This window comes from Zea mays, chromosome 1 (genome assembly GCF_902167145.1).
Source record: "Zea mays cultivar B73 chromosome 1, Zm-B73-REFERENCE-NAM-5.0, whole genome shotgun sequence".
Classification (NCBI taxonomy): Eukaryota; Viridiplantae; Streptophyta; class Magnoliopsida; order Poales; family Poaceae; genus Zea; species Zea mays.
Window position 1 is genome coordinate 300392850 of NC_050096.1, and position 71160 is coordinate 300464009.

Below are 71160 nucleotides of genomic sequence, written 5' to 3' on the forward strand. Positions count from 1 at the left end.
TCATTGATAATTCCCGGACACCCGGGGAATAAAATGGGCGTGTACATGGAGCCTTTGATCGATGAATTGGTACGTGCCTGGGAGGAAGGGGTATGGACGTATGACCGAGCTACGAAGACAAACTTCAGAATGCATGTTTGGTACCAGTACTCCATGCATGACTTACCGGCGTATGGGCTATTCTGCGCCTGGTGTGTTCACGGTAAGTTCCCATGCCCAGTTTGCAAGGAAGCACTCAGGTTCATTTGGTTGAAAAATGGTGGCAAATATTCGTCCTTCGATAAAAATCAACAATTTCTCCCTGCTGACCATCCATTCCGCCTAGACATCAAGAACTTTACGAATGGTGTCATAGTGACAGACCGCCCACCTGCAATAATGACTGGTGCCGAAATTCATCAACAGATAGATGGGCTCATGGCCAATACCGAAGGTGGTTTTGTGGGATATGGTGAGCAGCATATGTGGACACATAAGTCTGGCTTGACTCGGCACCCCTATTATGACGACCTGCTCCTTCCACACAACATTGACGTGATGCACACTGAAAAGAATGTTGCCGAGGCACTGTGGGCAACAATTATGGACATTCCTGATAAGTCAAAGGATAACGTGAAGGCAAGAGTGGATCTGACAGCGTTATGTGATAGACCAAACCTAGAGATGAAGCCGCCAAGTGGCGGAAAGACGTGGAGAAGGCCTGAGGCCGATTTCGTCCTAAGCAGGGCCCAGAGGAAGGAAGTACTTCAGTGGATCAAGATGTTATCTACTATGTGAGCTTATCTACTATGTGAGTCTTAGGGATGAAGAGTCATGACTTCCACATATGGATTGAACGGATTCTTCCTGCGATGGTTCGAGGCTATGTCCCTGAGCATGTCTGGCTAGCGCTTTCAGAGTTTATCTATTTCTTCCGTCAGCTTTGTGCAAAAGAGTTATCTCGGACCGTGGTTGCGGACTTGGAAAGATTGGCACCCGTGTTATTGTGTAAGCTTGAGAAGATATTTCCACCCGGCTTCTTCAATCCAATGCAGCATTTGATTCTTCATCTCCCCTATGAGGCACGAATGGGGGGCCCGTGCAGGGACGTTGGTGCTATCCAATCGAGAGATGTCGAAATAAATGTAGAAATATATGCAAAATCGAGGCTTCCATTGCAGAGGCATACATTCTAGAGGAGGTCTCAAACTTCACAACAACTTATTATGGTGACAAACTACCGAGCGTGCATAATCCACCCCCTCGTTACAATGATGGCGACAATGAATCGAACCTTAGCATATTTCGAGGCCAACTCGGAAGCGCAAGTGGCTCGACCACCAAGACCCTGACACAAGAAGAGTGGCGGCATATCATGCTATATGTATTGACCAACCTTGAAGAGGTGACGCCATACATGGAACAATTCCTTCATGAATTCTGGCGTCGATCAAGGGACCCCACTCCACAGGAATATGACACTCTTCTTAGAAAGGGTGCGAGAAATGGGTTGCCCGATTTCATTTCCTGGTTCAAACGTAAGGTACGTGCTTAGTTTGTAAAAGAGATACGTCTTTGAACTCAATTTAGTGTCTTTTAACTTGCGAATACTTGCAGGGCCAAAGAGATCTGTCTATGAGTGCCGAGTTGAGACAAGTAGCCAACGACTTTGCTTATAGGGTCAAGAAATATTTTGGGTATGACGTCAATGGATACCGTTTTCACACAACAAACTACAACAAAAGTCGGCCCAATCGGAAAACAGCGTGTTCTGGAGTCTTTACGCCCGGCCTTGACAATGTCGATTATTTTGGACGAATTGAAGAAATATATGAGCTCAATTTTTATGGTTCCAAACCTCTTACTCCAGTGATATTCAAATGTCATTGGTTTGACCCTCAAGTGACGAGACGGACACATTCTAATCTTGGGATAGTCGAAATTCGACAAGATTCCACCTTAGCAGGAGACGATGTCTATATCGTGGCCCAACAGGCCACACAAGTGTATTATCTCCCATATGTGTGCCAAACGAAAGAACATCTTAAGGGTTGGGATGTTGTGTATAAGGTATCTCCGCACAGGAGGTTACCTGTTCCTAACGATGAAGATTACAACTTTGACCCGGACACATATGATGGAGAGTTCTTCCAAGAAGATGGGCTAAAAGGGCGATTTGAGATAGACTTAACCGAAGCTATCGGAATGGACGTAGATATTGAAATGGTTGTTGATGAGGAGGATGATGAGTTGCAAAATGATAATGACTTAGTAATCCTTGAAGGCAATGACATTAATGACGAGGTTGCGTCTTCCGATGGTGTTGAGATTGAAATGGTTGATAGTGATGATGAGAGTTATGATCCGGCTAACCCCGACACATATGAAGATTATTTTTAATCGATGTAATGCTATATGACTTTTTATTTCGCACCTGTTTTTAAATACATCTTTTTATATGTGCTTATTTGTTTACTCTTAATTGTAGGTTTTTGGACAAATATGGTCGGCGGTAATTGGCTGAGTAGGAGGAGGAGGGGGGAGGAGTAGGATGGCGGACGAGGCAGACCAGCAGCAGGCGGCGCAGCAGGACGACCTTGTCCAGCAGCAGGCGGCGCCTCAGGTCGACGACGACCAGCAGCAAGACGACGATGACCAGGAGCAGGACGCCTCAGGTTCTGGTGCCTCAGGTTCGAGGGGCATCTACCTGCGAGGTCCCGCGAGTCTTCCTCAGCGTCCCATACTTCGGGACAGGCGGCCGCTAATTCGGCCGGAAGGGGATAGGTATGTAACTTTATGTTCTTCATTCTTGTTCATAATATGTGTTCAAAATCATAATATAAACTAATACTTTTTATTTATCACTTGGACAGGTCTTGGACGGTTGTGGATTATGCTAGGGGTCATCGTCGCCCCCCCAATGGCATCCTCGGCCTGCTGTGCAGGGAACACTTCCCTGAACTGGTGGAGTACGCCGGAGTGACGGGCCCAGCCTTCACCTTCGACCACTACGCCGTCGCCCCCGATGCAGTAGACTGGGACGACCGGGAATTCAATAACAAGGCGGAGCGGGTGAAGCAAGAGCTGTGGGTAAGTCTTAGTATAATGTAAAATATGTCGCATTCGTTGCAAATTCTTGAAATAATGTATGGATACATCATTTTTGTATGTAGGATTTCTTCAGATGTGAGGCTGGATACGAGGCTAGGGCGGATGTGGTGGCCACCATGAGCTGTAAGAAGCTCGTCGTGGACATGCACTATAAGGCCCGAATCCAGGCCATCGTCACCTACCACAGCTCCGTCCTTGGGGAGAGGGTGACCAAAACTCAAGCCCGAACCATGTCGTTGACCAGGGACCAGTACCTGCAGGTAAAGTCATGCATGTTTGGTACCAGTACTTCATGCATGAATTTTATTTTATCTTCTGATATGCACTTTACGTGTTTACTGTGTAGATGATTCCACATTGGTGCGCCACACATCCTCTGTGCTGGGAGCAGATGGTGGATAGGTGGTGTTCGGCTGAGTGGGACGAGGCGCACACCACTAGCCGGGAACGTCGTATGATGATGCAAGGTCCCTCCCACCACCAAGGCAGTCGGAGCCTGGGCCAATATGCCGAAGCATGGGAACGCTCTCTTTTTTATTTAGGTATATAGCACTGGATTAGATATTATTTCTAACTATCTCGTTGGTTTTCTTGCAGTCGGCATCACATGGTGACCGACCTTGCTCCACCTTCTCGGCCTATGCTATGGCCCATAAGAGCAAGGCGACGTCCGACGTCACCTACAACCCGGATGATGGCCCCGAGGCCTACACCAACCCCGCCGTCTACAGCCGCCTTCATGACTACACTGCCATGGCGCAGGAGGTCAATGACCCAGATTATGATCTGAGCACCGAGCCGATCGACCCCGATGTGCTCATGAGGGTCGGAGGAGGCAAGAGACATGGGCGGTACTGGATTGCCGACAGGGCAATCGACTCGTCCTCCACTCCCACTCTGTCTCAGGTGCGGGCAAGGAGCACGGGCTCGAGTCCAGCCATACGACCTTATCGGCGTTTCGAGACCAGGGGGTCCCTAAGCCGACGAGTGAGTGTGCTGCGTGCCCCAGCCCAGATGGGTCGAGCGCGTGGGCGAGCGCGAAGGGGGGAAAGGAGCGAGGAGGCCGGAGTCCGGCGAGAGAGAGGTGGGAATCCCGCGGCCTTCGTGTTCGTCCCGCGCCCAGGTCGGGTGCGCTTGTAGTAGGGGGTTACAAGCGTCCACGCGGGTGAGGGAAGCGAGCGGCCCCAAGAGAGCGCCTGTCCCCCTCCTCGTCCCCGCGCGGCCAACCTTCTTTAAGAAGGCCCTGGTCCTTCCTTTTATAGGCGTAAGGAGAGGATCCAGGCGTACAATGGGGTGTAGCGGAGTGCTACGTGTCTAGCGGGGGGAGAGCTAGTGCCCTAAGTACATGCCAATGTGGCAGCCGGAGAGATCTTGGCACCCTGCTGGCGTGATGTCGTGGCTGTCGGAGGAGCAACGGAGCCTGGCGAAGGGACAGCTGTTGGAACGGTTGTGTCCTTGCTGACGTCGCCCTGCTTCCGTAAGAGAGCTGAGAGCCGCCGTCGTCACGGGGCTAGCGGGGTGCCATCATTGCCTATCTGGCGGAGCTAGCCAGATGGGACACAGGTCTTGTTCTCTGCGACCCGAGTCGGCTCGGGGTAGGGTGATGATGGCGCTTCCTGTCGACGTGGCTGGCCTGTGCCCTAGGTTGGGCGACGTGGAGGCCCCTCCGAAGCCGGGGTTGAGTCTGTCTTCCATGGCCGAGGCCGAGTCCGAGCCCCTGGGTCGGGCGAGGCGGAGGTCGTCAGCAGAGGCCGAGTCCGAGCCCCTGGGTCGGGCGAGGCGGAGGTCGTCAGCAGAGGCCGAGTCCCAGCCCCTGGGTCGGGCGAGGCGGAGGTCGTCAGCAGAGGCCGAGTCCGAGCCCCTGGGTCGGGCGAGGCGGAGTTCGTCGTCTTCCGGGGCTTAGCCCGAGTCCGAGCCCTTGGTCGGGCAGAGCGGAGCTCGCCGTCTTCCGGGGCTTAGCCCGAGTCCGAGCCCTTGGTCGGGCGGAGCGGAGTTCGCCGTCTTCCGGGCTTAGCCCGAGTCCGAGCCCTTGGTCGGGCGGAGCGGAGTTCACCGTCTTCCGGGGCTTAGCCCGAGTCCGAGCCCTGGGTCGGGCGGAGCGGAGTTCGCCGTCTTCCGGGGCTTAGCCCGAGTCCGAGCCCTGGGTCGGGCGGAGCGGAGTTCGCCGTCTTCCGGGGCTTAGCCCGAGTCCGAGCCCTGGGTCGGGCGGAGCGGAGTTCGCCGTCTTCCGGGGCTTAGCCCGAGTCCGAGCCCTTGGTCGGGCGGAGCGGAGTTCGCCGTCTTCCGGGGCTTAGCCCGAGTCCGAGCCCTTGGTCGGGCGGAGCGGAGTTCGCCGTCTTCCGGGGCTTAGCCCGAGTCCGAGCCCTGGGTCGGGCGGAGCGGAGTTCGCCGTCTTCCGGGGCTTAGCCCGAGTCCGAGTCCTGGGTCGGGCGGAGCGGAGTTCGCCGTCTTCCGGGGCTTAGCCCGAGTCCGAGCCCTGGGTCGGGCGGAGCGGAGTTCGCCGTCTTCCGGGGCTTAGCCCGAGTCCGAGCCCTGGGTCGGGCGGAGCCGAGTTTCCTATGGTGCCTTTGGCAGGACCTGGTTTCCTTTGCGTTAAATGCTCCTGCGACTTGGCCGGTCGGTGCGGCGATTCAGTCAGGGTCGCTTCTCAGCGAAGGCAAGGCCTCGAGCGAGCCGGAGATGTGTCCGCCGTTGAAGGGGGGCCTCGGGCGAGACGGAAACCCCTTCGGGGTCGGCTGCCCTTGCCCGAGGCTAGGCTCGGGCGAGGCGTGATCGAGTCGCTCGTATGGACTGATCCCTGACTTAATCGCACCCATCAGGCCTCTGCAGCTTTATGCTGATGGGGGTTACCAGCTGAGAATTAGGCGTCTTGAGGGTACCCCTAATTATGGTCCCCGACAGTAGCCCCCGAGCCTCGAAGGGAGTGTTAGCACTCGCTTGGAGGCTTTCGTCGCACTTTTTTGCAAGGGGACCAGCCTTTCTCGGTTGCTTTTGGTTCCGGTGGGTGCGCGCGAGCGCACCCGCCGGGTGTAGCCCCCGAGGCCTCGGTGGAGTGATTTCACTCCTTCGAGGTCTTAATGCCTTGCGTAATGCTTCGGCTGGTCTGGTTGTTCCCTCATGCGAGCTGGCCGTAGCCCGGGTGTACGGTCGGGGCCCAAGTTCTCGGGCTGGTATGTTGACGCTGTCAACGGTTCGGCCGGAGCCGGGTTTGCGAGAGCAGCCCCCGAGCCTCTGCACAGAGCGAGAGGGCGATCAGGGACAGACCCGGCTTTTTTACATACGCCCCTACGTCGCCTTTCCGCAAGGAGGAGGGGGGGAGTGCGCCATGTTACCCTCGATGGGCGCCGAACATGGTGTCTCCGGTGAGCTGCAAGCGGGTAATCCGAGTGGACGTCCGTGCCGCGTTCGTTAAGGGTCGGCTAGGGGCCCAGAGGCATGCCCAAAAGTACCTGCGGGTGATCTGCCGGACCCGGTCCCCTGGCGACGGGGTCCGAGGGCTCGATGCCTCCCTCTGATGGGATTCCGTTACAAGATCGCTCCCGCTGGTCTCGGAAATGTCCTAGGGTACCTCGGGAGCGCAGCCCGAGCCTCGGTTATGTATCGAACGTACCCCTGGTCATCCCTCGCTCGGCGTCTGAGGCGACTGTGAACCCTTCGGGGGCCAGCCTTCGAACCCCTGATCAGTAATGGGCACGGAGCCCGAGTAGCCTGAGGCGGCCGTGGAACCCTTCGGGGGGCCGGCCTTCGAACCTCTGACCAGTAGTGGGTGTAGGGCCCACGCGATCTGAGGCGGCTGTTGAACCCTTCGGGGGCCAGCCTTCGAACCCCTGATCAGTAAGGAGGCTCGGAGCCTGGTTCCTTCACGGGGAAGGATCCCTTTCGGGGGATCCCCCTTTCCCGGTCCCTGTTGCAAGAGATAGAGAAAGAGGAAAAAAGGGAAAAAGGATACGAAACCGAACGACGCGGCGTACCTTTTTTGGTGCGGTTGTTTCGGCGAGGGCGAAGCATCGCCCGTTGCTCCTGCCAGATGTGACGGAACCTCCCAAGTAATTAGGCCCACCTACAGTTGTCCTTATCTAACAGACATCAGACAACCCTGTAGGTGCCCCTGACTACTTGACAAGTTCGGTATCTTTCCTTACCTCACCAGGAACGTCTCACCCGTCTTGTAGACATTACAGAACATCGGAGATAAAGATATGCGGAAGCAATTACATAAACTTACATTTATTTCAAAAGCAAGCTTGAGTTAGGTTATTACAGACCAGACTAAAGTGAGTGCAGAGTAGTACTATTATACAAGCCAGGGGAGGCACCAACTCCTCCCGATAAGTTTAATAAACAAAAGATTCTAAGTGGAGGACCAAGTCCTCCCGCACTTCAGTCTTCTTTTTCCTCGTTTGGTACCACCTTGGAGCAGAAGCAACAAAAGTTTGTCGCTTCCTCACCTAAAAACAACAAAGGGATAAACCCTGAGTATGGAATACTCAGCAAGTCTTACCCGACTAAGGAAAAGACTCTCAAGGGTATGCTGGATAAATAGGAGTCAAGGAGAGGCTCTAGCAAAAATCAACTTATACTTTTGCAGAAGTAGCTTACTAAAGTGAGTCCTTACTTTCAATCTTTTAACGCCATGTTAAGTATTAATAGACTCTATTGGCATCTAGTCTAATTTCATATCATATCAAGACAACATCATTTTTATTCATCGTGTTCACATCCTGACTTTAGGTTGCAGGGAAGTGACCAAGTCTTCATAACCGCGAAGGTACGGCGATCCGAATCGATTATACTCAGCTGAGGATCTCCAATCACACGACATATGTAGCACTTAACCCTTGCATATGTCAACCCGCCACCGGGGTTCTTAAGACCGGATCAGGTTCACGCAAACCGAGAGCACAGATACACCACCGTCCAGCCTCTTGCCACGGAGGGTACACGCTACTCTCGCCACCGCTCCACGCCCATTTCGTGTTATCTTATTTCGGCCTTAGTCTGCCCGAGGCAAGGCTTACCCATGACGAGGTATGTGACCAGTTAAAGGGTCCTCGGTCAGCACGCCTACATACGCGTTAATCCTTAACCAACTTGGGTAGAACATCACCTGTTCCTACCCCAAGTCTCAATTTAAGTATTTCCACCCTTAGGAATGTGTCTGTTCCTTAGGATGAAAGAGCATCACAGGGAACTTTGCAGTAAGATCCCACTATTGCTCCAAATGAAAATATTCTTGCAGGTAGAAGCCATCCTCTCCATGGTTAAATTGAGGACAACTTCTATCCACAAGATCTAAGCAAGTCTAAGCATTTTTGTAAATCATGTTTTGATACTTCACAGAAGTATCTAAAAAGGTATGGATATCAAGGAAAGCAATGCATCCAAGGGTTCCAAGCAATTCCTATCAACCTAATGCACATTTCACTAGACTTAAAGTGTGCGAAAAGTATTTAAAAACACAAGGAAAGGGGTTGCATGCACCGGGGCTTGCCTTCGTTCACAGGTGAATCAGGCTCAGATCCACAGATGTCAAAGTAGAAAAGATTCCCGGCCTGAGACTCCGAAGGTGGTGGTGGTGGTGTCTCCTCTTCGGTAACTTCGATTTCTTCCTCACGTTCTAATCATAACCATACATATGTATAAGAATGGATGCCATGGGATGCTCATGAGGATGCAAAGGTAACATAAACTTATTATTTATGTCTTGAATACAACTTTCCTTCACGGAGTTCCGGGAACTTAGGGTTTCCGGAGTCGGTAAAGGAGTTCATAGGGCAGGGGGGTGTTTTGGGGTTTGGTGATCAAACAAGTTCCAAATCAATTCAACTCTACCCAAGGCTTCTAAATATTATATAACACTCATATAAAAATTTTGGGCAATTTAGGACTTACCAATTATTTTCTAAAAATCCATAATCAACATTTTTAACCATTTTAAATACCCTAAAATTTCTTACTTTCACTAAAAATCACCAACTTATTTTTATTAAATACTATGGAAAATAACAAACCTAGGAAAATTAGTTTCACAATTTTAGCATTTTTCTACATTTTTCTATAATTGTTTTGGCTCTGGGGATAAAAGAAAAAGAAAAACACTTGAACAGCGCTGGGCCGAATTCAGCCCAGGCGGCCCAATTAAGGCAGAAAGGCGCCCGCGCGCGCCCGCGCCCTGGCGGCTTTGCACAGGGGCCCCCGCGTTTTAGACTAACCGCGAATGAGCCCTTTCACTATTTGGAGGAGTCGCTGACACTTCGCAAAAAGGCCCTCCGGTTTCTATCTCTTCGCAGGATGAAGTCCACGACGACGTCGCGCGGAGGATGAACTCCGGCGAGCATGTAGACCGGCCAGAGGAGGCCAAGACCAGCGCTTATCGTCGGCCTAAACCAAATTCATTACCTAAAGAACGTTTCCCCCAAGTTAATTTGAAGAATGGCACTCTACCTTGCCCTGTCCACGGTGACCGAGAACGTTACAGAGGGATGAAGGTGTTCCCGGCGAGTGGTGGTGATCTAGTTCAATTGAACGGTTCGAGGAGTTCGTGGGGTGCCTACGGATGCTAAAACAAGCAACAGAAGGACGGGAACTAACCGGAATCGAGCTGGCCGCGGCGAGCTGTTCTTCACGGCGGCGGAGACCGGATTTGGGGAGAATGGGAAATTCGTGCGTGCTGGTGGATGATCGAGGGTGGGAGCGGGTGCTATAGCTTCGGGATGGCTTAGCGCAGCTGCCCAGGGGCTCAATTTATAGTGTTCGCGGGCGGTGGTGCTCAATTTGAATGAAGATGAGCGGCGACCGGAGATAGGGAAGAACGCAGGTGCGGCGAATTCGTGGCTACTGCCGTGGCAAGCTCCCCGGCGACGATGGGACGGGTAGAGGGAGTCATGGCGACGCGGTGGAAAGGCTTGGACACGCGGCATAAGGCCGGGAAGCGGCGGTCACCGGCGAGGTAATCCACATCCGCCGCGGTAACGATGGTACAGTGGCCGGAGTTGTTTAATGGCTCAAGTTTATCCCCGACGGTGACCTCCAAGCGTTATCCACACTGTCCGCACGAATCACAGCAACGGATCGACCACCGGCGACGACTTACCAGCGACGAGCCCGCCGCGCTGGCAACCTGATCCGCTCGGTCTACTGTACCATGGCAATCCTCATTCAGAGCACCAGACAGCCGGAGTTGAGGGTCGATTTTCTCAAAATTTTGTATTACGACTTGGTCATCTCTCTGCACCAAAGTTGTAGTGCTACATACCAGCTACAACTCGACTATAGGGGCTACACTTATTTGAGCACTGGATCAAGGTCAAACTGGCTCTCAAACTTGGGTCTAGGCCACTATTAGTCTGAAATTCAGACAATACTAGCCTGACAACCTGACTTCAGGCTTGATTATCTCCAAAATTTTCTTAACAACTGTGCTTACACCTTTTAGCAAAGTTGTACTCCTATAGTTGGGCTACAATCTTGATGTGGTGACCTAGGGCAAAAACCCTATGCTTTGAAAGTTACAAGGGCTCAAAGTTGTGCTCACAACACTGATTTCAGACTTAGGCTAAATAGAGGTCAAGTGGTACTTTTTGCAATTAAACCCAAAACTTAGGGTTTTGCTTTCAAGTCCACATATTTGTGAACCAAAGGACTTAAGATACTTATTTGGCTTGGTTTTTGCACTTTAGTCCAAAAGTGGACCAATTTTGCATATAAGCCCCTAGGGTTTGGTTTCAGGGTTTTCCAGGGTTCCAATTAGGGTTTCTGGTATCCCAGGGGTATAAAAGTGATTCAAGTTTATTCTTAGGGTCATTTTATGACTTTTACCCTAAAGTCTTTGGGTTTTCTTAACTTAGGTTAAGTTTTACCCCTTTAACCACTATTTAGGGTTAAGTCCATTAACCAGGGTTCCATTTGCAAAAACATTAAAACAATACAACTTGTTTGAAATTTTTGCCTAGTGAATGCACTCTAGGTGTGTCAAACATATGCAATGCCAATGCTCATGATGCCATGCTCATGTTTTAGTTATAGTAACACCAGGGGTGTTACACCAGAAGCGCCACCTGTCCAGCCGCGGAGTTAATGCGACGGGGCGAGTGGTTGGCGGGGCAGCCGTCGCGCGTGTGCGAGCCGTTCGAGGAACGGATCACGGGCGCGTTGTCTTCACCCCGTGAGAGGGAGCTCTCTCGCTGCCCCCGGATGGGACGTGAGCTTGGCTGTCGACGTGCCCGCTGCTCCCGCGCGTCTGCCACCGTCATTACTGCCGGCCCACTTTCGGCCGCATTGACCGTCGCGTCAGGCTGGCGCTGCTGGTCTTGTGCCTGGTGCGCCTCGAGTCGCGGTATTGGTTCCGCAACCAAAGAGGCGCGGTGGTGGCGCAAGTGGCGGTGCAGTTGCTTGCATGCAGCATCCGGCGCGCCGGTTGCGTGACGCGTGGCCCTGGCCTCCAGGCTGGGCGCGCTGGGAGTCGGAGAAGTGCGTCCACTTGGCGCGGTTGCATGCCGCCTGCATGGCTACCCGCCTCTCTCACCCGTTGGTCTGGGCAAAGGTGGAGGACCGCTTGTAACCGCTGGGCGGTTGCGTGCCCCACGCGCGACGGTTTGGCTTCTTCTGCTCGGAGCCGGTCTGCATGACATGCGAGACCCAGCCCCCGCGCCGCAGGGGAGGGCCTTGAAGCGTGTTGGAGAAGACTCCGCCCGTGACGGTTGGGGGCGCGCGTAGGGAGAGTTGCCTTTAAAAGGAGGGCGACCCCTTTCGTAAGGCGACCATGTCTCCTCGCTCCCTTATGCGCCGCGCCTTTCCACCTTCCAAGCCCCCGAATGGGGGGAACCCGCCGTCTTTTCGCCTCATCGTTGGAGGAACGCAACTCCGTGGGAGTCGGTACCTTTCAGCCATCGTTCGGCTTCAAGGATTTTCATCATGCAGCCCGGCTGCACCCCTCCACCGGCGGTCACCCAAGATGGTGACCTCCGGCTTGATGGTGGGGGAAAGCGAGCCGGGCTGCGGCCTCTGCCCCTCCCTCAGCCTCAAGGATTTTCATCACCAGGGCTGGGGAGGGGAGTGTGCCGAGTTGGAGCCGGCCCCTGCGTGGGCGGCGGCCCGCTCCTTCACTCAGTGATCGGAGGGAAGGGCGGTCGTCGTCCGTGGCGCCGGCAGCTGCACCGTGCCTGGCTCTCAGACGCGAATGGCTTCGGAGCCGCTCGCGGCGCCGGCGTCTGCCACGGCAGCTTGAACAGGTTCTTCCGCCAGCGGGATAGCCAAGGCTGGCCACGGACCGACTTCCAACTCTACGGCCTTCTGCCCGTCCTTGCCTCACGAGTTTGGGCATGGGCAGGGGACTCCTGGTAGCAGCATCCGCCCTGAGGTCAGTGCTGCCGCTGTTCGGCCCCCCGGAGCAGAAGTCGTCGTCGTCGCTGCTGCTGGAGCAGGAGACGGCGTGTCGTTCGTCGGTCTTCTGTTGCTCCGCAGGTCCACCCCTGTCGAGTGGGGTTGTTCGTACCTGCGGAGGGGGAACCGGAGTTCCGTTTGTAATGGTACTTCGAATGCCAGGGTTTTTGTTCATTACGGCTTTCGGGGCCTGAACATGTATGTAACATCGGCACGGAGCCGTGTTTTTTCCTCATTTTTGAGCGCTAAGACTCGTCTGTTGATTATCTGAATCGCTTCACCAAACATGAGTCGCCCCATGTCAAGGTGACGAGTGAGGTATCCGTATCCCGGAGGCGTAGGAGTCCCTCGGCTCGATCGACCTTGTTGTCTGAGGCTCCTCTAGCTTAGTTAAAGAGACCCCTTGGCTGCTCTTCGACGAGCCGAGGCCAGGAGTAGCTATATCAGCACGAACAGAGGCGGAGTTGACTCGAAGATGAGAACCTGGTTGGCCGGAGCCTAGCCGGGTTATCCGTTAGCGGGACTGATGTCGGAGTTGATCGGCCGAGGCCTCAGGTCGGGCTGGCGCCCTTGGAAGATGGTTGGCCGAGGCCCCAGGGGTAACCGGCCGAGCCGCCTGCTCGGGCCGGATTCCCGGAGAAGTCCCTGGACCGCGTCACCGTCCGAGGCTGGGTCGGACCTCACTGAAAGTGTCATCGATGCCGAGGGTGCTACAGCTCCCTTCCAGCGTGAAGACCCGAGCCTGCAGGATCAGATTGTCTTGTAGCCTGTGCTTTCTGCGGCCGCCGAGGCCAGAACACACACCCTCGCTGCGTTGTAAAGCTGCGTCTCTTTTCCTCTTGTTTCGAGTGTCTGGACTTTTTGTCGGTAACAGGGATGTTTGTGCGAGCGAAAGTTGCTTCTCGCGGAAGGCGATGAGTGAGGTATCCATATCCCGGAGGCGTAGGAGTCCCTCGGCTCGGTCAGCCTTGGCTGCTTACGCGTACTCCGTCGTTTCCAGGACCCACTTTTCGAAGTAGTCAAAAAGCATGGAAGATATTCTGGTGAAAGAGATCTTTTTTCGAGGAAAATTTCGACGCAGAGGGGGTTTCCCCCCTTTTTAGCCCCCGAGGGAGGGTCGGGCTTTGCCGAGGCGAGGCCGACCCTTCCTTGTTGACTAAACTTTGCGTGGGTGCGAGGTATATGCACAACTTGAAAGCATCTTAAGGGTAAAAGCGATGTAGCTGTTGGATGTTCCAAGCGTTGTCGTAGACCTCGCCTTGGCTGTTGGCCAGCTTGTACGTTCCGGGCTTCAGAACTTTGGCGATGATGAATGGCCCCTCCCAGGGGGGCGTGAGCTTGTGTCTCCCTCGGGCGTCTTGCCGCAGCCGAAGCACCAGGTCGCCCACCTGGAGGTCTCAGGGCCGGACCCCTCGGGCGTGGTAGCGTCGCAGGGACTGCTGGTACCGCGCCGAGTGTAGTAAGGCCTTGTCCCGAGCCTCTTCCAGCTGGTCCAGCGAGTCTTCTCGGCTAGCTTGGTTGCTTTGACCGTTGTAGGCCCTCGTCCTCGGGGAGCCGTACTCCAGGTCAGTGGGCAAGACGGCCTCGGTCCCATAGACCAGGAAGAACAGCGTGAAACCCGTGGCTCGGCTCGGCGTTGTCCTCAGGCTCCAGACCACCGAGGGGAGTTCCTTCATCCATCGCTTGCCGAACTTGTTGAGGTCGTTGTAAATCCAAGGCTTGAGCCCCTGTAGAATCATGCCGTTGGCACGCTCTACTTGCCCATTCGACATGGGATGAGCTACGGCGGCCCAGTCCACCCGGATGTGATGATCCTCGCAAAAATCCAAGAATTTTTTGCCGGTGAACTGGGTGCCGTTGTCGGTGATGATGGAGTTCGGGACCCCGAAGCGATGGATGATGTTGGTGAAGAACGCCACCGCCTGCTCGGACCTGATGCTGTTCAGGGGTCGGACCTCGATCCACTTGGAGAATTTGTCGACGGCGACCAGCAGGTGCGTGTAGCCCCCGGGCGTCTTCTGCAAGGGACCGACGAGGTCCAGTCCTCATACAGCAAAAGGCCAGGTGATGGGTATTGTTTGCAGAGCCTGAGCGGGCAGGTGGGTCCGCTTCGCATAGAATTGACACCCTTCGCAGGTGCGGATAATTCTAGTGGCGTCGGCCACCGCCGTTGGCCAGTAGAAGCCTTGCCGGAAAGCATTCCCGACGAGGGCTCGAGGCGCTGCGTGATGGCCGCAAGCCCTCGAGTGTATCTCTTGCAGAAGTTCCTGACCTTCGGCGATGGAGATGCATCGCTGGAGGATGCCCGAGGGGCTGCGGTGGTAGAGCTCCTTCTCATCGCCCAGCAAGACGAACGACTTGGCGCGTCGCGCTACCCGCCGAGCCTCGGCTTGGTCGAGGGGTAGCTCTCCTTGGCGGAGATATTGCAGGTACAGGGTTTGCCAGTCTCTGTCGGGTGTGGCCCCGCTCCGCTCCTCCTCGATGCGCAGCGCCTCGCCCTCGGGGGTCGAGGGTACCTCGGGCTGGACCGAGGACGCCTCGGGATGGGCCGAGGGTACCTCAGGCTGGGCCGAGGGTACCTCTGGCTGGGCCGAGGGTACCTCGGGATGGGCGAGGGTACCTCAGGCTGGGCCGAGGTTACCTCGGGCTCGGGCACGTCGTTGATCCTGACGGAGGGTTGGTGTAGATCCCGGGAGAAGACGTCCGGGGGAACCGTCGTTCGCCCCGAGGCTATTTTTGCCAGCTCGTCCGCAGTCTCGTTGTAGCGCCGAGTGATGTGGTTAAGTTCGAGCCCGTAGAACTTGTCTTCCAGGCGCCGAACCTCATCGCAGTAGGCCTCCATCTTCGGGTTGCGGCAGTGGGAGTTCTTCATGACTTGGTCGATGACGAGCTGCGAGTCGCCGCGAGCGTCGAGGCGTCGGACCCCTAGCTCGATGGCGATTCGCAATCCGTTGATCAGAGCTTCGTACTCAGCCACATTGTTGGACGCCGGGAAATGGAGGCGTAGCACGTAGCGTAGGTGTTTCCCGAGGGGTGAGATGAAGAGCAGGCCCGCGCCGGCTCCCGTCTTCATTAGCGACCCGTCGAAAAACATGGTCCAGAGCTCCGGTTGGATCGGAGCCATCGGTAGCTGGCGGGGGAGAGGACGGGGCGAGCTCGAATGTCGTTCTTCCACAGCGCGGGGAAGACGTCGTCGATTCCGCCACCGGAGGGCGGGTTGTCGGCCGCCATTGTCGTTGTCGCGCGGCGGTGGAAGAAGTATCATGTCGTAGCTGCCGTCGAGGGACATGAACTCAAGACTCCCGAAACGGAGCACCGTCCCGGGTTGGAGAGGTTGTTGGAGACTGCCCATCTGGAGCTTGACGGGAAGCTGCTCGTCAACACGCAGCGGGCCCCTACCTGGCGCGCCAACTGTCGGCGTTTCGAGACCGGGGGGTCCCTAAGCCGACGAGTGAGTGTGCTGCGTGCCCCAGCCCAGATGGGTCGAGCGCGTGGGCGAGCGCGAAGGGGGGAAAGGAGCGAGGAGGCCGGAGTCCGGCGAGAGAGAGGTGGGAATCCCGCGGCCTTCGTATTCGTCCCGCGCCCAGGTCGGGTGCGCTTGCAGTAGGGGGTTACAAGCGTCCACGCGGGTGAGGGAAGCGAGCGGCCCCAAGAGAGCGCCTGTCCCCCTCCTCGTCCCCGCGCGGCCAACCTTCTTTAAGAAGGCCCTGGTCCTTCCTTTTATAGGCGTAAGGAGAGGATCCAGGCGTACAATGGGGTGTAGCGGAGTGCTACGGGTCTAGCGGGGGGAGAGCTAGTGCCCTAAGTACATGCCAATGTGGCAGCCGGAGAGATCTTGGCACCCTGCTGGCGTGATGTCGTGGCTATCGGAGGAGCAACGGAGCCTGGCGAAGGGACAGCTGTTGGAACGGTTGTGTCCTTGCTGACGTCGCCCTACTTCCGTAAGAGAGCTGAGAGCCGCCGTCGTCACGGGGCTAGCGGGGCGCCATCATTGCCTATCTAGCGGAGCTAGCCAGATGGGACACAGGTCTTGTTCTCTGCGACCCGAGTCGGCTCGGGGTAGGGTGATGATGGCGCTTCCTGTCGACGTGGCTGGCCTGTGCCCTAGGTTGGGTGACGTGGAGGACCCTCCGAAGCCGGGGTCGAGTATGTCTTCCATGGCCGAGGCCGAGTCCGAGCCCCTGGGTCGGGCGAGGCGGAGGTCGTCAGCAGAGGCCGAGTCCGAGCCCCTGGGTCGGGTGAGGCGGAGGTCGTCAGCAGAGGCCGAGTCCCAGCCCCTGGGTCGGGCGAGGCGGAGGTCGTCAGCAGAGGCCGAGTCCGAGCCCCTGGGTCGGGCGAGGCGGAGGTCGTCAGCAGAGGCCGAGTCCGAGCCCCTGGGTCGGGCGAGGCGGAGGTCGTCAGCAGAGGCCGAGTCCGAGCCCCTGGGTCGGGCGAGGCGGAGTTCGTCGTCTTCCGGGGCTTAGCCCGAGTCCGAGCCCTTGGTCGGGCAGAGCGGAGTTCGCCGTCTTCCGGGGCTTAGCCCGAGTCCGAGCCCTTGGTCGGGCGGAGCAGAGTTCGCCGTCTTCCGGGGCTTAGCTCGAGTCCGAGCCCTTGGTCGGGTGGAGCGGAGTTCGCCGTCTTCTGGGGCTTAGCCCGAGTCCGAGCCCTGGGTCGGGCGGAGCGGAGTTCGCCGTCTTCCGGGGCTTAGCCCGAGTCCGAGCCCTGGGTCGGGCGGAGCGGAGTTCGCCGTCTTCCGGGGCTTAGCCCGAGTCCGAGCCCTTGGTCGGGCGGAGCGGAGTTCGCCGTCTTCCGGGGCTTAGCCCGAGTCCAAGCCCTTGGTCGGGCGGAGCGGAGTTCGCCGTCTTCTGGGGCTTAGCCCGAGTCCGAGCCCTGGGTCGGGCGGAGCGGAGTTCGCCGTCTTCCGGGGCTTAGCCCGAGTCCGAGCCCAGGGTCGGGCGGAGCAGAGTTCGCCGTCTTCCGGGGCTTAGCCCGAGTCCGAGCCCTGGGTCGGGCGGAGCGGAGTTCGCCGTCTTCCGGGGCTTAGCCCGAGTCCGAGCCCTGGGTCGGGCGGAGCGGAGTTTCCTATGGTGCCTTTGGCAGGACCTGGTTTCCTTTGCGTTAAATGCTCCTGCGACTTGGCCGGTCGGTGCGGCGATTCAGTCAGGGTCGCTTCTCAGCGAAGGCAAGGCCTCGGGCGAGCCGGAGATGTGTCCACCGTTGAAGGGGGGCCTCGGGCGAGACGGAAACCCCTTCGGGGTCGGCTGCCCTTGCCCGAGGCTAGGCTCGGGCGAGGCGTGATCGAGTCGCTCGTATGGACTGATCCCTGACTTAATCGCACCCATCAGGCCTCTGCAGCTTTATGCTGATGGGGGTTACCAGCTGAGAATTAGGCGTCTTGAGGGTACCCCTAATTATGGTCCCCGACAGACCTCAGCACGATAGCTCACAGCTTCGCATACAACAACTCGAGGTTAGTGCTTCTGTAACTCGTCATTCCTTGAGTTATATACCTTCTCTTTGAGTTACTACAACGTTGGCTTGTAATATTACAGACCCAACTAGAACAAGAGAGGAGGGAACGTCAAGAGATGGAGGCGAGGATAATGGCGGAGCGGGCGGCGACTGATCAAAGGATGGCAGATATGTTCCAGTACATGCAGAGCCTTAGCGCGTCACAGGGTTTCGCTCCACCACCTCCATTGTTCCCTGCAGTTGACCCTGCTGTGTTCCATACTCCTGTGAGTATCAAAATTGTAGTTAGATGTTGGTAATGCATCTGGTATAACACATGCAATCTCTTCTCTGTGCAGGACCAATCTGGAGCCGCATCCAACAACCCTCCTGAAGGTTTCAGCCCAACGCAACACCAGACCAACCGCCCACCTCCATGAGTTTTATGTTGTTAGGACCATGCTTCGTCGCCGAAGGTCCTGCGGAAAGGAAACAGCTTCGGCTGAAGCTGCTTGAACGTAATGACGAAAGTATCATTCATGAAGCTTCGGTATTACAGCATGTCCGAAGATGAGGGATCGAACCGACTTAGAGATAGAATGACCTTTTAGTCCATAAGGGTCTGAGTCAATGTTGTAAACTTTTATGAGGGGCATGATTGTAATTCCTCACGGGCTGTGTCCTGTGCCTATAAATAGTGAACAATATTCCTTTACTGGACACACATTCCTGTAATTGCTGACGCATCACTCGGGAATTATTGTTTGTCAAGGCAAAGGTATAAATGTACCTAAACGTTGTATTCAAATATCTTAAATTCGTATAATAAGATATGTGAGTGATGTCATTTATTTTCAATGTATTTATCTTTAATGTTTCATGTTTTACTTTACTTTGTACTGTCTTTATAAGTTTAATTACGAAGGTGAAACCTTCGTAATATTATGCTCGTGGCCTTCGTCCAAAGTTCATTAAATCCTTGTGGAAATAATGCTTCGGCGGACGAAGGGCATTGATATTTAACATTTTATGTTGCCTTGTTCTTAATTCATAGCATTTGAGAACAAGTCCCCAACATATGTTAGTCACTTATGTTTGTGTTGGATACTTATGTCAGAGCTTGAGACGTATGAGACTTATGTTTGTGTTGGGTACTTATGTTGAACACTTATGTTTGTGATGGATATTTATGTTTGTGTTGGCTATTTATGTTTGTGATGATATTTGTAATGTATATATGTGATATATATGTGATATCTTTTGTTTGTGTGGATGAAATACAAAAAACAAATAAAAAAGGTGCAGACTAGTCACTTTGCCGAGTGTTGCACTCGGCAAAGAGGTTCTTTGCCGAGTGTCAAGACCATAGCACTTAGCAAAAAACAATACCTGGGCACCGGTATAGGTTCTTTGCCGAGTGTAATGTCTCTGGCACTCGGCAAAGAACCTGACATGGGGACCCTCCCTGGCGGGTTCTTTGCCGAGTGTCCCAGGTGGCACTTGGCAAAGATTGATTTTTTGCCGAGTGCTGCCGGGCAGGCACTCGGCAAAGGCGCCGTCTCCGTCAACCGACGTCGTAACGGCTGCTTTTCTTTGCCGAGTGTTGTATGGCACTCGGCAAACCTCTTTGCCGAGTGCCCGAAATAAAGTACTCGGCAAAGAAGGCTTTGCCGATGCACTGTATGCCGAGTCTTGTTTGCCGAGTGTGACACTCGGCAAAGTCTTTGCCGAGTGCTTTAGGCACTCGGCAAAGGCGGCGATTCCGGTAGTGCATGCAGAGATGCCAATGCGTGTGCCAAGAATCTGATGCTCTTTTCGCTCGCTCATTAATTATGTAACTTTTGCGACCATACATCGAGCGAGATGGATCTCGATCGAGTAGTAGTGTGAGCTAGTTGGGAACACGAGCTTGCTTGTCAGTTGCATGCTTCTACGTCTCTATCTATAGTAGGAATTGAACTAATTAAACTAGTATAGTATAGAAGCCATTTATTTCAATGTTATACCATGTACTTAGAGCATCTCCAAGATGGACTCCTATAATTGAGGTCTCAAAAACAAAATTGGAACTGATTTAGGTTGATTGGGACCTACAATTTTTTTGCAACTCCAACAGCAACTCCTAAACCCGCGTGGTTAGTTAACTCCGTGCGATTTGGCGGCACATTTTACACTCCGCGTCACGCGTATCCTTCAACCTTCCAGGCCGTTTTTTCAGATTCACGCCATGGGAGGTCCCATGCCTTTCTTTGCGTCAGGTGTTCCGCCAGGAGCCCATGACGGCCAGTTCGACGCCGCCACGGGATTCTCTGGTATTTTTCTTCCGTTTGTTTCCCGATCTCTCCCTTCATCTTGTAGTTCATACCGTATTTGAATACATATGTATTTAGTATAAAACCGGTGCTCCATCTCTCCTTTCCTCTTTTTGCATGATTTGTAGCTTATTTGGATATATATCTATTGAATATAAAACCAGTGCTCCATCTCTCCCTTCGTCTTTTTGCTGCTCAAAGCAGGTATAGAATAGCCAAAGCAAGGAAATCAGAAACAGAAAGTTTGTGTCCACATCAGCATATTACATGATATAACTATATTTTGCCTGAATATGCAAAAAAATCATCTAGCTAGCATTAGTATTTTTCCAAATAGAAAAAGAAAAACAGGTTTCTATCACCTTTATGTATCCGAAGGAACATACCAGAATATATCACTTCCAAAACACCAGAGTGTATCACTTCCAATCTACATGCAGCATACTCGCCTGCAAGGAATGATGATTAAACTGAAGCTATTGAACTCTTCAATATAAAGACCATGCCTGAAAAACCACTGGATGGAGATGAATAGGTCCGCTGCCTGAGATAATATATGTTAGACTTGCATTTTCCGTATCATTTTAATTCCATAAATTAATATTATGATGATGACATATAAAAGATATTTAATCATGACATCAAATATATCCATAACAATATGGATCATGAGAACATAAAGCATATGAATTATATAAATCATATAAATACGATAAACATGTAAACTGACTGAACAATTAAAAATAAATAGATAGAAATATAAACAGCATGACTGTAAAATTAAAACAGACAGATCTATCATATTATAATAAGACAGAACAGATAAGATAAAATCATTGCTACATATGAAACAACATAGATGAATATATGAAACATATATAATCTCCAGAACACAAAACAGTAAGTAAATAAACTGATCATACCCTCCCATACGCTCTGATGATCCAGATTCTTGTCCAGCTTCCCTTGTCATGTCACCAGGAAGAACACGTTTTGGGCAGTCGCGTAGATGCTCCCCAAAAACCTAATTGTCGATCCCCCGTGCAAGGTCTCGAACGGCAAGGGCTCCGGAGGCACCTGCCCTCTCGCTTCTCTGTGCGCGCAGAGTCACGAGATGGAAATACCCTCACTCGGCGACTAGACTATGATTCTGAAAGTGTTTTCTTGCGTGTACCGAGTGACAGGGGTGCTCTTCTATTTATCCTCTCGCAGAGGGAAGCTGAAGGAGAAAGGTCGCCGAGTCACGCCAAGAGTCGGTTAGCTCTCGTCGAGTCATACCATGAGTCGGCTAGAACTCGCCGAGTCACGCCATGAGTCGGTCAGCTGAAGGAGAAGGGTCACTCGGCTGACGAAGAGACAGGCAACTGAAAGGTTAACGCGGTTAGTGAGTGCTAAAAATTAACACAACCACACCACGCCCGCTCGCCTGCCTGCCTGCCTGCCTGCCTGCCTGCCTGCCTGCCTGCCTGCCTGCCTGCTTGCCTCGCCACGCCACGCCCGGCCCGGCCGGCGGCGGCGGCGGCGCACGCGCGCGTGTGGCACGCCCTTGTCCATTTCTTGACTTCTCAAGTTAAGTGGAATAAATCCCACCATATAAGTCAAGCCAAAAGACCCTTGGACTTCCAATGTGGTACTATTGGTATTCTCCACCATTACACACCTTAGAGTTTATTCAATAAATGGGCCAAGCCCATAAAAGATCCAACAATTCCCACCAAACTCTAGGGTTTGTAATGATGAAGTATCAGAATCACAATCCTTTGATATACCAATGTTTCGATGGAGACTGTTAAGTTGAACATCCATCTAGAATAAGAGTTTCACTCATTCACAACTGAACAATGGACTATGTCTTGAATTGACAGTTTTGTGCGAAATGAGATTCACTCAAATCCTTTGCTGATACTAGGCTGCAAAAGGGTATTCCCGCTGTTTAGAAGCATATAAGTCACACTTCAGTGCCTTTCATGAGTATTTAGGGATTACCCAAGTCCCATAGACTGTGACCAGCAGTCTGACTCATATAGGTGTATTCCTCAAAAGATGTTCTGTAGGACAACATCTCACCTTTATAAGACTCTTGGAATACATTAAGGTAAAAACCATCCTGCCTTACAGATAGGAAAGATGTGCATCAGAAATGAGTTAAGGAAGGGATCTTTCCTCACAACCTACTCCTAGCTTGTTTCTCCACTCTACTTCACGGGATCTCCGATCACATAGAGCAGGTTACCACTAGAGTAGACCTCACATGGGTCTCATACCCATTTCCCTCGATGCACTTTCTATCACACGTAATAGACCCTTAGTGAATTGATCTGCCAGATTATTCGATGTGTGGACATAATCCACAGTTATAACTCCGGAGTTTTTCAACTTTCTGACATATTTCAATCTTCTCTTAACATGCCTTGTAGACTTCATGTTATTCCTAGAACTGTTAACCTTTGTAATCACCGTTTGATTGTCACAGTTCATGGAAATAGCCGGTATCGGTTTTTCAACTACCGGTAAGTCCAAAAGGAAATCACGAAGCCACTCGGCCTCAGCCCCAGCAGTGTCTAATGTTGCGAGTTCTGCTTCCATTGTAGACTTCGTTAAGATAGTCTGCTTGCAAGACTTCCAGGAAACAACGCCACCTCCAAACAGAAACACATATCCGCTTGTGGCATAAAGCTCATCAGCATCAGAAATCCAGTTGGCATCACAATAGCCTTCCAGCACTTTTGGGTTTCCGGTATAATGAATATCGTATGTCATAGTACCTTTCAAATACCGCAACACTCTCTCAAGAGCACGCCAGTGATCATCTCCTGGTTTCGACACAAACCGACTTAGCTTACTCACAGCATAAGATATGTCTGGCCTTGTTGCACTTGCAAGATACATGAGCGAGCCAATGATCTGGGAGTATGTCAATTGATCCCTTGCTATTCTCTTATTCTTTCTTAATAGCACACTGGGGTCATAAGGTGTTGGAGCAGGATCACAGTCACTAAAACCAAAGCGACTCAATACCTTTTCCACATAATGGGATTGTAACAAAGTTACCCCACCATCAGCTTCTCTAACAAGCTTGATGTTTAGAATGACATCAGCTTCTCCCAAATCTTTCATTTCGAAATTGCTCGATAGAAGATTTTTAACTTCCTCAATCACATTGAGATTTGATCCAAAGATCAAGATGTCATCAACATAAAGGCACAACATAACAGACTCACCCCCACCATATCGATAGTATACACACATGTCAGATTCATTTACAACAAAGCCAGCTGCTGTAAGAGTATTATCAAACTTTTCATGCCATTGCTTAGGTGCTTGTTTTAGGCCATACAATGATTTTATCAACCTGCACACCTTGTTCTCTTGACCATCCGCAATGAACCCTTCTGGCTGATCCATATAGATCTCCTCATCCAACTCTCCATTTAGGAAAGCTGTCTTAACATCCATCTGATGAATGATAAGACCATAAGAGGCTGCCACGGCTATTAATGTGCGAATTGTAGTCAATCGAGCCACTGGTGAGTAGGTATCAAAGAAATATTCACCCTCCTTTTGGGTATATCCTTTGGCCACAAGCCTTGCCTTGTACCTCTCGATTGTACCATCAGGCCTAAGCTTTTTCTTGAAGATCCATTTGCAACCTATAGGTTGACAACCATAAGGACGGTCAACGACCTCCCAAGTTCTATTAGACATAATAGATTCCATCTCACTCCTTACTGCTTCCTTCCATAAGTCAGCATCAGGAGAGGAATATGCCTCACTAATGGTAGTTGGTGTGTCTTCCACAAGGTACACTATAAAGTCATTACCAAAGGATTTTGCAACCCTCTGTCTCTTGCTCTTTCGAGTGACTATAGTGTCATCCTCCTCAGGGATGTGCACGTGAGAATCCTCAGCATGATCTATAGGAATCGACAGTTCGTGCTCATGGGGAATTATAGTATCATGACTTGTATCACTAGGTGTATTCTTCATGGGAAACTCATTCTCAAAAAATGTTGCGTCTCTTGATTCCATGATAGTATCAACATACATATCAGGCACATCAGATTTTATAATTAAGAACCTATACCCAGTGCTGTGAAAAGAGTACCCAAGGAATATACAGTCAACAGTTTTAGGCCCAAGTTTACGCTTTTTGTTGATTGGCACATTCACTTTAGCCAAGTAACCCCAAGTGCATAAATACGAGAGATTTACTCTTCTCTTTTCCCATTCCTCAAATGGAGTGATCTTTTTGTTCTTTGTTGGAACTCTATTCAGGACATGACATGCTGTCAAAATCGCCTCACCCCACCATGCCTTGGATAATCCCACTGTACTCAACATGGCATTCACCAAATCTGTTAGAGTGCGGTTTTTTCCTTTCAGCAATCCCATTGGATTGTGGTGAGAATGGCGGTGTCCTCTCATGAATAATACCATGTTCCACGCAGAACTCATCGAACACATTAGAGAAATATTCTCCACCTCGATCAGACCTTAACCGTTTTATTTTCCTCTCAAGTTGGTTCTCAACTTCAGCTTTATAGGCCTTAAAATAATTTAACGCTTCATCTTTTGTTTTTAAGAGATACACATAACAAAATCTAGTGGAGTCATCTATAAAAATGAGACAGTATCTTTTACCACCTTTGGTCAAAACTCCATTCATCTCGCACAGATCAGAATGAACAAGTTCTAGAGGTGCCAAACTCCTCGCCTCAGCAGCCTTGTGAGGCTTGCGGGGTTGTTTTGATTCAACACACACATGACACTTAGACTTTTTGACCAAGTTAAATTTAGGAATTAAATTTATATTTGCTAACCGCATAAGACAGCTAAAGCTTGCATGACAAAAACGTGAATGCCATAAATCTGACTCATCAGAAAAATTAACAGAATTCACCAGTTTGTTACACACATCATGCAATGATAAGCGGAACAACCCTCCGCAGTCATATCCTTTACCAACAAAAGTAACATGTTTCGACACAACATATTTATTAGACTCAAGAACAACTTTGTATCCATCTCGACATAGCATAGAAGCGCTAACGAGATTCTTCTTGATAGAGGGCACATGCTGCACGCTCTTCAATGGCACCGTCTTTCCCGAAGTAAACTTCAGAATGACCGTACCAACACCAAGAACATGAGCACGCGACCCATTTCCCATTAACAAGGCGCCAGACCTCCCATTCTGATAGGAGGAGAACATAGAGGCATCAGCACACACATGAATATTTGCACCACTGTCCATCCACCACTCAGGTGAATTACAAACTGAGAGAACAAATGGTAAAGAATTACCATACCCAGATATTCCTTCTCCAGTTTTAGTGGTTACAACATTAGTTGATTTCTTGTCCTGTGTGAACTTGCGATCAGGGCACTCTTTAGCCCAGTGTTGATCACTGCCACAGACAAAGCATCCTCCCTTTCTCTTGTTATTGTTGTTCTTCTTTTTAAACTGTGCTGTTTGAACAGGTTTATTCGCGTTCTCTGGTTTGTTCTGGTTTTTCTTCTTGTTAAACTTGCGGAAGTTTCTCTTCTGCACCACATTAGCAGTAGAGGTCTCAACACCTTTTCCACTGTCCTTTGTTCTAGCCCTTTCCTCAACATCAAGAGTACCAATGAGCTCTTCCACATTGAACTCTTGTCTCTTATGTTTGAGAGAGGTAGCAAAGTCCTTCCAAGAAGGTGGTAACTTGGCGATTATACCGCCAGCCACAAACTTGTCAGGCAAAGGACAAGGAAAAAGTTCGAGTTCCTTAGCTAGTGCCTGAAACTCATGAGCCTGTTCCACTACAGATCGGTTCTCAACCATCTTGTAGTCATACAACTGCTCCATGAGATACAGCTCGCTACCAGCGTCAGTAACTCCAAACTTTCCAACAAGTGCATCCCACAGCTCTTTCCCTATAGGAAGGATGATATAGCTTTTCTGGAATTTTGTGTCAAGTGCGCTAATCACTGCTCCTCGAAAGAGGTTGTCATCAGCCTTAAACTTAGCCTCATCCTCAGGAGGTAAGTTGGCAGGCTTGCCCTCAGCGGCATAATAACATGACATTGCAGTTAGCCACAACTCCATCTTAGCTTTCCATATCAAGAAGTTTTTACCATCAAAAGGATCAGGCTTTAGCACAACAGCAAAACCTCTGATAGAAAAATGCCTAACAGTAGGTTTTTGGATTGTTAGACTTATAGGCATTTTCCGTATCATTTTAATTCCATAAATTAATATTATGATGATGACATATAAAAGATATTTAATCATGACATCAAATATATCCATAACAATATGGATCATGAGAACATAAAGCATATGAATTATATAAATCATATAAATACGATAAACATGTAAACTGACTGAACAATTGAAAATAAATAGATAGAAATATAAATAGCATGACTGTAAAATTAAAACAGACAAATCTATCATATTATAATAAGACAGAACAGATAAGATAAAATCATTGCTACATATGAAACAACATAGATGAATATATGAAACATATATAATCTCCAGAACACAAAACAGTAAGTAAATAAATTGATCATACCCTCCCATACGCTCTGATGATCCAGATCCTTGTCCAGCTTCCCTTGTCATGTCACCAGGAAGAACACGTTTTGGGCAGTCGTGTAGACGCTCCCCAAAAACCTAATTGCCGATCCCCCGTGCAAGGTCTCGAACGGCAAGGGCTCCGGAGGCACCTGCCCTCTCGCTTCTCTGTGCGCGCAGAGTCACGAGATGGAAATAACCTCACTCGGCGGCTGGACTATGATTCTGAAAGTGTTTTCTTGCGTGTACCGAGTGACAAGGGTGCTCCTCTATTTATCCTCTCGCAGAGGGAAGCTGAAGGAGAAAGGTCGCCGAGTCACGCCAAGAGTCGGTCAGCTCTCGCCGAGTCATACCATGAGTCGGCCAGCACTCGCCGAGTCACGCCATGAGTCGGTCAGCTGAAGGAGAAGGGTCACTCGGCTGACGAAGAGACAGGCAACTGAAAGGTTAACGCGGTTAGTGAGTGCTAAAAATTAACACAACCACACCCCGCCCGCCTGCCTCGCTTCGCCTCGCCACGCCCGGCCCGGTCCACGGCAGCGGCGGCGGCGCGCGCGCGTGTGGCACGCCCTTGTCCATTTCTTGACTTCTCAAGTTAAGTGGAATAAATCCCACCATATAAGTCAAGCCAAAAGACCCTTGGACTTCCAATGTGGTACTATTGGTATTCTCCACCATTACACACCTTAGAGTTTATTCAATAAATGGGTCAAGCCTATAAAAGATCCAACAATATATTTAGCAACTCTGCCTTTGAGTCCTATACTGATTTGGTGAAAATTTATAAAATAGCTACTTTGTTGGAAGCTATTTTGTGATCTTAACTCCTATATTTGAATATAGGATCCGATTTAAATCCTCTCTTGGAGATGCTCTTATATTTTAAATTTTAGAAAAGACTCAAAAAAAAACTTCACAGGCTCTTCGGGAGCTAGCGGTAGGGAGGCTCTCTCGAGCCCCCTCCGTCGCCGAGGATATCTCTAGAGATGTGCAGCGTCCACGAATGGAACGGTTCGTACGTACAGAGGACAAGACTGAAGGATCGTAAACATGACATCACACAGTCCACGAGCTAGCATGCAACATGCATATGCAGCTAGCGGTTACATGAGAGGCCGTAGATGCATGTCCAGAGCTCGATCATGCATGGACACTAGTCGTACGTGCATGGACACGAGCTAGCATGCATGGACACCTCGCCTTTGCCTTGCACGTCTCCATCATGCATGGACACCTCGCCTTTGCCTTGCACGTCTCCATCATGCATGCATCCAATAACCGCTCGATCCATCCCATCGACCGACGTCCATGCATGGACACTAGTCCATATTCCATCCCATAGCTTTTTCTTGACCATTTTATGGATGCATACCGTTAATAACTGAGAGGTATTTCCATCTAGCTAGGTTAGCTACATGCATGATCTCTACCTATGGTCGACACATAAACTGTATCGTCGTCCCTAGTAAACTGTGATTGTTCCAGAACCAATGACATATATGTACTAGACTAAAATCTCCTGGTGTCCTTGTTGGTGGGGTGTGGCCGGGGGGGGGGATAAGGTCCGCTTTGCATTGCTGCCGGCCGCCGTCCCCGTCTGGTGTCCCTGCGATTTGACGGTGGAATCTCTCTGGGTCGCGGCGCGCACACATCCATCATCACATGCAGATGCAAGCAATAATGGCTGCACTGCATCTGTCTCGACCTGGGCGTCCAGGAAAGGAGAGGAGTTGAGGCGTCAAGGGGAAGCCTCTGTCCTGTCCTGGATGGGCGCTGCCTTTCTTTCACACCAGATTCGGATCGTGCCCTGTCTACAGCCCTGCCGGCCTCGATCCCCGCGCAGCAGAGACGAGGAACCGTGTGGACCTCCACCTCTACGGAACGAGTACTACCCCTCCGGTATTAAAATAATAATTATTTTGAACATGAATACACATACCAAGAAGTGTTTAATTAGAAGTCATATTTCCAATCGTATTCATACTAAATACCTTAATTCTCTTTAGGGTTCCAACTGGTCAGCAACTCTGCTCTCTATCATGCCTACCCGAGTTCGATTCTTGTGGCCTTAGCCGCAGAATCTTTACTCCGAGCTCGCGGCAGAGTAGGAGTGAGCTCGACATAGTATATGAACAGACACATACGAGGTGAGAGGAGTACTAGCCTACATGCAGCTATGCAAGAAGAGGGTGTGTATGCCGTGCTGGATTGATGTAGCCTCGTGACGCGCCTTTAGTTTCGAATTCTAGATGTATTAATTACGGGTAAATTTGACCAAAACTTACCTAGAAAACATAAATGACTGGTTTTGCTGGACTACAAGTACAAGACCAAAATGACTAGTATTTCAATACCGGAGGGAGTATGTCTTTAGCGGGTAGTGTAAATTAGGAACACGTTGTAGAGTAATGTTTGAAACCGTGAATTGAATCGAGGATCTGCTAAAGATAATGAGATCTAAATTTTACACTATTAAAATGTAAAGATCATCAAAATGAGACTCTATTTCTATTCATTTTAAATTAAAATTTATTAAGAGCTCAAATGAATCGTAAAGAAACATTTTAGATCTTGATCCACTAGTCATGTGCCCGTGCATTGCTACGGTTTTATATATATAACATAGGATAAATTTTGTTTTAATAAAGCACAAAATATATGTTTTCTATTGATTAGGTGGATGTGAATGTGGAGCCATCAACCAAGGTCCAAACACTCACTTGTACATAATTTTATCTTATTTTTTACATAAACTCTTTTATTATAATAGTAGAGAAGAGATTATAGGAGTGAGGGTTGATTCTAATAAAATATAGGATTTTTTTTTTGAAAAATATTGACGCGGGACGACCGTTGAAACTGATGTTTTAATATAGTAGAGATTATCATCCCTGATTATAAGAGGCAGCTAAGATACGATATGATACAACTCTAAGTCTTTAGATTATATATAGAGCTAATAATATGTTTGGAGAGTCGTGTAGAGGTATGTTCTTCGCGAAGAGTATGTCTATTGTTTTTTTAATTAACTCATAGAGACCCAAAAAAAAGCTCATATTAAATGGGTTATACATGTTCTAAGTAAGTATAGACACAATTACAAAGAAGTACTATATATACGAGTATGACAAGGTTGTAGTCATGCCAAAGCCAGTAGTCAAAGAATACTTCAAACATAAACATGCAGATTCCATAAGTGGTACGTACATAGAGAAATCCATTGCGGAAAGAACATATATCGGTGATCGGTGTACTCATCATATACAATAAAAGACTAAAATATTTTTAGTTCTAGTTATACAATATCAGTTGGAAATCGACTACTAATAATCGGTCCCTAATTAACGCCGCTTTGTGCAGTAGTGATGGATGACGCGGCTGCCTAGCTAGCTAGCTATCCCCTGCAGCGCTGTCCGCACCTCGCCTTTGCCTCTCTTTTAATTTGGGTGGTATCATCATGCACTCATGTATCTATCGTCGCCGTCTCCGTCGTGGGGTCGCCGCCGGCCCGAAGACACATGCATGTAGACAACAAGATGCCACCAGCGACACGCGCACTATGCGTAGTCGTAGAATGATGCGACGCCGCCAGGCGCCAGCGGCCGTGACGTTGATCGGGTGCCCACCATGCATGCATGCCCTCGATATATGATCGTCGCCACGCGGGATGCCATCGTTCGTCGAGATCCATTGTCAGCCGCCATGCTGGGCTCCGCTACATGGCCGGCGTGGAGGGTGGGCACTGGCCAGGGTGTGATGGACATGCATGCATGGCCAGTGCACGCTTTGCTGCTCAGGCACCTGCGCGCTGCAGTGTGGCCGTGTCCGGTGTGTGGGTGTGTCGTTTGGGAAAGTAGGGAAGAGAGAGAGAGCAAACAACACGCTGATGAACAAGACAGCGTTAGCTTCCAAACAGTAGCACCACAGGCGTCACCACCTCTTCCTGCTGCCTCCCTAGGGTTTCCAACTTTCCTCATGCATAAAACCGGCCCCCTTCTTGCTTCCCTAGCTCATCACCACCACCCTCACACTCTCTCTTTCTCTGCTGCTAGCTACACCCATCAATCTCACCCATTGCATCCTTTACAAGCTAAGGAATTAATGAAGTCCCTTCTCCTTTGCCCTCCTCTCCCACATGTTTCACATCCATTATATATGTATTGTGACGTCTCCGGTAACACCCAAGCAAACAAAAAAATAGATACATGTCGGGGACCATAATTAGGGGTACACCCAAAACTCCTAAACTTGACTGGTAACCACCATCAGCACAAGCTGCAAAGGCCTGATGGATGCAATACAGGTCAAAGCTCCGTCCACTCAAGGGACACGATCTCGCCTCGCCCGAGCCAGCCTCGCGCGAGAACAGTAGACCCAGGCGGATTCACGCCTCGCACGAGGGCCTCCTCAAGCAACGGGCGCACCTTCGACTCGCCAGAGGCCCAGCTCGGGCAGGCTTCGCAGTGAAGCAACCTTGGCCAGATCGCCTCGCCAACTGACCGTATCGCAGGAGCATTCAATGCAAGGATCGCCTGACATCTTATCTTGACGCGCGTTCCTCAGTCAACAGGGCCGAAGTGACCACAGTCACTTCGCCCCTCCACTGACTGACCTGACAGGAAAACAACGCTGCCTGCCCTGCTCCGACTGTTGTGCCACCCGCCAGGGTGAGACTGACAACAGCAGAGTCCAGCCTCAGGCGCCATAGGAAGCTCCGCCTCGTCCGACCCCGCGGCTCGGACCCCGCCTCGACCTCGGAGGACGGTCTCCGCCTCGCCCGACCCCAGGGCTCGGACTCAGCCTCGACCTCGGAGGAGTCACCGTCTCGCCTGACCTTGGGCTCGGACCGACCACGTTACAGGAGGGTACATCATTACCCTACCCCTAGCTAGCTCAGGCTACGGGGAACAAGACCGGCGTCCCATCTGGCTCGCCCCGGTAAACAAGTAATGATGGCACCCCGCGTGCTCCCATGACGACGACGGTTCTCAGCCCCCTACGGAAGCAAGGAGACGTCAGCAAGGACCCGACAGCCCCGACAGCTGTGCTTCTACAGGGCTCAAGCGCTCCTCCGACGGCCACGGCATCACATGAACAGGGCACTAACACCTCTACGACAGCCACGTCGGCATGTACATAGGGCTCTGGCTCCCCTCTGTCGGACACGTTAGCACGATGCTACACCCCCCATTGTACACCTGGGCCCTCTCCTTACATCTATAAAAGGAAGGTCCAGGGCCCTCGTACGAGAAGGTGGTCGCGCGGGAGGACGGGCTGACGAGCAGGCTCTCCCCCTCTCTCGCGAACGCTTGTAACCCCCTACTGCAAGCTCATCCGCCCTGGGCGCAGGATAACACGAGCCGCGGTTCCCTCCCCCCCTTGTGTTCCATCTCGCGCCGACCCATCTGAGCTGGGACACGCAGCGACAATTTACTCGTCGGTCCAGGGACCCCCCGGGGTCGAAACGCTGACGGTTGGCGCGCCAGGTAGGGGCCTGCTGCGTGTTGACGAACAGCTTCCCGTCAAGCTCCAGATGGGTAGTCTCCAGCAACCTCTCCAGCTCGGGACGCTGCTCCATTTCGGGAGTCTCGAGTTCATGTCCCTCGACGGCAGCTACGACATGGTACTCCTTATTCCGCCGCACGACGACGACAACGACGGCCGTCAGCCCGCCCGACGGCGGCGGAATCGACGACGTCTTCCCCCCATGGCGGAAGAGCAGCATCCGGGCCTGTCCCATCACCTTCCCTGCCGCAGGAGGAGGAGGCGGGGCAACCATGGCCAAGCAGGAGGCGACACCTCGTTGGCTGTCGAGCGAGTCAACGACGTCGGCGCCCCAGCGGGGGACACGTCGGGCATTGACCTCGCGTCTGAGACGAAGACGAGCGTCGTTTCCCCGCAACACGCCAACCCCAAGCGGACGGATGACGCCAGCACGCTCGCGAAGGACTTGCTGGGCGTTAGCCTCGTACCTGAGATAACGGTGCAGTCCGTCCCCGACGCGACTTTGTCACCATCCGTCGATCAAGAGGTACCGTCCGTTTTCCACCCTGTGCCTTTTAGATTCAGCGTCGACCCACCAAGCGACCCCGCTTCGGTGGACGCTTTCATAAAGGCATATCCTAACCTTCCGGGGTACCATATGTGGTCAACCTGGGACCGACTGACGGCCGTCTCGACCTACGGGCCCCGGGTTCCGAGGAAGATGACGAGCCCAACTCTGGTTGGGATTTATCCGGGCTCGGTAACCCCAGTGCCATGCGAGACTTCATGACCGCATGTGACTACTGCCTCTCCGATTGCTCCGATGGTGGCCACAGCCTTGACGACGAGGACTGTGGCCCAAGTCGCGAATGTTTCCACGTCGGTCTAGGGGGTCTCGACAAAGGCAACCACCTTGGTATGCCGGAGGACGGCGATCCCCCTAGGCCTGCGCCTCGCGTTGACATCCTTTGGGAGCTAGCTGTGGTCGCAGTCCCTGCGGGGGGTTAGGACACACAGCTCGAGCAAATCCGCAAGATGCAGGCCAAGATCGACGAGGAAGCAAGACAACTTGTGCAGCTCCGGCAAAACATCGGGCAGGAGTGGGCAGGTCGAGCGCTAGCCGGAGAAGCGCGTCATCTGGCCCAGGACGTCCAGCACCGCGTCGCCGATGATGCCAGGGCAAGGCTGCCCCCGGCTTCCAGTGGGGTCGGCCAGAACCTGGCTGCAGCAGCAATACTACTCCGAGCGATGTCAGAGCCATCCACCACCGAGGGGTGGCGTATCCAGGGAGAACTCAAGAATCTCCTGGAGGATGCCGCGGTCCGACGGGTCGAAAGCTCTGCCTCCCGAAGGCAAGGGTACCCCCCGGAGCATCGCGCCGCGACTTCCCGATTCATGCGGGAAGCCTCGGTCCACACCGGGCGCACGCGGGACGCAACGCCTGCAGCCCCGGGTCGCCTCGGCAATGAGCACCACCGCCGCGACTGTCGAGCCCATCTCGACGAGAAGGTGCGCCGAGGCTACCACCCCAGGCGTGGGGGACACTACGACAGCGGGGAGGATCGGAGCCCCTCGCCCGAACCACCTGGTCCGCAAGCTTTCAGTCGGGCCATACGACGGACGCCGTTCCCGACCCGGTTCCGAGCCCCAACTACCATCACCAAGTACTCGGGGGAAACAAGGCCGGAACTATGGCTCGCGGACTACCGGCTGGCCTGCCAGCTGGGTGGAACGGACGATGACAACCTCATCATCTGCAACCTCCCCCTGTTCCTCTCCGACGCCGCCTGGGCCTGGCTGGAGCATCTGCCTCCTGCGTAGATCTCCAACTGGGACGACCTGGTCAAAGCCTTCGCCGGAAACTTTCAGGGCACATACGTGCGCCCTGGGAACTCCTGGGATCTCCGAAGCTGCCGCCAGCAGCCAGGAGAATCCCTGCGGGACTACATCCGGCAATTTTCGAAGCAGCACACCCGAGCTGCCCAACATCACCGACTTAGAAGTCATCGGCGCGTTCCTCGCCGGCACCACTTGCCACGACCTGGTGAGCAAGCTGGGTCGCAAGACTCCCACCAGGACGAGCGAGCTGATGGACATCGCCACCAAGTTCGCCTCTGGTCAAGAGGCGGTCGAGGCCATCTTCCGGAAGGACAAACAGCCTCAGGGGCGCCAGCAGGAAGACGTCCCCGAGGCGTCCGCTCAGTGTGGCACAAAGAAGAAGAGCAAGAAGAAGTCGCAAGCGAAACGCGACGCCACCGACGCAGATCTTGTCGCCGCCGCCGAGCACTGGAACCCTCGGAAGCCTCCCGGAGGGGCCAACCTGTTCGACAAGATGCTCAAGGAGTCGTGCCCCTATCATCAGGGTCCCGTCAAGCACACCCTTGAGGAGTGCGTCATGCTTCAGCGCTACTTCCATAAGGCCGGGCCCCCGGCGGAAGGTGGCAAAGGCCATGACAGCGACAAGGAGGGCCACAAAGCAGAGGAGTTCCCCGAGGTCCACGGCTGCTTCATGATCTACGGTGGGCAAGTGGCGAACGCCTCGGCTCGGCACCGCAAGCAGGAGCGCCGGGAGGTCTGCTCGGTGAAGGTGGCGGTGCCAGTCTACCTAGACTGGTCCGACAAGCCCATCACCTTCGACCAGGGCGACCACCCCGACCGCGTGTCGAGCCCGGAGAAGTACCCGCTCGTTGTCGATCCCGTCATCGGCAACGTCGGGCTTACCAAGGTACTCATGGACGGAGGCAGCAGCCTCAACATCATCTACGCCGAGACCCTCGGGCTCTTGCAGATCGATCTGCCCACGATCCGGGCCGGTGCGGTGCCCTTTCACGGGATCATCCCCGGGAAGCACGTCCAACCCCTTGGGCAACTCGATCTGCCCGTCTGTTTCGGGACTCCCTCCAACTTCTGAAAGGAAACCCTCACGTTCGAGGTGGTCGGGTTCCGAGGAACCTACCACACAGTGCTGGGGAGACCATGCTACGCCAAGTTCATGACCGTCCCCAACTACACCTACCTCAAGCTCAAGATGTCGGGCCCCAACGGGGTCATCACCGTCGGATCCACGTACCGACACACGTACGAATGTGACATTGAGTGCGTGGAGTACGCTGAGGCCCTCGCCGAATCAAAGGCCCTCATCGCCGACCTGGAGAGCCTCTCCAAGGAGGTGCTAGATGCGAAGCGCCACGTCGGCAACTTCGAGCCAGTAGAGGCGGTTAAGTCCGTCCCTCTTGACCCCAGCAACGACGCCTCCAAGTAAGTCCAGATCGGCTCCGAGCTCGACCCCAAATAGGAAACAGTGCTCGTCGACTTTCTCCGCGCGAACGCCGAGGTTTTTGCGTGGAGTCCCTCGTACATGCCTGGCATACCGAGGGATGTCGCCGAGCACTCGCTGGATATCCGAGCTGGAGCCCGACCCATGAAGCAGCCTCTGCGTGGATTCGATGAAGAAAAGCGCAGAGCCATAGGCGAGGAGATCCACAAGCTGATGGCTGCAGGGTTCATCAAAGAGGTATTCCATCCCGAATGGCTAGCCAACCCTGTGCTTGTGAAAAAGAAAGGTGGGAAATGGAGGATGTGTGTAGACTACACTGGTCTAAACAAAGTATGTCCGAAGGTTCCCTACCCTCTGCCTCGCATCGATCAAATCGTGGATTCCACTGTTGGGTGTGAAACCCTGTCATTCCTTGATGCCTACTCAGGGTATCACCAAATCAGGATGAAAGAGTCCGACCAACTCGCGACCTCTTTCATCACACCCTTTGGCATGTACTGCTATATTACTATGCCATTCGGTTTAAGGAATGCAGGCGCGACATACCAAAGGTGCATGAACCACGTGTTCGGGGAGCACATTGGCCGAACGGTCGAGGCTTACGTCGATGACATCATAGTCAAGACGAGGAAAGCCTCTGACCTCCTCACTGACCTTGAAATTACATTCAAGTGTCTGAGAGCGAAGGGAGTGAAACTCAATCCCAAGAAGTGTGTCTTCGGAGTGCCCCGAGGCATGCTCCTGGGGTTCATCGTCTCCGAGCGGGGCATCGAGGCCAACACGGAGAAAATCGTGGTCATCACCAACATGGGGCCTATCAAGGACTTGAAAGGAGTACAAAGGGTCATGGGATGCCTTGCGGCTCTGAGCCGCTTCATCTCGCACCTTGGCGAAAGAGGCCTACCCCTGTACCGCCTCTTAAGGAAGACCGATCGCTTCACTTGGACCCCCGAGGCCGAGGAAGCCCTCGGGAACTTAAAGGCACTCCTTACAAGCGCGCCCATTCTGGTGCCCCCGCTGTGGGAGAAGCCCTCTTGATCTACGTAGCCGCAACCACTCAGGTGGTCAGCGCCGCGATCGTGGTCGAGAGACGAGAAGAAGGGCATGCATTGCTCGTCCAGAGGTCGGTCTACTTCATCAGTGAAGTACTATCCGAGACCAAAATCCGCTACCCGCAAAGTCAGAAGCTTCTGTACGCGGTAATTCTGACGCGGCGAAAGTTGCGACACTACTTCGAGTCTCATCCGGTGACTGTGGTGTCATCCTTCCCCCTGGGGGAGATCATCCTGTGCTGAGAGGCCTTAGGTAGGATTGCAAAGTGGGCGGTGGAGATCATGGGCGAGACAATCTCGTTCGCTCCTCGAAAGGCCATCAAGTCCCAAGTCTTGGCGGACTTTGTGGCTGAATGGGTCGACACCCAGCTTCCAGCAGCTCCGATCCAACCGGAACTCTGGACCATGTTTTTCGACGGGTCGCTGATGAAAACAGGAGTGGGTGCGGGCCTGCTCTTCATCTCACCCCTCGGGAAGCACCTCACTAGGTGCTACACCTCCATTTCCCGGCGTCGAACAACGTGGCCGAGTACGAGGCTCTGGTTAACGGGTTGCGCATCACCATCGACCTAGGGGTTCGGCGCCTCGACGCTCGTGGCGACTCACAGCTCGTCATCGACCAAGTCATGAAGAACTCCCATTGCCGCGACCCGAAGATGGAAGCCTACTACGATGAGGTTCGACGCCTAGAAGACAAGTTCTATGGGCTCGAGCTCAACCACATTGCTCGACGGTACAACGAGACTGTGGACGAGCTGGCTAAGATAGCCTCGGGGCGAACAACGGTTCCCCCGGACGTCTTCTCCCGAGACCTACATCAACCCTCCGTCAAGACCGACGACACGCCCGAGCCCGGGGAGGCCTCGGCCCAGCCCGAGGCACCCTCGGCCGCCGAGGGTGAGGCACTGCGCGTCGAGGAAGAGAGGGATGGGGTCATGCCTAATCGAAATTGGCAGACCCCGTACCTGCAATATCTCCACCGAGGAGAGCTACCCCTCGATAGAGCCGAAGCTCGGCGACTGGCGCGGCGCGCCAGGTCGTTTGTCTTGCTGGGTGACGAAAAGGAGCTCTACCACCGCAGCCCCTCAGGCATCCTCCAGCGATGCATATCCATCGCCGAAGGTCAGGAGCTATCGCAAGAAATACACTCGGGGGCTTGCGGTCACCACGCAGCGCCTCAAGCCCTCGTTGGAAACGCCTTCTGACAAGGTTTCTATTGGCCAACCGCGGTGGCTGACGCCACTAGGATTGTACGCACCTGCTAAGGGTGTCAATTCTACGTAAGGCAGACACACCTGCCCGCTCAGGCCCTGCAAACAATACCCATCACCTGGTCGTTTGCTGTGTGGGGTCTAGACCTCGTCGGTCCCTTGTAGAAGGCACTCGGGGGCTTCACGCATCTGCTGGTCGCCATCGACAAATTCTCCAAGTGGATTGAAGTTCGACCCCTAAACAGCATCAGGTCCGAACAGGCGGTGGCGTTCTTCACCAACATCATCCATCGCTTTGGGGTCCCGAACTCCATCATCACCGACAACGACACCCAGTTCACTGGCAGGAAGTTCCTGGACTTCTGCGAGGACCACCACATCCGGGTGGACTGGGCCGCCGTAGCTCACCCCATGATGAATGGGCAGGTAGAGCGTGCCAACGGCATGATTTTGCAGGGACTTAAGCCGAGCATCTACAACGACCTCAACAAGTTCGGCAGGCGATGGATGAAGGAACTCCCCTCGGTGGTCTGGAGTCTGAGGACGACGCCAAGCCGAGCCATGGGCTTCACGCCGTTTTTTCTAGTCTATGGGGCCGAGGCTATCTTGCCTACAGACTTAGAATACGGCTCCCCGAGGACAATGGCGTACGATGACCGAAGCAACCAGACCAGTCGAGAAGACTCACTGGACTAGCTGGAAGAGGCTTGGGACATGGCCTTACTACACTCGGCGTGGTATCAGCAGTCTCTGCGACGCTACCACGCCCGAGGGGTTCGGTCCCGAGACCTCCAGGTGGGGGACTTGGTGCTTCGGCTACGACAAGACGCCCGAGGGCGCCACAAGCTCACACCTCCCTGGGAGGGGCCGTTCATCATCGCCAAGATTTTGAAGCCCGGAACATACAAGCTGGCCAACAGTCATGGCGAGGTCTACAGCAACGCTTGGAACATCCGACAGCTATGTCGCTTTTACCCTTAAGATGTTTTCAAGTCGTTCATATGCCTCGTTGTCTTTACATACACAAATAGAGTCTAACCATCAAGGAAGGGTCAGCCTTGCCTCGGCAAAGCCCGACCCTCCCTCGGGGGCTAGAAGGGGGAACCCCCTCTGCGTCAAAATTTTCCTCGGAAAAAGTCTTTCTGCCAGAACATCTTTCGCGCTTTTCGACTACTTTGATAGCGGGTTCCTGAAAACGGCGGAGTACACCTAAGTGGCAAGGCCGACCGAGCCGAGGGACTCCTACGCCTCCGGGATATGGATACCTCACTCATCACCTTCTGCGATAAGTAACTCATGCTCGGATAAGCAATTCTACTGACTGAACAAGTCTTAACGCTTGAAAACTTTTCTGCCAAAACGATTTTTCGTGCCTTCTCGACTATATTGATAACAGAATCCTGCAGATGAGCAAGAGTACACGTAAGCGGCGAGGCTGACCGAGCCGAGGGACTCCTACGCCTCCGGGATACGGATACCTCACTCATCACCTTCCGCGATAAGTAACTCTCGCTCGGATGAGCGATTCTGCTACCGACAAACAAGTCCTGATACTCGAAACAAGGGGAAAAGAAACACAGCTTTATAACACGATGATGACATGTTTGGGCCTCGGCGGCCGCAAAAAACACACACACATTACAGACAAACTGTTCCTGCAGGTTCAGACATCAATAGGGGGAGCAGCAGCACCCTCGACATCGTCTCCACCTTCGGCGGAATCTGGCCCGGCCTCGGACAGTGACACGGGCAAAGGATCTCCACCTCGAAGGAAGATGTCAGCACCGCGCCTGGGCCATCGCCGCCAGGGTCTCCTCCAGGAACCCGGCCCAAGCAGACGGCTTGACCGGCCGCTCCGTAGCCTCAGCCAGCTGTCCCCCGAGGACATCAGCCCGGCTCATGGCCTCGGCAGCCCGACTCTGGCGTCGGTCCCGCCAATTGACGACCTGGCCAGGTTCCAGCCGCCGCTGCTACGCCTCCTCGGCCTAGGAAGTCACCTGCTCCTGGGCCGACGAAGTTTCTTCTCGAGCCAACTCCGCCTCTGTCCATGCAGACACCGCTGCCTCTGGCTCCTGCTCATCGCAGAGCGGCCGAGGGTTTCTTTAACTGAGCAAGAGAAGCCTCGGGCGACAAGGTCGACCGAGCCAAGGGACTCCTACGCCTCCGGGATACGGATACCTCACTTGTCACCTTCCGCACAGGGCAACTCACACTTGGTTAAGCGGTTCAGCTAGCCGACAGGCGAGTCCTGGTGCTTGAAATGAGGAAGAAACACGGTATCGCACCCAAAATACCAAGATGTTCAGGCCCCGACAGCCACAATGAACAGACACCGGCACTCAAAGTGCCATTACAAACGGAACTCCAGTTCCACTCCCGCGGATACGAACAACCCCCACATTGGAGGGCCTGCGAGACGACAAACTCCGGGTAACTCGCCGGCGACCTCTACAGCAACAGCAATGGTCCCAGGGCGGACGCTACCGCTGGAAGGCTCTCGTTCGCGTCCCCTCGCGGAGGACGAGAACCAGATATCAAAGCCAAGGAGCCAGGGGTCGGTCCGCGGGTGGCGCTGACGGTCTCGTCGGCGGAGAAGCTTTCTCCAGCTGCCACCACCTCAGCACCGACGGTGGCGTCCACCTGCCCCCCAACACCGCACCAGCGAGCGCCGGCCGCCCCAAAGCGCACCGGTAGGTCCTCACCCCCGTTCTCACCATGAAAACGAGAACGGGACCGTCCCAGAACACGAGTACCGCCCTCACGGCGTACGACGTGTTGTGGGACCCTCCGGTGCGGCTGGCCACAGTCGCCCGGACAGAGGACGGAATGCTGCACCCTGGCCGAGCAGCAGCAGTTCGCCTTGCCCCCGCATGGCTAGAGGACGCCTCCTCCGCAGAGCTGGAGGATGGCTTCCACCCCAAGATGTTGGAGGAAGAAGCGGGACGCCAGCCCACGCGAAGGCAGGCCCTGGCTCGCCCCCTGCCCCAGCAAGGATGATGAAGATCCTTGAAGCTGAGGGCGGGGCAAAGGCCGCAGCCCGACTTGCTTCTCCCCACCATCGAACCAGTGGTCACCCTCCTGCGTGACCATTAGTGAGGGGATGCAGTCGGGCTGCCTGATGAAAATCCTTGAAGCCGAGCAATGGCTGAAAGGTGCCAACCTCCACGAAGTTGCGCTCCTCCAACGGCAACAAGACGAAAGCAACGCGGGCACTCCCCATCCGGGGGCTCGGAAGGTGGAAGGACGCAATGCATGATGGGAGTGTGAAGGCGTGGCTACCACCCAGGGGGTCGATCCCTTTTTAAAGGCGACTCTCCCCACTCGCATCCTCAGGCGTCGCGAACTAAGTCTTCACCAATACGCTCTAGGGTCCTTCCCCTACGACATGGGGTCTGGGTCCCACACGTCATGCATGTTGGCCCGGACAGAAGAAGACAAACCGCCACGCGCGGAGCATGTAACCGTCCGGCGGTTACAAGCACTCCTCCATCTTCGCCTAAACCAGCGGGTGAAAGGGCGGACCACCATGCAGGCGGCATGCAACTACACCACGGGGATGCACCCTTTCGACTTCAACGCATCCAGCGTGGAGGCCCAGGCCCACACGTCATGTAACTGGCGCGCCGGTCACTACGTGCGAAAAACTGCACCGCCACTTACGCCAATGTCGCGCCTTCTCGACTGCGGAACCGGTGCCGCGACTCGAGGCAACCCTGTGCATGGCCCAAAAGTGCCAACCAAGCACATTGGTCACAGGTCAGTCAGCTGCGGGAGAAGGCACGACGGTCGATATGGCCAAAAGTGGGCCGACAGTAATGGCGGCGGCAGGCGGGCGGAAGCAGCAGTCAAATCGTCTGCAGGCTCACGTCCCCTCCTAGAGCAGCAGGGGAGCCCTCTCCCACGGCGTGAAGACGACGCGCCCGTGTTCCGTCCCTCGAACGGCTCGCGCAACGGCTGCCCCGTGAACCACCCGTCCCGTCGCATTAACTCTGCGACAGGGCAAGCGACACCTTTGGCAGGCGAAGCGGGCGACGCTTCACCTCCGCCATGATGACCGAGTCAAAAAAGGTGCGCCACATCGTTCAATTTTGTATCCTTTTCCTCTTCCCCTTTCTCTCTCTTGCTACAGGAACCGGGAAAGGGATACTCCGAAAGGGATCCTTCTCCGCGAAGGAAGCGGGCCCTGAGCCCTCCTACTAATTAGGGGTTCGAAGGCTGGCCCCTCGGAAGGGTTCGACAGCCGCCCAGAGCACTCGGGCTCCGCGCCCACTACTGATCAGAGGTTCGAAGGCTGGCCCCTCGGAAGGGTTCGACAGCCGCCTCAGAGCACTCAGGCTCCACGCCCACTACTAGTCAGAGGTTCGAAGGCTAGCCCCTCGAAAGGGTTCGACAGCCGCCTCAGGCCACTTGGGCTCCGCGCCCACTACTGATCAGGGATTCGAAGGCTGGCCCCCCGAAGGGTTCGACAGCCGCCTCAGAACACGCAGAGCGAGGGATGACTCTGGGTATGTCCGATACATGGTCGAGGCTCGGGCCACACTCTCGAGGTACCCTAGGACATTTCCGAGACCAGCAGGAGCGATTCTGTAACGGAATCCCATCAGAGGGAGGCATCGAGCCCTCGGACCCTATCAAACGGGACTTGGTCTGGCAAATCACCTGCAGGTACTTTTGGAGCGCGCCTCTGGGCCACTAGCCGACCCTTATCGAACGGGGCATGGGCGTCCACTCGGATCACCCGTTAGCAACTCACCGGAGACACCATGTTCGGCGCCCTCCGAGGGCAACATGGCGCTTTCCCCCCTCCTCCTTGCGGAAAGGCGACGAAGGGGCGTATGATAAAAGCTGAGTCAGTCCTTGACCGTCCCCTCGCTCTGTGCAGAGGCTTGGGGGCTGCTCTCGCAAACCCGGCTCCGGCCAAACCGTTGACAGCGTCAACATACCAGCTCGAGAACTCGGAACCTGACCATGCACCCGGGCTACGACTAGATCGCATGAGGGAACAACCAGACCGGCCGAGGCGTCACAAAAGGCCCTAAGACCTCGGAGGAGTCAAACCACTCCTCCGAGGCCTCAGGGGCTACACCCGGCGCGGAATAAAATGTAACCGAGAAAGGCCGGTCCCCTTGCAAAAAAGTGCGACAAAGCCTCCAAGCGAGTACCAACACTCCCTTTGAGGCTCGGGGGCTACTGTCGGGGACCATAATTAGGGGTACCCCAAGACTCCTAAACTCGGCTGGTAACCACCATTAGCACAAGCTGCAAAGGCCTGATGGGCGCAATACAGGTCAAAGCTCCGTCCACTCAACGGACACGATCTCGCCTCGCCCGAGCCCAGCCTCGGGCGAGAACAGTAGACCCAGGCGGATTCACGCCTCGCCCGAGGGCCTCCTCAAGCAACGGGTGCACCTTCGACTCGCCCGAGGCCCAGCTCGGGCAGGCTTCGCAGTGAAGCAACCTTGGCCAGATCGCCTCGCCAACCGACCGTATCGCAGGATCATTCAATGCAAGGATCGCCTGACACCTTATCCTGACGCGCGTTCCTCAGTCAACAGGGCCGAAGTGACCGCAGTCACTTCGCCCCTCCACTGACTGACCTGATAGGAAAACAGCGTTGTCTGCCCTGCTCTGACTGTTGTGCCACCCGCCAGGGTGAGGCTGACAGGAGCAGATTCCAGCCTCAGGCGCCATAGGAAGCTCCACCTCGCCCGACCTCGGGGCTCGGACCCCGCCTCGACCTCGGAGGACGGTCTCCGCCTCGCCCGACCCCAGGGCTCGGACTCAGCCTCGACCTCGGAGGAGTCACCGCCTCGCCCGACCTTGGGCTCGGACCGACCATGTTACAGGAGGGTACATCATTACCCTACCCCTAGCTAGGTCAGGCTACGGGGAACAAGACCGACGTCCCATCTGGCTCGCCCCGGTAAACAAGTAATGATGGCACCCCGCGTGCTCCCATGACGACGGCGGTTCTCAGCCCCCTACGGAAGCAAGGAGACGTCAGCAAGGACCCGACAACCCCGATAGCTGTGCTTCTACAGGGCTCAAGCGCTCCTCCGACGGCCACGACATCACATGAACAGGGCACTAAGACCTCTCCGACAGCCACGTCGGCATGTACATAGGGCTCTGGCTCCCCTCTGTCGGACACGTTAGCACGTTGCTACACCCCCCATTGTACACCTGGGCCCTCTCCTTACATCTATAAAAGGAAGGTCCAGGGCCCTCGTACGAGAAGGTGGCCGCGCGGGAGGACGGGATGACGAGCAGGCTCTCCCCCTCTCTCGCGAACGCTTGTAACCCCCTACTGGAAGCGCATCCGGCCTGGGCGCAGGATAACACGAGCCGCGGTTCCCTTTCCCCCCCCCCCTTGTGTTCCATCTCGTGCCGACCCATCTGGGATGGGACACGTAGCGACAATTTACTCGTCGGTCCAGGGACCCCCGGGGTCGAAACGCCGACAATACATGAAGGGGGAATGAACGAACCCCCATTCCCCTTTAATTTTATTCCACTCGCTTTCGCGCGCCCTCCTCGTGATCCCATCCTTTTTCTTCATACGAAACTCTAACTTACACCAACTCTCATGCCCCTCTAGAATTTCCTTCATATTTTTAGCACCAGTATATTCAGAAGTATAAACTGGCCTTTTCTCATCATTAAGGCACTGAAGTATGGAAGGAACTATTACAAAAACAATTCATCGTCTTCTTTTTGTTGTAATTGCATGAATTTCCTAATTTTTCCTTTCGATATTCCATAATCTTGTCACTAGAGCCCATTATCTAAGAGTTGCAAATAGTACATAACTTAGTTATAGTATTAAAAAATAGTAAGTGATAAACAGATAAACAGATAAACTGATGAATTAATTATCATATTGAGAAGTGAGTTACCGTGGTAGCTTCTGTTCTGAGCGAAATCCTAGTGTCAGGGAGCAGTGTCGTCTGCTGATCACTGCATATTAATTGAGAAGTGAGTTTACAATAATATATTATATGGTCGAACAACACAAAAGAATAAAATAATTTGCCTCCACACGGCCTCCACATACGGCCTGCTCCCACGCACAAATTCCACTCGCCGAGCACGAGCTTCTGGTCGCTCAAGCCACTGGCGCTCCCGCATACGGCTTGCTCGTCGCCCTCTCCCGCTCCCACGCGCAATCTACCGATGCACGTTCAAGATAACGACTTCTTTATGCGCTGCCGCTGCTTGCAGCCGCTCCTCCCTTGAAAAAGTCGGTCGGGGCGAGAGCCAGAGACGCAGCCGCAGGCAGAATCCGCGGCTGCAGGCGGACTGCCGATGTCGCTAGGCAAAGGCCCACAGGCCCTCCTCCCTCTGTCGCTCGCTCAATCCGCTGGCGCTCCCGCATACGGCCTGCTCGTCGCCCTCTCTCGCTCCCGCGCGCTCAAGCCATTGGCGGCCACCACATCCGCGGCACCGCGTCAAAGTAGACGTCCCTCTTCCTTTTACCTCTCTCCTTCGTAGCTGCAGATCGCGTCACCGGCTCCGGATCCACTGCCGACACGTCCCGGCGATGCAGAGCTGTGAGCGAGTGGGGATGGAGGCAATGGAGCTTGGGCGAGTGGGGATGGAGGCGATGGAGCGTGGGCGCGTGAGCAGCAATGGTTCTTAGCCGCCGACGCAAACCCTAGCCGCCATAGGTGCTGCTGGACTGTGGGAGTGACGGACGAAATGAGAGGCCGAGAGCCACCACGAGAATGGAACGAGAAACATGAGTGGGGACTAGTTTTTTTACTTCCCCGTGGATTGACAGGGTTAGGAATAAAAAGGCCCGTGGCATTTTGGCCTGTGTCTCATCCAAACAGTAGCCCGAGATGTGTGGGAAAGAGAAGACGCGGTCTTATTTCTCACGCGGATTGGGCTGGGATCCCTCCAGAGATTGGGTCATCCAAAGGAGCCCTTAATTTTATTCCACTCGCTTTCGCGCGCCCTCCTCATGATCCCATCCTTTTTCTTCCCCTAGCTTTAGTGTTTCTCCACCTCCTCTCTCCGGGTGGCAGACCCTTCTCTCCGCCCTCTTCGTCTTCCAGTTAGTCGCATGTAGAGAGGCAGTGCGAGTGTGGCATGCGAGGAACAAACAAAACCAGGAAAAGAAGCTCTCACTCACTCACAAGTAGCAAAAGATCAAAGGGAAATCAATTCTATACCATGGTATTTTCTTCGGTTCCTGTCTACCTTGATTCACCCAATTGGAACCAGCACCAGCACCAGCACCAGCCGCAACAGCAGGTAAAGATTTCCGCCCTCAAAACTGCTTTCGCTTCTTTTGCGCGCGCGACTTTTCATTTTGTCTCCTCCTCGTTGGCCACCATAGAGGTGGGGAGGGAATGGAGAGGAAATATTCATATGCTCTTTTGCGAAATCTCTCTTCTTTGCTTGAATATACCATGCCATCTCACTTTTGGTTTCATTCGCTGATATCAATTTCACCTCGCGTGCCTTTCTTCTCTTTAATTGTTGTGTGATTTGGAAATGACGCTCCTTTCTTCAGCAACAACAAGCTCACCATGGCCACCTTAAGTGGCACCGGAGGAGGTGGAGGCGGCAACGTCGACGCGCATGCGCACCATCATCAGCTGCCGTCGATGCCACCTCCTGCTCGTGTTGGGGCTCTCATGGCTCCTCGTCCTAACATGGCGGCTGTGGTCGCCGCGAGCGGCGGCAGCACGAGCGACGGTAGTGGGCCAACTGGCGGTGGTTCCGTTATCCGGTCGGGCTCCATGACCGAGCGGGCTAGGCTCGCCAAGATCCCGCAGCCGGAGCCGGGGCTCAAGTGCCCGCGTTGCGAGTCCACCAACACCAAGTTTTGTTACTTTAACAACTACTCGCTCTCCCAGCCGCGCCACTTCTGCAAGACGTGTCGTCGCTACTGGACTCGTGGCGGCGCGCTTCGGAACATCCCTGTCGGTGGCGGGTGTCGCCGCAACAAGCGCACCAAGTCGTCCAACTCGTCGTCGGCCACCTCCGCTTCAAGAGCGAGCGGGACATCGTCGTCCACCTCGTCCACCGCGACCGGCGGCAACAGCGCCGCCAGCATCAAGCTGCCTCACCAGGGGCACGGAGGGCAGCTGCCTTTCCTAGCCTCGTTGCACCACCCTTTCACCGACGGGGATCATCACTACAACACGGGCGCGTCACGGTTAGGGTTCCCCGGGCTGAGCTCGCTGGACCCCATGGACTAGCACCAGTTCGGCGCTGTCGCCGCCGGGCTGGATCAGTGGCGCCTGCCGCAGAGACACCAGTTCCCGTTCCTAAGCGGTCGCCCCGACACCGTGCAACCGCCAATGTCTGGCATTTACCCGTTCAACGTGGAAGGCCATGGTGGGGAAGGTTCCGGCTTCGCCGACCACATGTTTGGCGACTCCAAGGTGCCCAGCTCAGCAAGGCTGATCACGCAGCTTACGTTAGTGAAGATGGAGGACAACCCAACGTCCGCGGTGATGGCAAGCAGCTCACCAAGGGAGTTCCTTGGTCTCCCTGGAAACCCCCAATTCTGGGACGGTGGCGGCAGCAACGGTGGTGCAAGTGGCAACAATGGAGCAGGCACTGGCAACGCCGGTAGTGCTGGTGGCGACGCTATTCCTCCGGGTGGCAGCTGGATGGACCTGTCAGGATTCAACTCATCTTTGTCCGAAAACGTGTGGTGATGCCCTCTGAATATGTTCTGCATGCTAAGCTGGTCGCTGCACACAAAAGGTAACCCTATCTATTTATGCAAATCCCTCAAGCTTCATTTTAGTGATGGCTTCTGAGAAAGTTCAACAGGAAAGGAGTTGTAGTGCAAGATTATAGGGGGGCTAAATATGATCCATGCCGGCACTACCGGAATCGCTGGTGGACGCATCTCCAGGTTGGAGCGTAATAACCTTAAGTTTTGAGCATAAAATCCCTCAATTATAAGCGTATATACCGAGCCAATGTGAGAGGTTGATAGCTCTAGTAGGTTGTTATTACGATCCTATTTTTATGGCAGATCCGAAAAACATGACAGTCGCATGCATGCGGTTATATAGATCCAAAAATTATGGCAAAATGCATGCATGAATCAAACAAGTTCCCTTCCATGCGCGTAAATTTAGGAAAGATATGTGTGACAGTTTTTATTTTAAATAATTTATTTCCTCCATAAATTTAGGATCGCTGCAACAGCCATGCAACTAGACTCGTAATGACCACTTTATGCTATATACTGATACTAAATATGCTACACTGTGTAGATAATTATACAATTCGGTATACTACATAAAAATCTGTTACCAGCTGCATGCACACGAATTTATGGTGGAAAGAATATGCAATGAAAGGAAATGAATTGCATGCATAGAAATAAAAAAAATCACATTTAATGTTTTATTTCCTTCATAAATATAAGATCCCTCCAACAGCCATGCAGCTAAACGCATTAGAACTAGTTTATGATGTATACTGAAACAAATTATACTACACGGTGTAGGTATCTATGCAATTCATTACACTGCATAAAAAATCTGACATGTTCACTGGTGGACGCATCTCCGGGTGGAGCGTAAAAACCTTAAGTTTTGAGCATAAAATCCCTCAATTATAAGCGTAAATACCGAGTCAATGAGAGGTTGATAGCTCTAGTAGGTTGTTATTACGATACTATTTTTATGACAGATCCGAAAAATATGGCAGCCGCATGCATGCGGTTTCTATTTTTATATAGATCCAAAAATTATGCCAAAGTCGTGGGAGTTTCCATTGCATGCGCGAAATTACGAACAACATAAATCAAGGAATTGCTTTTCCAATGTGCATGCAGTAAACTGATATACGAACTCCGTGTTCAAGCATAAAATCGTACAGTTTTTAGCGTAAATAATACATGTGGTAGGCATAAAACACAATAACCGAAAAGAAAATTGCGCCGGATCGGAGGATGTCACGCGCAATCATCGATGCGCGCATCTCGCGCCTTCCGTGACGTCGCTCGCTCGAACATCGCGCGTCGTCGCTACTCGCACGTCGACGGGCGTCACTTGCTCGCCGGCCTTGGAAGTGCCGCCTCCTCGGGGCTTCGGGGACACCGCCGCTTGCCCGCACAAGGGCCCCGCTTTCGCTTGCCCTCTAGATCAGGGAACCGCCGCCACTACTCCGGATCGAGGAACCTCCACCACCGCGCGTCGAGGTAATGGAGTTGTGGCCACCGGCCTAGGAACCATCGCCACCGCACAAGGGCAGTGCCGTCGCTCGCCCTCTGGATCGGGGGCCGCCGCCGCCGGCCTGGGAACCGACGCCACCGCATGTCGAGGTCGGGGAGCCGCGGCCACCGTAGCCATTGGTCGGGGGTCCACCGCCGCGCGCGCTATCGGGCAACCGCCTACGCTAATGAATCGAGATGGGGCGTGAAAAACTGATCCCTAGCACTATGGATTTCTTTTAAAGACGTCTGGACCTGGTCCGGCTCGACCGGATTGCACTTTCTGGCCTGGGCTTCCTTTAGTTATTGGAAGCTCAGGGCTCCTAATATACAATATATATATGTGTGTGTGTGTTTTATTTTCTCATGACCCGCACAAAAAGTTCTAACCATTAACGCAATATCATTACTTTAGTTAGAATCAAAATTTGCACAATGTGAAACTGATATGCATAAACTAGTCGTGTTTTGAGATAGGGAGCAAAACCTTGTGGAGGCTTTAAATTAAATATATGTGTCGGCGTTTCGGACCCGAGGGGTCCCTGAACCGACCAGTAAATTTGTCGCTGCGTGCCCCTGCCCAGATGGGTTGGCGCGAGATGGAACACAAGGGGAAAGCGTGGCTCGTATTATCTCGCACCAGGGGTGCTCGTAGTAGGGTTACAAGCATTCGCGAGAGAGAGAGAGAGTGAGCCTGTTCGTTTGCTCGTTCCCCCGCGCGACCCTCCCGCATGAAGGCCCTGGACCTCCTTTTTATAGATGCAAGGAGAGGGTCCAGGTGTACAATGGGGGGTGTAGCTATGCGCTAATGTGTCTGGCAGAGAGGTGCATGAGCCCTGTGTACATGCCAACGTGGCTGTCGGAGAGGTGCTAGAGCCCTGTGTACGCGATAACGTGGTCGTCGGAGAAGTGCCCGAGCCCTGTAGAAGCACAGTTGTCGATGCTGCTGGGATCCTGCTGACGTCTCCTTGCTTTCGTAGGGGCCTGAGAACCACCGACATCATGGACGCACGCGGGGAACCATCATTATCTGTTACCGGGGCGAGCCAGATGGGACGCCGGTCTTGTTCCCTTGTAGCCTGAGCTAGCTAGGGGTAGGGTAATGATGTATCCCCCTGTGGCGCGATCGGTCCTAGCCCAAGGTCGGGCGAGGCGGAGACTTCTCCTGAGGCCGAGGTCGGGGTCGGGCGAGGACGCGATTCCTCCCGAGGCCGAGGCTGAGGCCGAGTCTTGGGGTCGGGCGAGGCGGAGACCTCCTCCCGAGGCTGAGGCCTAAGGTCGGGCAAGGCGGAGCTTGCTGTTGCGCCTGAGGCTGAACTTGCTGTTGTCAGCCTTGCCCGGGTGGCTAGCACAGCAGTTGGAGCGGGGTGAGCGGCGCTGTTTTCCTGTCAGATCGGTCAGTGAAAGGGCGAAGCGACTATGTTCACTTCGACCTTGCCGACTGAGGCACGCGTGTCAGGATAAGGTGTCAGGCAATTTTTGCATTGAATGCGCCCGCGATACGGTCGGTTTGCGAGGCGATTTGGCTAAGGTTGCTTCACAACGAAGCCTGCCCGAGCTGGGCTTCGGGCGAGTCGAGGGTGCGCCCATCGCCTGAGGAGGCCCTCGGGCGAGGCGTGAATTTGTCCAGGACTACTGTTCCCGCCCGAGGCCGGGCTCGGGCGAGGCGAGATTGTGTCCCTTGGTAGACGAGGCCTTGACCTGAACCGTGCCCATCAGTCTTTGCGGTTTGTGCGGATGGTGGTTACCAGCCGTGTTTAGGAGTGTTGGGGGTACCCCTAATTACGGTACCCGACAGTAGCCCCCGAGCCTCGAAAGGAGTGTTTGTACTCGCTTGGAGGCTTTGCCGCATTTTTTGGTGAGGGGATCAGCCTTTCTCGGTTATATTTTGTTCCGGTGGGTGCGCGCGAGCGCACCCGTCGGGTGTAGCCCCCGAGGCCTCGGAGGAGTGGTTTGACTCCTCTGAGGTCTTAATGCCTTTCGTGATGCTTCGGCTGGCCTGGTTGTTCCCTCATGCGGCCTGGTCGTAGCTTGGGTGCATGGTCAGGTTCTGAGTTTTTAGGCTGGTTTGTTGACGCTGTCAACGGTTTTGGCCGTAGCCGGGTTGCGAGAGCAGCCCCCGAGCCTCTGCACGGAGCGAGAGGACGATCAAGGACTGTCTCGACTTTTATTATACGCCCCTTCGCCGCCTTTCCGCAAGGAGGAAGGAGGGGAAAGTGCCATGTTGCCCTCGGAGGGCGCCTAACATGGTGTCTCCAGTGAGTTTCTAATGGGTGATCCGAGTGGACGCTCGTGCCCCATTCGATAAGGGTCGGCTAGTGGCCCAGAGGCGCGCTCCAAAAGTACCTGCAGGTGATTTGCCGGACCCGGACCCATTCGATAGGGTCCGAGGGCTTGATGCCTCCCTCTGATGGGATTCCGTTATAAAATCGTTCCTGATGATCTCAGAAATGTCCTAGGGTACCTTAGGAGCGTAGCCCGAGCCTCGGCCATGTAACGGACGTACCCAGAGTCATCCCTCGCTCTGCGTGCTCTGGGCGGCTGTCGAACCCTTCCGAGGGGCCAGCCTTCGAACCCCTGATCAGTAATGGGTGCGGAGCCCGAGTGCTCTAGGGCGGCTGTCTAACCCTTCCGAGGGGCCAGCCTTCGAACCCCTGATTAGTAATAGGCTCGGAGCCTAAGTGCTCTGGGGTGGCTGTCGAACCCTTTCGAGGGGCCAGCCTTCGAACCCCTGATCAGTAGGAGGGCTCGGGGGCCCGTTTCCCTCGCCGAGAAGGATCCTTTTCGAAATATCCCCTTTCTCGGTCCCTGTAGCAAGAGAGAGAAAGAGGAAGAGGAAAATGATATGAATTTAAATAATGTGGCGCACCTTTTTTGACGTGGTCGTCATGGTGGAGGTGAAACGACGCCCGCTTCGCCTGCCAAAGGTGTCGCTTGCCCTGCCGAGGAGTTAATGCGACGAGACGGGCAATTCACGGGGCGGCCGTTGCGCGTGCGCGAGTCGTTCGAGGAACGAAACACGGGCGCGTCGTCTCCATGCCGTGGGAGAGGGCTCTCCTGCCACTTCAGGAGGGGACGCGAGCCTGCAGGCGATTTGACCGCTGCTTCTGCTCGTCTGCTACTGCAATTACTGCCGACCCACTTTTGGCCATATCGACCGTCGCGCCTCCCCCCGCGGCTGACTGACCCGTGATCGTTGTGCTCGATTGGCACTGTTGGATCATGCGCAGGGCTGCCTCGAGTCGCGGCACTGGTTCCGCAGTCGAGAAGACGCGGCATTGGCGCAAATGGCGGTGCGGTTTCTTGCACGTAGTAACCGGCGCGCCTGGTACACGACGTGTGGGCCTGGGCCACCATGCCGGATGCGACGAAGCCGAAGGGGTGCGTCACCACGATGCGGTTGCGCGTCACCTGCATGGCGGTCCGCCCTTTTGACCGCTGGTTTCGGCGAGGGTGGAGGAGTGCTTATAACCGCGGGGCGGTTACATGCTCCGCGTGCGGCGGTTTTGCTTCTTCCGTTTCAGGTCAGCTTGCATGACGTGTGGGACCCAGCCCCCGTGTCGTAGGGGGAGGACCCTGGAGCACGTCAGTGAAGACTTTGCCCATGACGCTTGAGGATGCGAGTGGGGAGAGCCGCCTTTAAAAAGGGATCGATCCCCGGGCGGTAGCCATGCCTTCGCACTCCCCTCATGCATCGCGGCCTTCCACCTTGCGAGCCCCCGGATGGGGAGCACCCACGTTGCCTTCGTCTTGCTGCTGTTGGAGGAGCACGACCTCGCGGGGGTTGGCGCCCTTCAGCCATCGCTTGGCTTCAAGGATTTTCATCAGGCAGCCCAGCTGTAGTCCCCCGCCGGCGGTCACCCAGGATGATGACCGTAGGCCTCGTGGTGGGGAGAAGCAAGCCGGGCTACGGCCTCTGCCCCGCCCTCAGCTTCAAGGATATTCATCATCCTTGTTATGGCGGAGGGCAAGCTAAGCTGGGGTTCTACCTCCCGCATGGGCCGGCAAGCTGCCTCTTCCTTCAGCATTCAGGGGATAGGGCGCTCACCGGCCTTGCGGAGGGGGCAAACTTCGACAACGCGGGACCGGTCAGCCGCAAGCGCCGTCAGCTGCAGCGTGCCTGGCTCGCTGGCTCAGCCGGCTCTAGCGCGGCCTCCGACGCTGCCTCCTGCCGCTTGGTCCGGGCGTGGCCGTCCATCCATCGCACGGGCGACTGTTGCACCATGCGCACCGGGGGATCGTCCAAGACGTCGTACGCCGCGCGGGTGGCGTTCGTGTCCTTGGATTGTCTTGTCCTCACTCCGGCACATCGCCTCCACGCGGAGGTCGGTGTCGACCCGTCTGGAGGACTTGAGTGGGGATATGCCGGTGCAGGCTGGGGCGGCTGCCATTCGTTGGTGTGGCGCTGGCGCGCAGGTGGCCGCTGTCGTCGGTGCTGAGGTGGTGGCAGTCAGAGAAGGTTTCTCCGCCGATGAGACCGTCGGCGCCACCTGCGGTCGGACCTCCAGCTCTTCGGCTTTGATGGCTTGTCCTCGCCCCTCACGTGGGGACGTGGGCGAGGGCTTTTCCACAGCAGCGTTTGCCCTGAGGTCATCGCTGCTGCTGTTTAGCCGCCCGAGGCGGAGGTCGTTGTCGCTGCTGATGGAGGGGTCGTCGACGAGCCACCTGGAGTTTGTTGTCCCGCAGGCCCTCTGGTGTGGAGGTTGTTCATACCCGCGGGAGTGGAACCGGAATTCCTTTTGTAATGGCACCCAGAGTATGGGTGTTTGTTCATTGTGGCTGTCGAGGCCTGAACATCTGGGTATTTGGGCATGAAGCCGTGTTTCTTCCTCATTTCGAGCACTAGGACTTGCCTGTCGGCTAGCGGAACCGCTTAACCGAGCGTGAGTTGCCTTGCGTGGAAGGTGACGAGTGAGGTATCTGTATCCCGGAGGCGTAGGAGTCCCTCGGCTCGGTCGGCCTTGCCACTCAAGGCCTCTCTTGCTTAGTTCTAGAACCTTCGGCCTCTCTACGATGAGCTGGAGCCGGATGCAGCGGTTTCGGCATGGACAGAGGCGGAGTCGGTTCGAAAAGAGGCTTCGTCGGCCCAGGAGCAGGTGGCTTCCCAGGCCGAGGAGGTGCAGCAGCGGTGGCTGGAGCTTGGCCAGGTCATCCGCGAGCGGGACCAACCCCGGAGTCACGCTGCCGAGGCCATGAGCCGGGCTGAGGTCCTCGGGGGACAGCTGGCTGAGGCTATGGAGCGGCCGGTCTTGGTGTCCGCTCGGGCCAGGATCCTGGCGGAGGCCCTGGCTGCAATGGCCCAAGCGCGGTGCTGGCGCCCTCCTTCGAGGTGGAGATCCTTCCGCCCGTGTCGCCGTCCGAGGCTGGGCCAGGTTCCCCGAGGGTGGAAATGACGCCGAGGGTGCTGCTGCTCCCTCTGCCGATGTCCGAACCTGCAGGAACAATTTGTCTGTAGTATGCATATGTTTTCATGGCCGCTGAGGACTATACACTTTTATCGTCGTATTATAAAGCTTCGTTTCCTTTCCTCTTGTTTCGAGTATCAGGACTTGTTCGTCGGTAGCAGAATCGCTTATCCGAGCGAGAGTTACTTTTCACGGAAGGTGATGAGTGAGGTATCCGTATCCCAGAGGCGTAGGAGTCCCTCGGCTCGGTCGGCCTTGCCGCTTATGTGCACTCTTACTCGTTTGTAGGATTCCGTTATCGATGTAGTCGAGAAGACACGAAAGTCGTTCTGGCAGAAAAGTTTTCGAGCATTAGGACTTGTTCGGTAGCAGGATCGCTTATCCGACCGTGAGTTACTTATCGCGGAAGGTGATGAGTGAGGTATCCGTATCCCGGAGGCGTAGAAGTCCCTCGGCTCGGTCGGCCTTGCCGCTTACGCGTATTCTCGTCGTTTTTAGGACCCCGCTATCGAAGTAGTCGAAAAGCGCGAAAGTCGTTCTGGCAAAAGACTTTTCTGAGGAAAATTTTGACGTAGAGGGGGTTCCCCCCTTCTAGCCCCCGAGGGAGGGTCGGGCTTTGCCGAGGCAAGGCTTATCCTTCCTTGACGGTTAGACTTTATTTACGTATGTAAAGAAAATGAGGTATATGAACGACTTGAAACATCTTAAGGGTATAAGCGACGTAGCTGTTGGATGTTCCAAGCGTTGCTGTAGACCTCGCCTTGATCGTTGGTCAGCTTGTATGTTCCGGGCTTTAAAATCTTGGCGATGATGAACGACCCTTCCCAGGGAGGAGTAAGCTTGTGGCGCCCTCGGGCGTCTTGTCGCAGCCGAAGTACTAGGTCTCCCACCTGGAAGTCTCGGGACCGGACCCTTCGGGCGTGGTAGCGTCGCAGGGACAGCTGATACCGTGCCGAGTGTAGTAAGGCCACGTCCAGAGCCTCTTCGAGCTGGTCCAGTGAATCTTCTCGGCTGGTCTGGTTGCTTTGGTCATCGTACGCCTTTGTCCTCGGGGAACCATATTCTAAGTCTGTGGGTAGGACGGCCTCGGCCCCATAGACTAGAAAGAACGACGAGAAACCCGTGGCTCGGCTTGGCGTCGTCCTCAGACTCCAGACCACCGAGGGTAGCTCTTTCATCCACTGCTTACCAAACTTGTTGAGGTTGTTGTAGATCTTCGGTTTAAGTCCCTGTAAAATCATACTGTTGGCACGCTCCACCTGCCCATTCGTCATGGGGTGAGCTACGGCGGCCCAGTCCACACGGATGTGGTGGTCCTCGCAGAAGTCCAGGAACTTCTTCCTAGTGAACTGCGTGCCATTGTCGGTGATGATGGAGTTTGGGACCCCAAAGCGATGGATGATGTTTGTGAAGAACGCCACCGCCTGCTCGGACCTGATGCTGGTTAAGGGTCGGACCTCGATCCACTTGGAGAATTTGTCGATGGCGACCAGCAGGTGCGAGAAGCCCCCGGGTGCCTTCTGCAAGGGACCGACAAGGTCCAAACCCCACACGGCAAACGACCAGGTGATGGGTATTGTCTGCAGGGCCTGAGCAAGCAGGTGCGTCTGTCTCGCGTAGAATTGACACCCTTGGCAGGAGCGTACAATCCTAGTGGCGTCGGCCACCGTGGTCGGCCAGTAGAAACCTTGTCGAAAGGCGTTTCCCACGAGGGCTCGAGGTGCTGCGTGGTGACCGCAAGCCCCCGAGTGTATCTCTTGCAACAGCTCTTGTCCTTCAGCGACGGATATGCATCGTTGGAGAATGCCCGAGGGGCTGCGGTGGTAGAGCTCCTTTTCATCACCCAGTAAGACGAACGACTTGGCGCGCCGAGCCAGTCGCCGAGCTTCGGCCTTGTCGAGGGGTAGCTCTCCTCGCTGGAGATATTGCAGGTACAGGGTCTGCCAGTTTTGGTTTGGCGCAACCCCATTCCGCTCTCCCTCGACGCGCAGGGCCTCACCCTCGGCGGCCGAGGGTACCTCGAGCTGGGCCGAGGCCTCCTCGGGCTCAGGCGTGTCGTCGATCTTGACGGAGGGTTGATGTATTTCTCTGGAGAAGACGTCCGGGGGAACCGTTGTCCGCCCCGAGGCTATTTTCGCCAGCTCATCCGCAGTCTCGTTGTACCGCCGAACGATATGGTTGAGCTCCAGCCCGTAGAACTTGTCTTCCAGGCGCCGAACTTCATCGCAGTAGGCCTCCATCTTTCGGTCGCGGCAGTGGGAGTTCTTCATGACTTGGTCGATGACAAGCTGCGAGTCGCCACGAGCGTCGAGGCGCCGAACCCCTAGCTCGACGGCGATGCGCAACCCGTTAACCAAAGCCTCATACTCGGCCATGTTGTTTGATGCCGGAAAATGGAGGCGCAACACGTAGCGGAGATATTTCCCAAGGGGTGAGATGAAGAGCAGGCTAGCACATGCTCCTGTTTTCATCACCGACCATCGAAGTACATGGTCCAAAGTTCGGGCTGGATTGGAGCTATCGGCAATTGGGTGTCGACCCATTCCGCCAGGAAATTCGCCAAGACTTGGGATTTTATGGCTTTCCGAGGGACGAATCAGAGTGTTTCGCCCATGAGCTCCACCGCCCACTTTGCTATCCTACCCGAGGCCTCTCGGCACTGGATGATCTCCCCCGGGGGAAGGATGACACCACAGTCACCGGATGAGACTCGAAGTAGTGTCGCAATTTTCGCTGTGTCAGAATTACCGCGTACAGTAGCTTCTGGATTTGTGGGTAGCGGATCTTGGTCTTGGATAGCACCTCACTGATGAAGTAGACCGGCCTCTGGACAAGCAGTGCATGCCCTTCTTCTCGTCTCTCGACTACGATCGCGGCGCTGACCACCTGAGTGGTTGCGGCTACGTAGATCAAGAGGGCTTCTCCCGCAGCGGGGGGCACCAAGATGGGCACGTTTGTAAGGAGCGCCTTTAAGTTTCTGAGGGCTTCCTCGGCCTCGGGGGTCCTAGTGAAGCGCTCGGCCTTCCTTAAGAGGCGGTACAAGGGTAATCCTTTCTCGCCGAGGCGCGAGATGAAGCGGCTCAGAGCCGCAAGGCATCCCATAACCCTTTGTACTCCTTTCAAATCTTTGATAGGCCCCATGTTGGTGATGGCCGCGATTTTCTCCGGGTTGGCCTCGATGCCTTGCTCGGAGACGATGAACCCCAGGAGCATGCCTCGGGGGACTCCGAAGACACACTTCTCGGGATTGAGCTTCACGCCCTTCGCTCTCAGACACTTAAATGTCGTTTCAAGGTCAGAGAGGAGGTCGGAGGTTTTCCTCATCTTGACAACGATGTCATCGACGTAAGCCTCGACCGTTCGGCCGATGTGCTCTCCGAACACGTGGTTCATGCACCTTTGGTATGTCGCACCTGCATTCCTCAAGCCAAATGGCATAGTAGTATAACAATACATGCCAAAAGGTGTGATGAAAGAGGTCACGAGTTGGTCGGACTCTTTCATCTTGATTTGGTGATAACCTGAATAGGCGTCGAGGAATGACAGGGTTTCGCACCCAGCAGTGGAGTCCACAATTTGGTCGATGCGAGGCAGAGGGTAGGGAACCTTCGGGCATGCCTTATTCAACCCGGTGTAGTCAACGCGCATCCTCCATTTCCCACCTTTCTTTTTCACAAGCACAGGGTTAGCTAACCATTCAGGATGGAATACCTCTTTGATGAACCCTGCGGCCATCAGCTTATGGATCTCTTCGTCAAAACGGTGCAGAGGCTGCTTCACGGTAGAGATGTCCAAACGGGCCGCCCGGCTCGGTCCGGCCCGGGCCCGGTGAAGCCCGACCCGTTTTGGGCTCGGCCCGCCAGGCACGATTAAAAAACCAGGCCGGGCCGACTAAGCACGTGGGCTCAATTTCTTGTCCGAGCCCGGCCCGCAACGGGCCTAAACGGGCCGGCCCGGCCCGTTTAGCACGAAAAAAGCGGGCCGAAAAGCGGGCTATGCGGGCCGAAAAGCACGTTTTAGTGTAAAAAAGCGGGCTTAACGGGCTTAGAGCTAAACGGGCCGTGCCGGGCTAGCCCACCGTGCCTAATTTCTTGTCCGAGCCTGGCCCGCTTATTCGTGTCGGGCCGGCCCGGGCCCGTATATAACCGGGTCGTGCCGGGCTTGGACCGGACCCAAAAATCGGGCTTCGTGCCGGGCTCGCGGGCCTCGTGCTTATTGGACATCTATACTTCACGGGTCGAGCACCGGCTCGGATGTCCTGTGAGTGCTCGGCGACATCCCTCAGTATGCCGGGAATGTCCGAGGGACTCCACGCAAAAACTTCGGCGTTTGCGCGGAGAAAGTCGACGAACATTGCTTCCTATTTGGGGTCGAGCTCGGAGCCGATCCGGACCTTCTTGTCGGCGTTGTTGCTGGGGTCGAGAGCGACGGACTTAACCGCCTCAGCTGGTTCAAGTTGCCGGCATGGCGCTTCGCATCAGGCACCTTCTTGGAGAGGCACTCTAGGTTGGCGATGAGGGCCTCGGACTCGGCGAGGGCCTCAGCGTACTCCACGCATTCCACGTCGCATTCGTACGCGTGGCGGTACGTGGATCCGACAGTGATGACCCCGTTAGGGCCTGGCACCTTGAGCTTGAGGTACGTGTAGTTGGGGACAGCCATGAACTTGGTGTAGCACGGTCTCCCCAGCACCGCGTGGTAGGTTCCTCGGAACCCAGCCACCTCGAACGTGAGGGTTTCCCTGCGGAAGTTGGAGGGAGTCCCGAAACAGACGGGCAAATCGAGTTGCCCAAGGGGCAGGACGCGCTTTCCGGGGACAATCCCGTGAAAGGGTGCCGCACCGGCCCGGATCGTGGACAGATCGATCTCCAAGAGCCCGAGGGTCTCGGTGTAGATGATGTTGAGGCTGCTGCCTCCGTCCATGAGGACCTTGGTGAGCCTAGCATTGCCAATGACAGGATCGACAACGAGAGGGTACCTTCCTGGGCTCGGCACGCAGTCGGGGTGGTTGCCTTGGTCGAAGGTGATGGGCTTATCGGACCAGTCTAGGTAGACTGGCGCCGCCACCTTCACCGAGCAGACCTCCCGGCGCTCCTGCTTGCGGTGCTGAGCCGAGGCGTTCGCCACTTTCCCACCGTAGATCATGAAGCAGTCGTTGACCTCGGGGAACTCCTCTTCCTTGTCGCCCTCCTTGTTGTTGTCTTGGTCCTTGCCACCTTCCGCCGGGGGCCCGGCCTTATGGAAGTAGCGCCGAAGCATGACGCATTCCTCAAGGGTGTGCTTGACAGGACCCTGGTGATAGGGCCACGACTCCTTGAGCATCTTGTCGAACAGGTTGGCCCCTCCGGGAGGCTTCCAAGGGTGCCTGTGCTCGGCAGCTGCGACAAGATCCGCGTCAGCGGCGTCGCGCTTTGCTTGCGCCTTCTTCTTGGCCTTCTTCTTCGTGCCACGCTGGGCGGACGCCTTGGGGGCGTCTTCCGGCTGCCGTCCCTGAGGCTGCTTGTCCTTCCGGAAGATGGCTTCGACCGCCTCCTGACCAGAGGCGAACTTGGTGGCGATGTCCATCAACTCGCTCGCCTTGGTAGGAGTCTTGCGCCCCAGTTTGCTTACCAGGTCTCGGTAGGTGGTGCCGGCGAGGAACGCCCCGATGACATCCGAGTCGGTGATGTTGGGCAGCTCGGTGCGCTGCTTTGAAAACCGTCGAATGTACTCTTGCAGGGATTCCCCTGGCTGCTGGTGGTAGCTTCGGAGATCCCATGAGTTCCCAGGGCGCACGTATGTGCCCTGGAAATTCCCAGCGAAGGCTTTGACCAGGTCGTCCCAGTTGGAGATCTGCGCGGGAGGCAGATGCTCCAGCCAGGCCCGGGCAGCGTCAGAGGGGAGGTTGCGGATGATGAGGTTGTCGTCGTCCGTTCCTCCTAGTTGGCAGGCCAGCCGGTAGTCCGCAAGCCACAACTCTGGCCTTGTTTCCCCCGAATACTTGGTGATGGTAGTCGGGGCTCGGAACCGGGTCAGGAACGGCGCCCGTCGTATGGCTCGGCTGAAGACCCTCGGCCCTGGTGGTTCGGGCGAGGGACACCAATCCTCCTCACTGTCGTAGCGTCCTCCGCGCCTGGGGTGGTAGCCTCGGCGCACCCTCTCGTCGAGGCGGGCTCGACGGTCGCGATGGTGTTGTTCGTCGCCGAGGTGACCCGAGGCTGCAGGTGTCCCGTCCCGCGTGCGCCTGGTGTGGACCAAGGCCTCCTGCATGAGTCGGGAAGTCGTTGCGCGATGCTCCGGGGGGCACCCCTGCCTTCGGAAGGCAGAGCTTTCGGCCCGTCGGACCGCGGCATCCTCCAGGAGATTCTTGAGTTCTCCCTGGATACACGCGCCCCTCGGTGGTGGATGCCTCCGGCATTGCTCGGAGTAGCATTGCTGCTGCTGCCAGATTCTGGCCGACCCCGCTGGAGGCCGGGGGCAGCCTTGCCCTGGCATCGTCAACGATACGGTGTTGGACGTCCCGAGCTCGATGTCGTGCTTCTCCGGTGAGTGCTCGGCCTGCCCACTCCTGCTAGATGTTTTGTCGGAGCTGCACAAGTTGCCCTACTTCCTCGTTGAGCTTGGCCTGCATTCAGGATGTCAACGCGCCCCTCGGTGTGTCCTAACCCCCCGCAGGGACTGGGACCACAGCTAGCTCCCGCAGGATGTCAACGCGAGAAGCAGGCACAGGGGGATTGTCATCCTCCGGCATGCTGAGGTGGTTGCCTTTGTCGTGACCCCCTAAATCGACGTGGAAACATTCGCGACTTGGGCCACAACCCTCATCGTCAAGGCTGTGGCCATCATCAGAGCAACTGGAGAGGCAGTAGTCACATGCGGTCATGAAGTCTCGCATGGCACTGGGATCACTGAGCCCGGAGAAATCCCAACCGGAGTCGGGGTCGTCTTCTTCCTCGGAACTCGGGGGCCCGTAGGTTGAGACGGTCGTCAGTCGGTCCCAGGATGACCACATGTGGTACCCCGGAAGGTTAGGGTATGCCTTTACGAAAGCGCTCACCGAAGCAGGGTCGCTTGGTGGATCGAAGCTGAATCTAAAAGGCACAGGGTGGAAAACGGACGGTACCTCTTGATTGATGGACGGTGGTGAAGTCGCGTCGGGGGCGGATTGCACTGTCATTTTAGGTACGAGGCTAACGCCCAGCAAGTCCTTCGCGAGAGTGCTGGCGTCATCAGTCCGCTTGGGGTTGGCATGTCGTGGGGAAACGACATTTGTCGTTGTCTCAGGTGCCAGCGTCGTCGACTCGCTCGACAGTCGATGAGGTGCCGCCTCTTGCCTGGCCACGGTTGCCCCGTCTCCTCCTCCTGCGGCGAGGAGGGTGGCGGGACAAACCCGGATGCTGCTCTTCCGCCACGAGGGGAAGACGTCGTCGAGCTCGCCGTCGCCGGGCGAGCTGACGACCGTCGTTGTTGCTGTCGCGCTGCGGGGGGAGGAGTACCATGTCGTAGCTGTCGTCGAGGGACATGAACTCGAGACTCCCGAAGCGGAGCACCGTCCCGGGCTGAAGAGGTTGCTGAAGGCTACCCATCTGGAACTCAACGGGAAGGTGTTCGTTAACACGCAGCAGGCCCCTACCTGGCGCGCCAACTGTCGGCGTTTCGGACCCGGGGGGTCCCTGGACTGACCAGTAAATTTGTCGTTGCGTGCCCCTGCCCAGATGGGTTGGCGTGAGATGGAACACAAGGGGAAAGCGCGGCTCGTATTATCTCGCACCAGGGGGTGCTCGTAGTAGGGGTTACAAGCGTTCGCGCGCGAGAGAGAGTGAGCCTGTTCGTTTGCTCGTTCCCCCGCGCGACCTTCCCGCATGAAGGCCCTGGACCTCCCTTTTATAGATGCAAGGAGAGGGTCCAGGTGTACAATGGGGGTGTATCTATGCGCTAACGTGTCTGGCAGAGAGGTGCCTGAGCCTTGTGTACATGCCAACATGGCTGTCGAAGAGGTGCTAGAGCCCTGTGTACGCGATAACGTGGCCGTCGGAGAAGTGCCCGAGCCCTGTAGAAGCACAGTTGTCGATGCTGCTGGGATCCTGCTGAGGTCTCCTTGCTTTCGAGGGGGCTGAGAACCACTGACGTCATGGACGCACGCGGGGAACCATTTGTCGGCGTTTCGAGACAGGGGGGTCCCTAAGCCGACGAGTGAGTGTGCTGCGTGCCCCAGCCCAGATGGGTCGAGCGCGTGGGCGAGCGCGAAGGGGGGAGAAGCGAGGTGGCCGGAGTCGAGCGTGAGAGAGGTGGAAGTCCCGCGACCTTCGTGTTCGTCCCGCGCCCAGGTCAGGTGCGCTTGCAGTAGGGGGGTTACAAGCGTCCACGCGGGTGAGGGAAGCGAGCGGCCCCAAGAGAGCGCCTGTCCCGTCCTCGGTCCCGCGCGGCCAACCCTCTCTAAGAAGGCCCTGGTCCTCCCTTTTATAGTCGTAAGGAGAGGATCCAGGTGTACAATGGGGGGTGTAGCAGAGTGCTACGTGTCTAGCGGAGGGAGAGCTAGCGCCCTAGGTACATGCCAATGTGGCAGCCGGAGAGATCTGGGCACCCTGCTGGCGTGATGTCGTGGCTGTCGGAGGTGCGGTGGAGCCTGGCGGAGGGACAGCTGTTGGAGCGGTCGAGTCCCTGCTGACGTCGTCCTGCTTCCGTAAGAGAGCTGGGGGCCGCCGTCGTCATAGAGCTTGTGGAGCGCCATCATTACCCCTCCGGCGGAGCTGGCCGGATGGGACGCCGGTCTTGTTCTCCGTGACCCGAGTCGATTCGGGGTAGTATGATGATGGCGCTTCCTGTTGACGTGGCGGTCTGTGCCCTAGGCAGGGCGACGTGGGGGTTCCTCCGAAGCCGAGGTTGACTCTGCCTTCCGTTGCCGTGGCCGAGCCCGAGCCATGGGGTCGGGCGAGGCGGAAGTCGTTCGGCCGAGGCCAGGGCGGAGTCCAAGCCCTGGGGTCGGGCGAGGCGGAAGTCGTTCGGCCGAGGCCAGGGCGGAGTCCGAGCCCTGGGGTCGGGCGAGGCGGAGTTTCGTCGTCTTCCGGGTCTTAGCCCGAGTCCGAGCCCTGGGGTCGGGCGGAGCGGAGTTTAGTCGTCTTCCGGGTCTTAGCCCGAGTCCGAGCCCTGGGGTCGGGCGGAGCGGAGTTCGCCGTCTTCTGGGTCTTAGCCCGAGTCCGAGCCCTGGGGTCGGGCGGAGCGGAGTTCGCCGTCTTCCGGGTCTTAGCCCGAGTCCGAGCCCTGGGGTCGGGCGGAGCGGAGTTCGCCGTCTTCCGGGTCTTAGCCCGAGTTCGAGCCCTAGGGTCGGGCGGAGCGGAGTTCGCCGTCTTCCGGGTCTTAGCCCGAGTCCGAGCCCTGGGGTCGGGCGGAGCGGAGTTCGCCGTCTTCCGGGTCTTAGCCCGAGTCCGAGCCCTGGGGTCGGGCGGGGCGGAGTTCGCCGTGGTGCCTTTGGCAAGGCCTGACTGCCTGTCAGACTCACTCTGTCGAGTGGCACTGCAGTCGGAGTGGCGCAGGCGGCGCTGTCCTTCTGTCAGACTGGCCAGTGGAGCGGTGGAGTGACGGTGGTCACTTCGGCTCTGCCGGGGGCGCGTGTCAGGATGAAGGTGTCAGGCCACCTTTGCGTTAAATGCCCCTGCAATTTGGTCAGTCGGTGTGGCGATTTAGTCAAGGTTGCTTCTGAGCGAAGCCAAGGCCTCGGGCGAGCCGGTGATGTGTCCGCCATAAAAAGGGGGCCTCGGGCGAGACGGAAGTCTCTCGAGGTCGGCTGCCCTTGGCCGAGGCTAGGCTCGGGTGAAGCGTGATCGAGTCACTCGTGTGGACTGATCCCTGACTTAATCGTACCCATCAGGCCTTTGCAGCTTTATGCTGATGGGGGTTACCAGCTGAGAATTAGGCGTCTTGAGGGTACCCCTAATTATGGTCTCCGACAGTAGCCCCCGAGCCTCGAAGGGAGTGTTAGCACTCGCTTGGAGGCTTTTGTCGCACTTTTTTGCAAGGGGACCAGCCTTTCTCGGTTGCATTTCGTTCCGGTGGGTGCGCGCGAGCGCACCCGCCGGGTGTAGCCCCCGAGGCCTCGGAGGAGTGGTTACACTCCTTCGAGGTCTTAATACCTCGCGCAATGCTTCGGCTGGTCTGGTCGTTCCCTCATGCGAACTGGCCGTAGCCCGGGTGCACGGTCGGGGTCCAAGCTCTCGGGCTGGTATGTTGACGCTGTCAACGATTTGGCCGGAGCCGGTTTTTGCGAGAGCAGCCCCCGAGCCTCTGCACAGGGCGAGAGGGCGATCAGGGACAGACTCGACTTTTTACATACGCCCCTACGTCGCCTTTCCGCAAGGAGGAGGGGGGGAGTGCGCCATGCTACCCTCGATGGGTACCGAACATGGTGTCTCCGGTGAGCTGCAAGCGGGTAATCCGAGTGGACGTCCGTGCCCCGTTCGTTGGGGGTCGGCTAGGGGCCCAGAGGCACGCCCAAAAGTACCTGCGGGTGATTTGCCGGACCCGGTCCCCTGGCGACGGGGTCCGAGGGCTCGATGCCTCCCTCCGATGGGATTCCGTTACAAGATCGTTCCCGCTGGTCTCCCTAGCACGGCGTGGTAGGTTCCTCGGAACCCGACCACCTCGAACGTCAGGGTCTCCCTTCGGAAGTTGGAGGGTGTCCCGAAGCAGACGGGGAGGTCGTGTCGCCCGAGGGGCTGGACGCGCTTCCCAGGGATGATCCCGTGGAAGGGCGCAGCGCCTGCTCGGACGTAGGACAGATCGACGCGCAGGAGCTTGAGGGTCTCGGCGTAGATGATGTTGAGGCAGCTGCCCCCATCCATCAGGACCTTGGTGAGCCTGACATCGCCAACAACGGGGTCGACGACGAGCGGGTATTTCCCCGGGCTCGGCACATGATCGGGGTGGTCGGCCTGGTCGAAAGTGATGGGCTTGTCGGACCAGTCTAGGTAGACTGGCGCCGCCACCTTCACCGAGCAGACCTCCCGGCGCTCTTGCTTGCGGTGCCGAGCCGAGGTATTCGCCGCATGCCCTCCATAGATCATGAAGCAGTCGCGGACCTCGGGGAATTCTCCTGCTAGGTGATCTTCGTTCTTGTCGTCGTCGCGGGCCCTGCCACCCTCGGCGGGCGGCCCGGCCCTGTGGAAGTGACGCCGAAGCATAACGCACTCCTCGAGGGTGTGCTTGACGGGCCCCTGATGGTAGGGGCACGGCTCCTTGAGCATCTTGTCGAAGAGGTTTGCACCTCCGGGGGGCTTCCGAGGGTTCTTATACTCGGCGGCGGCGACAAGGTCCGCGTCAGCGGCGTCGCGTTTCGATTGCGACTTCTTCTTGCCTTTCTTCTTGGCGCCGCGCGGAGAAGACGCCTCGGGAGCTTCTTCCGATGGGCGGCCCTGGGGCTGCTTGTCCTTTCGGAAGATAGCCTCGACCGCCTCCTGGCCAGAGGCGAACTTGGTGGCAATGTCCATCAGCTCACTCGCCCTGGTGGGGGTCTTGCGACCCAGCTTGCTCACCAGGTCGCGGCAAGTGGTGCCGGCGAGGAACGCGCCGATGACATCCGAGTCGGTGATGTTGGGCAGCTCGGTGCGCTGCTTCGAAAATCGCCGGATGTAGTCCCGAAGCGACTCCCCCGGCTGTTGCCGGCAGCTTCGAAGGTCCCAGGAATTCCCGGGGCGCACGTATGTGCCCTGGAAATTGCCAGCGAAGGATTGGACCAAGTCGTCCCAGTTGGAGATCTGCCCCGGAGGCAGGTGCTCCAACCAGGCGCGAGCAGTGTCGGAGAGGAACAGGGGGAGGTTACGGATGATGAGGTTGTCGTCGTCCGTTCCACCCAGTTGGCAGGCAAGGCGGTAGTCCGCGAGCCACAGTTCCGGTCTCGTTTCCCCCGAGTACTTCGTGATAGTAGTCGGGGGTCGGAACCGGGTCGGGAATGGCGCCCGTCGGATGGCCCGACTGAATGCCTGCGGACCGGGTGGTTCGGGCGAGGGACTCCGATCCTCCCCGCTGTCGTAGCGCCCCCCACGCCTGGGGTGGTAGCCTCGGCGCACCCTTTCGTCAAGGTGAGCCCGACGGTCGCGTCGATGGTGCTCGTTGCCGAGGTGGCCCGGGGCCGTAGGCGCGGTGTGGCGCGTGCGCCCGGTGTAGACCGAGGCTTCCCGCATGAATCGGGAAGTCGCGGCATGAGGTTCCGAGGGATAACCTTGCCTTCGGGAGGCAGTGCTCTCGGCCCGCCGGGCCGCAGCGCCTTCCAGGAGATTCTTGAGTTCTCCCTGGATTCGCCGACCCTCGGTGGTTGACGGCTCCGGCATCGCGCGGATGAGCATTGCTGCGGTTGCCAGGTTCTGACCAACCCCGCTGGATGCGGGCGGCGGCCTGATCCTGACATCGTTGGCGACGCGGTGCTGGAGACCTTGGGGCAAGTGACGTATTTCTCCGGCCAGGGGTTGGCCCGCCCACGCCTGTCCGACGTCCCGACGGATCGGCTCAAGCGCTCCTGTTCCCTCGTTGAGCCTGGCCTGCGCCTCGCGGACTTGCTCGAGTTGTGGGTCGTAACCCCCCGCCGGAGCGGGGACCACAGCTAGCTCCCGTGGGATGTCGGCGCGAGGCACCGGCCTAGGGAGATCACCGTCCTCCGGCATGCCAAGATGGTTGCCTTCGGAGGGATTCCCTAGCTCGATGTGGAAACATTCGCGGCTTGGGCCGCAGCTCTCGTCGCCAAGGCTGCGGCTTCCATCGGAACAGTCGGATAGGCAGTAGTCACATGCGGTCATGAAGTCCCGCACGGCACTGGGGTTGCCAAGTCCGGAGAAATCCCAAGCGATGCTGGGATCGTCATCTTCCTCGGACCCAGAGGGCCCGTAGGTCGAGACGTCCGTCAGTCGGTCCCAAGGCGACCGCATACGGAACCTCAGTGGGGTTGCACTCGCCTCAATGAGAGCGCCCGCCAAAACGAGGTCGTTTGGCGGGTTGAGGCCGAGTCGAAATGACGCAAGATGGGAGTTAGTCGGTACCTTTTTGTCGACGAGGAGCGACGTAGTCACATCGGGGACTGGTTGCACCGTCAACTCTGGTTCGAGGGCGACGTCCTGCAGGCTTTCCGCGAGCGCGCCGGCGTCGTCTTCTTGCTCGGGGTCAGCGTGCCGCGGGGGAACGGCGCTTGCCTCCGTCTTGAACGCGAGGTCGACGTCCGGCGTGCCTTCCGTCGGGGCGTCGGGGGCGTCGATTCGCTCGACGGCCGACGAAGCGCGGCCTCCCGCCTGGCCTTGACGGCCCCGCCTCCTCCTCCGTTGGCGGGGGAGAGAACGGAGCGAGCCCGAAGGTTGCCCTTCCACCACGCGGGGAAGACGTCGTCGATTCCGCCGCCGGCGGGCGGGTTGTCGGCCGCCATTGTCGTAGTCGCGCGGCGGTGGAAGAAGTATCATGTCGTAGCTGCCGTCGAAGGACATGAACTCAAGAGTCCCGAAACGAAGCACCGTCCCGGGCCAGAGAGGTTGCTGGAGACTGCCCATCTGGAGCTTGACGGGGAGCTGTTCGTCAGCACGCAGCAGGCCCCTACCTGGCGCGCCAACTGTCGGCGTTTCGAGACAGGGGGGTCCCTAAGCCGACGAGTGAGTGTGCTGCGTGCCCCAGCCCAGATGGGTCGAGCGCGTGGGCGAGCGCGAAGGGGGGAGAGGCGAGGTGGCCGGAGTCGAGCGTGAGAGAGGTGGAAGTCCCGCGACCTTCGTGTTCGTCCCGCGCCCAGGTCAGGTGCGCTTGCAGTAGGGGGGTTACAAGCGTCCACGCGGGTGAGGGAAGCGAGCGGCCCCAAGAGAGCGCCTGTCCCGTCCTCGGTCCCGCGTGGCCAACCCTCTCTAAGAAGGCCCTGGTCCTCCCTTTTATAGTCGTAAGGAGAGGATCCAGGTGTACAATGGGGGGTGTAGCAGAGTGCTACGTGTCTAGCGGAGGGAGAGCTAGCGCCCTAGGTACATGCCAATGTGGCAGCCGGAGAGATCTGGGCACCCTGCTGGCGTGATGTCGTGGCTGTCGGAGGTGCGGTGGAGCCTGGCGGAGGGACAGCTGTTGGAGCGGTCGAGTCCCTGCTGACGTCGTCCTGCTTCCGTAAGAGAGCTGGGGGCCGCCGTCGTCATAGAGCTTGTGGAGCGCCATCATTGCCCCTCCGGCGGAGCTGGCCGGATGGGACGCCGGTCTTGTTCTCCGTGACCCGAGTCGATTCGGGGTAGTATGATGATGGCGCTTCCTGTTGACGTGGCGGTCTGTGCCCTAGGCAGGGCGACGTGGGGGTTCCTCCGAAGCCGAGGTTGAGTCTGCCTTCCGTTGCCGTGGCCGAGCCCGAGCCATGGGGTCGGGCGAGGCGGAAGTGAGAGCACCTAGAGGGGGGGGGTGAATAGGTGATCCTGTGAAACTTCAAAACTTAAGCCACAAAAACTTGTTAAGTGTTAGTACAATTATGGCCAAGTGGCTAGAGAGGAGTCAAAACACAATAACCACAAGAAATCAATCACAGAGATGACACGGTGGTTATCCCGTGGTTCAGCCAAGTACAAAACTTGCCTACTTCCACGTTGTGGCGTCCCAACGGACGAGAGTTGCACTCAACTCCTCTCAAGTGATCCAATGATCAACTTGAATACCACGGTGTTCTTGCTTTTCTTTTCTCAATCCCGTTTGCGAGGAATCTCCACAACTTGGAGCCTCTCGCCCTTACAAAAGATGTTCACAGAGAATCACGAAGCAAGGGAGGGAATGAGCAACGCACACAAGACTTCAAAAGAGCAACACGCACACAAGCAGCAATAAGAGCTCACAACACAACTCAAAGAGTACACAACTCCACAAGAGCTCTATATGCTATCACAATGAATCGAATGCGCTAGATCAATGTCTTGGTGCTTAGAGAGGTTGTAGGAATGCTTGGTGTTCTCCTCCATGCGCCTAGGGGTCCCTTTTATAGCCCCAAGGCAGCTAGGAGCCGTTGAGAACAAATCCAGAAGGCTATCCTTGCCTTCTGTCGTCGGGCGCACCGGACAGTCCGGTGCACACCGGACACTGTCCGGTGCCCGATTTCTTTCCTTAACAGGCGCAGCCGACCGTTGCCGACCGTTGCAGATCTGGCGCACCGGACAGTCCGGTGCACACCGGACAGTCCGGTGCTTCCTTCCGACCGTTGGCTCGGCCACGTGTCGCGCGCCGATCGCGCGGCCGACCGTTGGCCCGGCCGACCGTTGGCTCACCGGACAGTCCGGTGCACACCGGACAGTCCGGTGAATTTTAGCCGAAGTCGCCGGAGACAAACCCGAGAGCGGCCTCTTCGGCTGGGGCAGCCTGGCGCACCGGACACTGTCCGGTGCACCACCGGACACTGTCCGGTGCACCACCGGACAGTCCGGTGCCCCAGACCGAAACAGCCTCTTGACTGTACACAGCCAAGTCTTCTCTTCTCTTCTTCTTTCTGTTTCTAACACTTAGACAAGAATATTAGTACACAAAACCAATGTACTAAGGCTTAGAAACATACCTTAACTTGTGATTTGCACTTTGTTCATCCATGGGCATATTTTCACATTTAAGCACTTGTGTTTGCACTCAATCACCAAAATACTTAGAAATGGCCCAAAGGCACATTTCCCTTTCAATCTCCCCCTTTTTGGTGATTTATGCCAACACAACATAAAGTAGATAGAACAAGTGCAAAATCACTTCAAATAAAAACTCAAATTGGTTTTGATTCAATTTTGGCATATATGGATCATCCTTTGCCACCACTTGGTTTGTTTTTGCAAATCAAACTCAAATCTCTATTTCTATGTCAAACACACATGTTGAGGCATAAAGAGAGTCATTCTAAAGGAGATTGATCAAAGATTTCAAAAACTTCCCCTATTTCCCATAATCAACACTTCTCCCCACAAGAAGCCAACTTTTGACAATAGAGACAATAAGAGACAATAAAAGCTTTTGACAAAACAAAAACTCTATTCTACTATTTTCAAAATCTCTCAAGTGGTAGTTGATCCATTTATCACTTTGGCCTTTATTTTCTCCCCCTTTGGCATCAAGCACCAAAACGGGATTAATCTTGGCCTTCTAACCCCATTGCCTCACCAAAGTCTTCAATTAAGAGCAAATGGCAATAAGATTTCATGAGATGAACTTGGAATTAGTTACCCTCTCATCGGAGTGCAGTGGAAGTCTTTCATGGTCCAAGTCCACCTTTTCCCTTTCAATCCTCCTTCGAGACTAAATTATCAAACTCAAGCACAAGGTTAGTCTCAAAGGGTCAAGTTGTAACACATCTCCCCCTAAACATGTGCATCACTTTGCAACGGACTTGTGAGGTCCAGGGAGTGTTTGTACAACTTGAGCACCATAATAAGCAACAAAATGCAAAAAGGAACATGATCAAAAGCATAAGTACATGTATGCTACAATTCAATCCAGGTTCCGCGAATCTATGACATTTAGCTCACTACGCAGCCTGCAAAAGGTCTTCTCATCTAGAGGCTTGGTAAAGATATCGGCTAGCTGGTTCTCGGTGCTAACATGAAACACTTCGATATCTCCCTTTTGCTGGTGGTCTCTCAAAAAGTGATGCCGGATGTCTATGTGCTTTGTGCGGCTGTGCTCAACAGGATTCTCCGCCATGCGGATAGCACTCTCATTGTCACATAGGAGTGGGACTTTGCTCAGATTGTAGCCAAAGTCCCTGAGGGTTTGCCTCATCCAAAGTAGTTGCGCGCAACACTGTCCTGCGGCAACATACTCGGCCTCAGCGGTGGAT

The 71160-nt window shown here is 55.3% G+C and overlaps 1 long non-coding RNA gene and 1 pseudogene across 2 annotated transcripts; one reads left to right on the forward strand and one right to left on the reverse strand.

The window, feature by feature from the left end:
• Positions 1 to 30017: 30017 nt before the first annotated feature.
• LOC103644255 (uncharacterized) lies at positions 30018 to 45522 on the reverse strand. Its single transcript, XR_561564.1, has 3 exons — positions 44868 to 45522; positions 44693 to 44753; positions 30018 to 30580 (listed from the first exon to the last, which is right to left on the reverse strand). It is a non-coding gene; the product is annotated as an uncharacterized lncRNA (long non-coding RNA).
• On the forward strand, positions 45044 to 47728 carry LOC103644254 (dof zinc finger protein pseudogene; annotated as a pseudogene). Its single transcript, NR_163832.1, has 2 exons — positions 45044 to 46052; positions 46315 to 47728. The product of NR_163832.1 is annotated as a dof zinc finger protein pseudogene (transcript).
• Positions 47729 to 71160: the final 23432 nt, after the last annotated feature.